Source organism: Squalius cephalus, assembly GCF_949319135.1.
Source record: "Squalius cephalus genome assembly, chromosome: 20".
NCBI lineage: Eukaryota > Metazoa > Chordata > Actinopteri > Cypriniformes > Leuciscidae > Squalius > Squalius cephalus.
In genome coordinates, this window is record NC_137141.1 from 30,090,334 (window position 1) to 30,155,281 (window position 64,948).

General features: G+C 37.3%; 1 protein-coding gene and 1 long non-coding RNA gene across 5 annotated transcripts; one reads left to right on the forward strand and one right to left on the reverse strand.

The window, feature by feature from the left end:
- Positions 1-9,905: 9,905 nt before the first annotated feature.
- On the forward strand, positions 9,906-43,206 carry otx2b (orthodenticle homeobox 2b). Of its 4 annotated transcripts, none has more exons than XM_079852483.1 (4): positions 9,906-9,965; positions 40,022-40,254; positions 41,118-41,269; positions 41,513-43,206. In XM_079852483.1, the coding sequence occupies exons 2-4, from the start codon at positions 40,158-40,160 to the stop codon at positions 42,131-42,133; spliced, it is 870 nt and encodes a 289-aa protein (XP_079708609.1). In that variant the 5' UTR covers positions 9,906-9,965; positions 40,022-40,157; the 3' UTR covers positions 42,134-43,206. The 4 variants fall into 4 exon arrangements, with proteins under 4 accessions (XP_079708609.1, XP_079708611.1, XP_079708612.1 ...); XM_079852485.1 differs by lacking the exon at positions 9,906-9,965 and adding an exon at positions 37,894-38,005; XM_079852486.1 differs by lacking the exon at positions 9,906-9,965 and adding an exon at positions 38,012-38,207.
- LOC307147621 lies at positions 30,900-37,843 on the reverse strand. Its single transcript, XR_013819338.1, has 3 exons — positions 37,055-37,843; positions 36,273-36,363; positions 30,900-35,079 (listed from the first exon to the last, which is right to left on the reverse strand). It is a non-coding gene; the product is annotated as an uncharacterized lncRNA (long non-coding RNA).
- Positions 43,207-64,948: the final 21,742 nt, after the last annotated feature.

The following is a 64,948-nucleotide window of genomic DNA, read 5'->3' on the forward strand; positions in this document are numbered from 1 at the left end:
TTACTTTTAAATTGTAACATATTTATATATAAATTTAGCATGTGCATGATTATGATGCATCAGTCAATGTGTTATTATAGGAAATAAATTTGCTAATTTAGATGCGGAAAAACAAAATGTAGAATTATTCAAAGAGGCCATCTTACCCCACTACTGGGGTAACCCCTGGATAAACTTGTATAAATCCACTGGATAAACGTTTACAGAATGTATAAATGACTTTTAATATCATTCATTTAAAGTATCATTAATGTAAAATACTAAATCAACTGTTCTTTTTAAAATTGATAATTTTCAATTTAGTTCACTAATTGAATAACCAATGACAGAAAAAGCAGAATCAAAAGAGGTTTTACTGAAAGGTAAAATGATTCTATGACTTATATATGAATATTTACATACTTGCCCATATTTTAATTGAAAATATGTCATAATAGCAACACTATGAATGCAAATTGATTCGGCTTTAATGAAAGCGAAGATGTCTGAAATGTACATCTAACTCATGGAAATACTGAATAATAACTCCATTATTAAAATTAATAAACACTAGTAACAACATTCCACAATTATATCCATTTACCCCAAGGATCTAATTTGATCTTTTCACTTCAAAATAAAAACTATAACTTTTACTCCACAAATCTAAAAACATGAATGTGTTCACAAATCCCTCATTAACAACCTTTGATATTCAACATAATACATTGTCATAGATCATTATTTTCCGGAGACACAAAATTAGATCAATTAACTGTTTCGGCTGACTAAATCTCACAAATGTTGACATATTCAACAAAAGTGCTCAGATGAGATTTTGTGTCATCTATGGTCAAGAGAAATAAATAAGGTGGTTGGAAACTTCCTGGTTCTCAAACGTTAGTAGATCATGTTCATAGTTAATGTGATAAAAAGCATGTAGTCACAAGTATAGGTAAAAGTATTAGCTCAGAAAATAACAACCCAATAAAAAAAAATGACAAATAAAAAATAGCCTATGTTTTCCTGTCTATCATCATTTGGTTAAAAAATATTATTAATGCAATGAAATCCATAGGTTTTTGGGACCACTTTATATTAAAAACTCTGCCTTTTGTTTCACTTGTAAGTCATTGCTCACAAGAGTCATGTGTTTCGTTAGTTTCATTGCTTGATTGTGCAGACGGATTGTTTTTCTTCACTAACACCAAAAAATAACACTTGATATATGTACGGCACAAAAAAAGAGCAGTTATTACCTCACTTTTTTACTTCTTGGTCTAAGAATCCTTTAACAATGTGTGCTATAGCTCCCACCCTCCACTCTCGCCCTCTCTGTACCTCGTCACTTGTTTGCCCAGAGATCCTGTTTAGTGTGTCTTTTTCTCCCAGACAAGGGGCTTTGAGAGGAATATGAAAAGACAGATTTAAAGGTGAGAGGTGCTGGGGGGAGAGGGGAGGGAGCGGGGGGGCTGTACTATAATAGGTCTCCTGCTACATTCAGATACTTCGCTTTTTATCAACTGGCAGAGGAGGGGTTCGCCAATATAAAAAATCCTCCACAAGCAAAGGTCAAGTTTCTGAAGAGAAAGAAATTGAGCAGGGAAGAAGAATTCTGACTATGTTTAACTGACTAAATGATTTTAACCCAAAAAATTAGACGGCGTTGACCCTCGAAGTAACAGATATCTTCTTTATTAAGTGAGAGTGTTTAATATTCCAGTCACTGTGCGACGCCAACGTAGCTTAGCATATAAGAGCGCAGCATGCATTCCTCTTTCTAAATACATGCAGTTATCGAATATTCTGCCTTTTATAAAGAGAATGTCGTATTATTTTATAGACTCGTGTTTTAATTATCATTTTTTATAATACTAAATAGTTTTTTTGGGGGGGGTAGTTATTTTGGAAACACTTTACAATAAGACTTCATTTAGTTAACATGATGAACTGCACTTCTACAGCATTTATTAATCTTTATGTTAAAGTTTCAACATTTACTAATACATTATTAAAATCAAAAGTTGTATTTGTTAACATTAGTTAATGCACTGTGAATTAGCATGAACAAACAATGAACAGATGTATTATTATTAACAAAGGTTAACAAATGTATTGCTCACTTAAAAAAAAATAAAAAAAAATCTTTATCACAGCTTCTTTTGTTATCTTTTGTCCAATCAACTTAGATTATTCATGTGGTCTATATAATATAGTGTCTATATATTAAACCAATCTCCTTCATTGTATTAACAAAAAATGTTAAGGCGACCTGGTAACTTACTTTAAGTTAAACCAACATTAATTTTTTCCACAGTTCATGTTAGTTTATGAATTAACTAATGTTAAGAAATGAAACCTTATTATAAAGTGTTACGGATATTTTTGTTGGCCGTATTTGTTTTTGTATTATTTTATATGTTAGATTTTGCATTTGCACATTTTACTTTTTATATATTTTTATATTTTTTATTAGCATAAAGTTGGCAGAAATGATGGGATGGAGAACAAGATCAAGTAATGACTCGGATTCGAACTCATTTCTCCAGAATGAGCACCACAACTCAGTGTGTCAGAGCATGAATGCTTTTTTTCAAGGCCACATCTCTAAATTCTCCTTTTTTCTTTCCCTTTTTTTCTTTTTTAAACCAAAAAATGCTGACGTCTGTTAAAGGTTATCCCTAAAACATGGCATCTAAATGTAACATCCTAAAAGGCGTAAAACTCTGGGTTTAGAAGCCTGTCTAAAATTCCAGAGGGGATATAACAATCAAAATTGTACACGTGTCTAGTCAAAAGAGCCAATTAAGTAATGACATAGCGGGGGAGTCAGGATCAACACTGCCTGAGGAAAACCCATCGGAGAAACACACACACTCACACACACATGGCTGTCATAGCCCCGGGCTCTTTCACCTCTCACACACTCACTGCGTCAATAGCAGCTTAGTTGCATAAACCTTATACTGTGCGGCATTAGAGGGAATATTATTATTATTATTATCACTTTTTACCTGGTGAATGTGTCATTGAAAATGTGTAATGGGCTTCTGGATGCCACAAAATGTCATAATGTGTCAATGTAATGGGCAAAAATTGATATTTTTTGCATGGAACCACAGAACCACTGAGTACCATCTGTGGAATTTATCTTGTACACTTATATTTGGGTTCATTTAGATGATTTATTTTTTAGGAATCTTATACTTTTATTCAGCAAGGACGCATTAAATTGATCAAATGTGACAGTGAAGACATTTATAATGTTACAAATGATTTCTATTTCAAATAAATTCTGTTGTTTTAAAGTATTCATCAAATAATCCTGGAAATAAAAAGGAATTCGGCAGCAAAACCTTTTTCTTTTTTACATTGATAATAATAAGAAATGTTTCTTGAGCAGCAAATTAGCATATCAGAATGATTTCTGAAGGATCATGTGACACTGAGTAATGTTGCTGAAAATTCAGCTTTACCATCACAGGAATCAATTATATTTAAAAATTTAGATTAGCAGATTTGAGTATAAGACACTTCTTTCAAAAATATTAAAAACTAAGTTCAAGCTTTTAAATTGTATATGTTGGACATATATTTGTGCATTATATTATTGTGATTTTGATTTTCACAATAATATAATGCACTGATTTTTAGGACCCAACAGAGAATTATTGTGGATTAATTAGGACATGATGTAGACTGGATTTTAACTTATCGGAATTATCGTAAATACGGAATTGTTTAAGTGGAAATGTCCGATAGCGCATGAAGGAAGCATTAAATCACCCTCATAAACACTATTTGTTCGGCCTGAAACTCTACACAAGTTAATGAATGCAAGTGCTTCTAGCTACACAAGCTACATCTAGATATTTAATTTCATGCATTGTTTTATTCTTAAACATCAGAGCAAGAAGGCAATATGTTGCATTCTCAGAATTGCCACAAGGGGCGCTATAGCAGGCATTAGTGTTAACGGCCCTCTTCAATGGTCATTTTTTCTTTGTCAGGTCAAGTATTGTCATGGCAGAGAAACAGTTTGGAGAAAATCTTGCTGAGCAAGTAAAAGTTAGTTAAACTGTCAACATGTTTACGGACATTTGAAGGTAACTTTATAACCCCTTTGAGTACTATGGTTCATTACAGTCACAGTAACACCAGAACATGTTAGGTATGTACAAACATCACTGTCTGTGTTGGTGTAATTGAGTATATTAGCCTTAGATCAGGGATGGGCAGCTTCGGTCCTGGAGGGCCACTGTCATAGAGTTTACGTCCAACCCTGATCAATCACACCTGAACAAGCTAACCAATGTCTTCAAGATTAGAAAGCTATAGGCAGGATAGGACAATAGTGTCATTGTTCAGCTCAATTCAGTGTTAATTCAGTTCAGTTCGATATCTGTGTAAAGTTCATCAGTTATGAAACAAGTTCAGTTCAGCATAAGTAGCTCTACAGAAGGCAACAGAGTCGTTATTCAGCTCAAGTTCACATTTTGTTCTCACGTGGTAGTGTCAGTGCTGTAAAACTGATAGTATTACTGAATATTAAGAGTCTTTTAAACCCATCTAAGAAAGTCAACAGTGGTAAAAAAACCAAACTCAGGTGACAGTAGTGGAGAAAAATAAACCTGGGAGAAACCATGCATGGAGAGAGAGTTCTCCTCTTAGTTCAGTCGTGGCCTAATATTTTAAAGAGTCAGATTTGCAACACGAAGGTTGCAGGTTCAATTCTCAATACCAGCAAGAAATGACTGAAGTGCCCTTGAGCAAGGCACCTAACCAGCAATCGTTCCCCGGGCACCGCAGTGAACGGCTGCCAACTGGTACAACCATTCCATGGTTTGCAGTGTGTGTGTGTGTGTGTGTGTGTGTGTGTGTGTGTGTGTGTGTGTGTGTGTTCACTACTCACTACTCCTAATGTGCGTTCACAAATTTGGATGGGCTATAAATGCAGAGGACAATTTCCAAATATGGGTTACCATACTTGGCCTTCACGCCACTTATACTCTTCACTCACTTATTTAAATGGTAGATTTATTATTGCAATTATTACCATAGAGGGAATTTTTACATAATAATGTGTCCAGAAAAATGGGACTTGCATCTCATAAGTCGTCATTTCTGTGCATCAAAGAGATGTTGACTCTCACCTTTCCCTCTGATTCGGTGTCGTTTTTGTGTTTATCCTATCTACACATGCCGCCTGCAAGGCTTTAACCTTGTCCATGACTCATCTTTGTGATATCAAGTAATAACTATATCAATGAAAAACACATGAAGAAAACTGACGTAATCCAACCAACGGCTCTTTATTACGGCAAGATAACGAAACGATCAAGTAATGCCATCCTCTCGACCCGCTGACTCCCAGTCAGAACCTAATCCCTGACCCAGGCCCATATCTCGGACTATATGGGAAAAGAATATTCCCAGTCTCGCTTGATCCTCCCTCCTATCCTATCCCTTTCCCCAGGGACTCATCTCCTGCAGCGCTGCAATTTAGAGCATTTCAGCCCTAGCTATGATCTTAATTAGCTACACCTCCATCCGATTTCTCTCTTGCTTTCCTCCCTCCCTTTCAATGTCTCTCGCTCCCTCTCTCTCTCTAATTAAGCTCGGAGTGATCCTTGGCCGAGGGCCTCCGTGTGGGTGAAGAGAGACAGAGAGAATCTGTTGGCCAGGGATTACAACCTTAAGCTAGGGCCACATCACAGGCAATCATCTCCCCCACCACCATCACCCCCCTCCAACATCCCTGAGTACCAGTGCAGCATCAGCCTATGTTGTCCATTAATTTGCTTTGTATATTAAGCAGCCCCTTAACTTGAGTCAAAGAGGATTTCCCACTCTCAGGCAGACACTGTAATGAGACATGTCGGAAGAGGTGATTGGTTTTAGTGTCCGACACAAGCGAAGAGCCCTGCGTTTAGCGTGCCCTTCCGCTTCCACTCATGTCCTCGGGTTAACAGATGTTTTTGGATCCGTTTCAACTCGAGAGGCAATTGAATTTATAGAGGGCTGCAAAAAAACATGACTCTTATGATAAATGTGAAATAAAGTGGAGTCCCAAAATCATCAATTGTGAAATGCAATAAAATGCTGTTCACCAGCAATTTTCAATGGGATTTTTAGTAGATATATGATTTTACGCAGAGGAACCACATTCATCACATTAACTATGATCATGTTTCACTAACATTTGACAGTCGAAACTAAAGGTATCCATATACTTTTTTGAAGGATTAGTTCACCCAAAAATTATAATTCTGTCATCATTTACTCACCCTCATGTCGTTCCAAACCCGTAAGACTTTCGTTCATCTTCAGAACACAAATGAAGATCTTTTTGATGAAATATGAGAGCTTTCTGTCTCTCCATTGACAGCTACGCAACTACCACTTTAAGGCTTCAAAAAGTTCATAAAGAGATCGTAAAACTAATCCATATGAATTGAGCGGTTAAGTCCAAATTTTCTGAAGAAACACGATCGCTTTATATGATGAACAGATTGATTCACATATAAACATTCATCAACTTACACATCAGTTCAAGCATGTTCGCTTGATGTGCGAGAACAGGGTCATTCTCGTGTTACGCAGGTTCGGTTGAGCTTCTGTTTATGTTCGCTGATCAATGTTTATATGTGAATAAAAGCGCCAAATTGGTAGTTGCGTAGCTGTCAATGGACGGACAGAAAGCTCTCAGATTTCATCAAAAAGATCTTCATTTGTGTTCCGAAGATGAATGAAATGCTTACGGGTTTGGAATGACATGAGGGTGAGTAAATTATGACAGTATTTTCATTTTTGGGTGAACAATCCCTTTAACTGTTCAAATACAAATTTTGAACAGTATCCTATACATTTTAATTTTTTTTTACCTAAAAAGCTTTTTATGAAATGTTTTGCCTGTATGCATAGGTGCATTTTCTCTATACATATTTATATCATTTTCTTCGAGTTATATTATAAAGTCAAGCATTTTTTTTTTTTTTTTTTTACTTTATTGCCCATATTAAACATTGCTGGCAATTTATGCAATACAGGAACACTCTCTCCATGAGAGGTAAAAAAAAAAAAAAAGTCAAGCATTTTTAACCGTGACAAATACATTTTGGGGCAACCGTATATGATGTTGAAAGTGACACATGATATATATATATATATTGCTGTCAATATCTGTAAAAAAAAAAAAATACAAAAAATTCACCTCATATTGTAAGGTGTGGCCAAAAGTTAATATTAGACCCTGGTACACAGTCATTTTTTTATAAAGACTGCTCTCTCTCTCTCTCTCTCTCTCTCTCTCTCTCTCTCTCTCTCTCTCTCTCTCTCTCTCTCTCTCTCTCTCTCTCTCTCTCCCCCTCTCTCTCTCTCTCTCCCTCTCTCTCTCTCTCTCTCTCTCTCTCTCTCCCTCTCTCTCTCTCTCTCTCTCTCTCCCTCTCTTTCGATTTCCCTTTCTTCCTTACTCACTCTCTTGCTCTCATGATGAAAGTGCATAGCCGCTGGTTCCACTCTTACCGAGAGGCAGGCCGGTGATTAGTGAGGCGGAAGGCCAGCGCAGCCCCTTTCATTTGGGCCCGAGTGGGGGCGACCAGCGAGGGGAGGGCCACGGTGGTGTATCTGTGGCTGACAATGGCGATTACCTTCCCCTTTATCTGGCCAAAAGAAGGGGCTTTGAGAGAGCAATCTGAGGAGTGGAGGAAATGGCACGACACGGGATTAGCCACACAACAGGATGGTAAATTAAATGTTGGAGATGAAAGAATGAGCTCTGACATGCATCAATAGAGAGCATTGGCTGCATTCTAATAATGCAGAGGAGAGAAATACCTGCAGAGATTAGAAAAGGGGGAAAGGGAGCGGGTGAGAGAAAGAGCGACACAGAGAGAGGATATGAAATCAAACGAATGGGCAACCATAACCGTGAGGTTAACCGTGTGTACGTGTGTACGTTAGTGTCCCTGTGATCAAAGATCACACGCAAACATACTGAGTTTGTATGTTGAGTACTGAGTGAACTTTATTCATGCATCATTACTCAACAGCCAACTCACACACACACTTTTCCATTAAGAGGAGGGCACTGATAGTGCCAGAGCCCAATCTGGAACGTTCCCAATGTCTCTACCCAAGATGAGGACAAATCTGATACTGATTGACCAGTACTGTTATGGCGAATGGGATATTGTTCTTTTCTCATGAAGGCACAGGCATGTTTTTCCATTGAGTCTAGGCTGACTTATGACCATTGAACCAAAAGCAATTCATGGTATAAAGGTTCTGAATTAAATAACTTTAGATGAATAAAAAAGAATGTTCTTAAAAGTATGTGTTTGTGCACATGTTATGTAGTAACTTAGTTAATAGTGTCATTGTTGTCAGCTGGTTCTGAAAGAGATTTGGCAATTGCCACAGTTGAGCACCTGATCTGGTACAACAATCATTTTGGTGTAAAAGGTATACTCTAAAGTCATGATGAAATGGAATTAGTGACGGATCTTTTCTTCTGTATTGTGACATATCTGAGTTTGTTGAAAAAGAAAAAATGTAGGGCTTGGCTTTATTGGTTGTTGACTGGATCTTGAAATGTGGGCATTGCTCTCAAAAATGGAGGCAGATGAACACAAGCTTGCAGGGGCGGAGTTTAAAGGTAGGCAATTTTCAGAATGGCTAGCAATAGCGAGCGAGCTTTGAAAGCATAAGCATAATCCCTCCCTCCCTTCAGAGCGTCTCCAAAACCACGCCTCCTTCAAAACACATGAACGGTAAAGCTGTGAGCAAACAAGCGTCACGAGAGACGGCGTTAAACTACCTCATATCTCAAAGCACATTACATTACAATAATAATGAACAAGAACAACTTAAAGAACACTGACCTTTACCTCCTGACTGCTGAAGATTCATTTCGGCGTTGATAGTGTTAACATTGAAACGCATAACTTCCAGTCATGAACCACATGTTGATGACATGTGATGTCTGCGCAGGTGGGTGCGCGGAGGTATGGAAATGCATACGTTGATTGGCAGATAGGACATTGTATCGTTGCATTCAGACCACTTAACTTAGTGATTGCCATCAGGATGTGAAGAGACTTTCAACCAGCATAACAAAAACTTTTCTGGAACAAATCGCCTACCTAGTGGACTAAATCATTGGAAGTCATGTGTACGTCACCACACAGAAGTCTGTCGTTTTCACAGAAAGGTCCAGATATGAAATGTTGATTAAGCATTAAGGTGGAATTTTTTATAAACTGAAATATATGCACAGATGAATTGTAACATAATAACATCTTTAACATGCATTTAGAAAAATTGATTTGGTCAAATTTTATTTCATACCGACTTTAAAATGCAAAAGGTATTTTGATTTAAAATTGTTCAAATCTATACTTGTTTGACAAAAGTAAAAACTTTGGTAACACTTTATTTTCGATAGTCCAATTTAGAAATTCTACTGACTATCAGTAACTTTGCCACTACATGTCAACTGCCAGTCATTAGAGTATTAGTAGATTGTGTGCTTAATATCCGCTTACACTTTATTTTGATGCTCCCAAAAAGACATTAGACTATAAGCAACTTTGCAACTACATGTCAACTTATTTACTAAACCAAACCCTAAGTCTACTAATACTCTAATGAGAGTTAGTTGACAAATAGTTACAAAGTTACATATAGTTAGTAGAATTTAAAAACAAATTTTAAGTATTTCCATGGTACTCCCTCAGCTGTCCCCTTTGCAAATGTCACTATCATCTCCCAAGAGTATTATAAACCCTTATTTGCCTAGAGTCTGTTTCACAAACAAGTACAATCACACATGAAACCTGGTTTGATGCCGCTGCTGTTGGAAAAAGCATCCTCTAAATAACCACCACATAAACACCCTCATTAGGTTCTTCTCTCCTGACTGACAGGTATTAGCTGTGGAGAAAGAAGGAGAGGAAAACAGAGGACGAGGCAAGAGGATGAATAAGGTAAGAGATGACAGTATTCGTGACAGACAGGCGAGTGAATGTGCAGGAAAAAGAGATGATTCTATCAAAGTGATGCTTTATCAGTGTTATTAACCCAGCCAGTCAGGAAGATGAAGAGGGTTTGAGCTTAAGCCCTGCAACAATGGTGCGGAACAAAGGCACTCTTATGGGCCCTATCAGAGCCAAATATCAAATCAGCTCTCTCAGAATGATCCTGCCCAGTAGAACCGGAGGTTTGCTGAACCTGTGGCCTCAGTCTCATACACCTTCATGCAGTACATACTGGCTGATAAGGAAGCACTTACACACACCCAAATACATGCTGATAAGAGAACGTTTCTTTCTCCCCCAAACAGTGACACGTCCCCCTTTTTCATTCCTCTTCGTATTGCAATGCAGTGAGCCTCTGTCTTTTAGCACAATGCAGTGAATATGAAAGGAATTCTACAAAGCTGATATGGAATGCTAGAAAATGAGATGTCAGAAAAACTCAATGAGACTGAACACCCCTGTCTGAATGAGCAGTTACAGGGTCTGAAGACTTTGAAATGTTCCCTATATGCACGTTATGGAGGCACAGCGTAATCATGCAAACAAATAGCATTATAAAACCACTAATAACCATAAAAATAACCATAAAAACCATAAATCAGGCTCTGATTGGATGAGCAACATTTGAAGTTGTAAAACTTAATAGCCAGTACATGTACCTGTGATGCACATCAATTGAATTCTGTATTATCGTTAAGTCTAAATATCATCTACTTTTATAATGCCTAAAAAAATGCTTATAAACACTCACTGACACTCTATTGCATGCATTGACAGTAAAGACTTTTACATTGTAACAAAATAAATGCTGTTCTTTTGAACTTTCTATTCATCAAAGAATCCTGAGATTTCCACAAAAATATTAAGCAGCACAACTGTTGTCAACATTGATGATAATACGAAATGTTTCTTGAGCACCAAATCAGCATATTATAATGATTTTTGTAAGATCATGTGACACTGAAGACTGGAGGAATGATCACAGGAATAAATTACATTTTAAAATATATTAAAATAGAAAACAAGTTATATTAAATTATAATAATATTTCATAATATTACTGTATTTTTGATCAAATTAATGCAAAGTAATGTTTAGCAAATACTAATACATATGAATGAATACATTTATTTCGAGCAATATAATGACATAACAAAGGCAATCAAAGAAGCATTTCGATTCAATCAATACGACAAGATGAATTCACCTTTCTTTAACAACATAAACAACATAAATCAATATATTGCTCGAAACGGAGTGGGAAGAAGTCAAACTTATTTAAACCCACCCCGGTTAATGAACAATAATTTTAAACAAATTGCTCAAAAGTGCATTTTAAGATTTCCTTAATCTAGAATCTGTTTTTAGACCACTGGCTTGTTCTTTCTTGGCTGCAGTATTCTGGCAAAAACCATCTGTCTACATTTAAATAATTGTTCTTGATAAATTTCCTTAGGCAAAAAAAAAAAGTATGATTCTGTGCATGTGTCATCCAGTATTTGATACCGACTGCTTGTTTCCTAGTGTGGTTAAACAAAGTAGGAGTGGAGGCGTGTGACCGTATTTGTCAGAGGACAATTCAGTCGACATGCCCGTCACTCAAAACTATTTCCGTTCCTGCGGTGGCATGAAAAACACCTCATCCGAGCAGTCGCTCTCACCTCTCCTGAGAGCCACGCCACACATTGTCACCTTTGAACTCTCAGAGACAAAAAACACACACTCCCTCTCCTCGCCATATGGCTGAGGACTCTGAGTAAAACGTCCTTGTGCCGAATGGCACTTGGCAGAGAGCGAAAGACACCAGCAATTTCATTATCCCACAATGACAGGCTAATTATTGTGTTTGTTTGCCACAAATCACTGTACAACAGACAGCATGTCCGTGTCCTGTTTTCAGCATCTTAATTACTTCCTCTCGTCCATCCCTCCTTCGCTCTGTTGCCTTGCCGCTGCTGTTTGTTTGCATATAAAAGGCAGTGGCTAATTGTCTGGTCTATAAATATTCGGTGTGCAATTAGCAGACTGGCCTGCCTTTGCTGGTGTTATCACCCCAGCGTTTGGAGCACTGAGAGAGCCACGCGCTCAATTCCCCGTATCTAATGGCAGTTTGATAGCGGCAAAAGGCCCTTTTGTTTTCCGGAACAAACAACAGCCTGATGTTGCCCTTTCTGAAGTCTTCTGGTTCCATGCTGTTTACTCTGCGAAACGAATGTAGAGACATTTTCACGGGGGAAATTGTGTCTGACTGAGAGGGGCTTGTTCAACACAGGTTGCTGAGCTTCAAGGTGAAGGGTCCACAAAGCTTGTTCTGTGATTAGTGAAGTCTTCCTAAGGTATAGTTTGTGTTTTGTGTTCATTTTTTTTCATTTTTCAAAATTCAGCAGTTTTTGAAGAAAGCTATCTATAGAGAGACATAAAGCGCATTTCCACCATCGGTCTAAAAAAGAAATGCGATTCCAGTTTCAATTTGGATGGTTCTGCTTGGTCCATACAAACTGTTTCCACCGTGGATTTTTCAGCATGCTTAACTGCCTTTAGTGATATTTTATTGGTTTTCTTTGCATTTTTCTACACTACACTTTTCTTTGTCAGCGAAAAAGTGCAAAAGTTTGTGAAAGACGTCTCTCATTCTCATCAAGACTGCATTTGTTTAGTCAAAATACAGTAAAAATAGTAATATTGTGAAATAGTTTTACAATTTCAAATGTAATTTATTCTTGTGATGGCAAATCTGAATTTTCAGCATCATTACTCCAGTCTTCAGTGTCACATGATCCTTCAGAAATCATTCTAATAACTATAGTTGCAGAGTTATAGTTAGTAGAATGTCTAAAGTGGAACATCGAAATAGTGTTACCTTAATGTGAAAAATAAATATACTAAATGTATTTGAAATACATTTATTTTATGCTAAGTATACTACAAATATTTACATATTTATGTACTAAATATAAATACCTTGCAATTGTACTTTTGGTATACTTAAAGTCTGCTAAATTGGAACAACTAATTTTGTATTTATCCAGAAATCAAATAGTGCTGAGGTCCAACTAAAGATATATTTAAGTATATTTGATTGTGCTATAATGGATCTATTGCAAGTATACTTTAGGTATCTTGCATTTAAAGACTGATATTATACAGAATAATACTATGCTTACTAATAGGCATATTAAACATATTTTAGGCTTAAAATTAAGAAATGTACATTGTGTAATAAAGAAGTACTCTAAATGAAGTCTAATTATAATAGTTATATCAGTAAGTCTCAAGCGATATGTCAGTAAATATGTTAATGGATTGTAGTATACTTAGTATATAATAAATGTATTTAAATTTTTTTTTTTTTTTTACTAGGGCTTGCATAAATGTATTGAATGGAAGTTGACTTTTGAATGGTATATGTCAATACTACTAGATCATATTATGTCAATAAATGTCCTTTGTAGCTAGTCTGAACTTTTACCATTTATGTGATGTCATCATCGTCCATAACATGCTTACTCTAGTGTTTACCCTACAATATCACGCCGTCGGAAACTATTGCATCACTGAGGTTAACGTATTTCTAATCCTGATTTCGGAGCATAACAGTGGAAAAAGAAACCGCAGTCGTGCCAACTGGCCTGGAACGGCAACGGCCTGGTTTCCAGTCGGCCTGATGGTGGAAAAGTGTCTATTGTGGTTGTACTGTAGTGCAATAACATACAATCCAACAAACATACACTCTGTGAAAGGTGAACATGTGACATTGTGACCTAAATGCAATGTTCTGAGTTTAATGCAAGTTCTATCAACAGCGTTTTGGCATTGTTCACCAAAGAGAATAATAATTCTGGTTATACTAAAACACTTATAATATAAGTAAACCAACAGACTGTTTAAACATCAATTTTTATTATGATTCAGTATAGTAAAATTCAGTAATCCATTTATTATTATTGTTTTAATATTCTTAGATGAATGAATTTTAGTTATGCATTACTGATAAACCCCACTCACTTTGATATATATGGTGAGTCGCACTTTTGACATTTGTGACCCTGGATGACAAAACCAGTCACATGTCGCACGGGTATATCTGTGGCAATAGCCAACAATACATTGTACGGGTCAAAATTATCGATTTTTCTTTAATGCCAAAAATCATTAGGATATTAAGTAAAGATCATGTTCCATGAAGATATTTTGTAAATTTCCTACCTTTCCTATATAAAACATTTATTTTTGTGAGTGAATGCTGCACAATCGCCAACATAAATGAACAACTTTAAAGGAGATTTTCTCAATGTTTCGATTTTTTTGCACCCTCAGATTCCAGTATCTCGGACAAATATTATCCTATCCTAACAAACCATACATCAATGGAAAGATTATTTATTCAGGTTTCAGGTGGTGAATACATCTCAATTTGTAAAAATTGACCCATGTGACTGGTTTTGTGGTCCAGGGTCACATTTTATAAATGTAAAGCTCACTGTCTGAAAGAAGCATCAGAGAGAAAAACACTAAGAGATGGGAGAGTGAGAATGTAACTTAAAGGGCAATTTAGTTCAAGAGAAAAAGGGTCTCTTCACGGATGAGTGCTGTTCAACTTGACCTGCTAAAGTGAAGACATGAAGTCTTTCATCTACTTTCATCTACCCTAAGCATGATTCTTCACCGAGCAAATGAACCTGTCCACGCACACACACACACACACTTGCAAGCACACTATTCTGTGAGCAATGAAGTGTGAAGAAATCACACAGCCTGGGAAAGTCTGGACCATCTTTACCAAAGACAAAAAAAAAAATCTGAATTTACCCTCCTTAAACAGTCAGAAGCAAAGTATGCTGGAAAAATGAAATCTGCTGCAACTCATTCGGTTCTGCTTAATTCGATCAGTTATTGAGTTCATATAACTTTTTCTTTTAAGTGCAAAGGACTTTCACTAATATTTGAGTAAAAACAACCATCAGCATTTATTACATGATTAAAAAAATCAGTGACTCAGATATTTCATGTTTCAAATACTGTAGATATAAAGTAACTTCGTACGGAATAGCCTTTCCCAACTTGCAGACAGCTTTTTTCAGGAAGAAGAGTCAGTGTTGTTCCACTCAATGTTAATTGCTTCATACAGTTGAAAAAATTTCTCCCAGTTTTAATGTGAGACCAAATATTCTCTAAATGATTCTCTGACCCGGCCAAAACATGAGCCTGATGGACTTATAGGGATAGGAGCCTGATGGACATGAGCCTGACGGACAATAATATCTGACCATTCCTCTTTAGATAACAACTTTTCAACTTTGGGAAGAAAACCATTCTACAATATTCTCTTAAATTCCAAAGCATTAATTGACTTTTCACAGTTAAGCAGCTCGACAATACCAGCAGCTAAAAAGACAACTCTTCCTCCATGCTTTACTGTAGAGATGCATTTATTATTATATTTCTCCGCAGCTTTACGAAGACACCGCTCTGGAGCATCACCATGCAACTCGTGTTTCATTGTGATTCATCACTCCACACACAACTTCCCATATTCTGCCAAAAACTTCATTACGCCTTTGATGTTTTTCTGAGACAGCAATGGCTTTTTAAGTAGAGCATTTGCTTAAATTTATCTAATTTCCTGACCAATAATTTGTGGTTAAGAAATGTAAAAGCTTAGTCTATTGCTTGTCCCATTTATTTTTTGCCCTGTAAAAAATGTTGGGTTATTTTTTTACCCAACCGTTGGGTTACACATATTGGGTCACTATGTTGGGTTATTTTTAAAATCATTGGTTCATTTCTAGCAATAACCCGGCTGTTGGGTTAAATGCGTATGTTGTATGTTCACTTGTGTATTTTTAATTATAAAACGGATAGTTCCGGTCCTTGATTCTAATTGGTTGAGCCGTGTTCGAAGCCGTTGTAAATTATTCAACAAACACACACCTGTGACCGCATTACATTAGTATTATTGCGCAACTGCCGTTTGTGACTCTTTGGAACTACATTGCTTGGAGGAGGAATAAATATATTTTTTGTTGCTGGTGTTTATTTCATGAATAAAATAAATATTAAAATGAATATTTTTATGGAGTAACCATTTTATAAAAGCAATAAGCCCTGTTTAGAACAGTTAAGGGAACAGTTTAACAACGCCCTTAGCTGTTCTAAATTCACCGTAAATCATGGATTCAAGAGCTTATTGCTTTATTTATGTATACAATTACGTATATTTACATTCAATTCTAGACTCCCCAATATTTAGTTTGTAATTTAGAAATATATTTGTTTTATACAAATACTTTTAACCCAACTGGCTTTTAACCCAATGCATTGAGTAAAAATATCCAACAGTTGGGAAGGTGCTGCACCCCATGGTTGGGTTACTCGTTGGGTTATTTTTAACCCAACATTATTAAGTGAGTAGAGAAACATTCTAAAAGAGAGCCGTTTGATTATTGCCTTATACTCGGCTATAAGACTGCAGCGTGGCATTAAACCAGTGCTGTATCATTCTGCTACACCCCATGTGTTGGAAAAAAGTAGCTCTTTACTGGAAAAACGACTCTATTTTGAAAACAGCTGAGCTGCTATGTTAGTAGCATCGCTACTTTTTGTCAGTTACTCCCCCAACACTTGGATAAACAATTAGAGGACACCAGTTTGCTCTTGAATTTGTGATGTGATATATGAGTTTGTATACTGAAACAAGAGAGAAGGACGGTGGCAGTGAGAAAAGGGATAGATAGCAATGTCAAAACTAGAGGTAAAGATACACCAAAGACATCTTAGAGAAGGCTTCACGTTCCAAAGACTTGCGGGAGTAGGGCAGCTGAAGAAGAGGACTATGGGTAAGGGCAGTGGATGAAGGAGTTTGCTAATTAGACTGGCTATGATCCTCTGGTCTGGGGGAAAGACAGAGGAAGAGCTAGTTGTTTGGACTTCTAAAGTCACATGAAAGGTGCAGTAAAGGATGACTGTACGCTAATAAGATTATTAAGTAGCTTAATTCACGAGTGGTGGCACATATCAGTGGCCACTCGGGCTCCATGTTACAGGCTGGTGGAGAGATTAGCCTCAGTCGTCAGTAACCAAAACATGATTACCCTCCAGAAAAGAAGTCTGCCTGCCTCACAGGGTCCTGACAGAGTCCTGCCGCACGCAAGACACTCGGATTAAGAAAACAGGGTGCGTGCACTAATCATCAGTGACAGCGTTCAGATACCAAAAGTTGAGCATTGGATGGTCCCACATATGCTCAACTTTTGGTATCTGAGCAGTGTCACTTCTTTATAACAAATCTAGAGGGATTATCTAGAGCAACTTTTCGAGATATTCATGCTCAAGACCTGCAATTTATTACTGTGCAGTTAAGAACTATGTTATTAGTATGTAATTACAGTGCTATTACTCTATATTGTTGTGAATTTCAAATTCACAATTTAAAAATTCCTTCATGGGATGCTGAACTGTTACTGAGCGGTCAGCAGTTTTCATCTGTCTGTGTTTCCCAAATTGATGATGACACATCAAGAATAAAGCCAGCATCATAAAATATGTCGATAACACTATACAATATGGTTCCATTTAAGGTTTCCATTAGCTAACTATATTAGTTAACATTAACTAACAATGAAAAATACTTCTAAAGCATTTAATAATCTTAATTTGTGTTATTTTCGACATTTCTTAATACATCATTATAACCAAAAGTTGCATCTGTTAATGTTATTCAATGGACCTGAGCTAAAATAAAAATGAACAGCTGTATTTTTATTAACTAGTATTAACAAAGATTAATAAATACTGAAACAAATGTAATACTAATTGTTATTTGTTGCATTTTCTAATGTTATCTAATTGAACCTTATTGTAAAGTGGTACCAACATCAAGAGAAGTCAAAATATGTACAATCTAGCCAAAGGTTGCTGGCTTCTCATATCTAAAACAAGATCCATCATTAACATGGGCCACTTGTTCTTTGACTGATGTTTGTGAATTGCTCAACTGTCTCTACCTAACCAAAAGGCAAAGAGCTTGTTTACCCTTGAAAGCCTGTAACTTTTACATTTCTTGTTGGCGTGCCGCTGCTGCGGGTCCATTATCCAACATGACTATGCAGACACATGGACCAGTAATGAGATGCGTTGAGTCAACATGTCCTACCGTCCAAACAGCGCTGGCTGGTTCAACCCAACACTCAAATTCTTCTGTCTCCTGGAGGGACACCCCCATATATGCATACCTCGGTCTCCTTAATAGAGGTAGTGCTAGATCTATAAAACATGTATATTTTTGTACACCACACATATCCCTCTGTTATTCTTAGAGGCAGCCTTGGATTCACAGCCACCTTTAATAATTGCAGAGGCAGGCTTCGATATATTTCACTTTTTGAATTAACACGACACCACTGTAAAAATGATTTAAAAGAAATTGTGTACATAAATGTGTATAATTTTATATATTATATAACAATGACCAAGTTATCTAACAATGAGCAATACATTTGTTTCAGTATTTATTCATCTTTGTTAACATTTGTTAATAAAAAAAAACAACTGTTAATTCTTAGTTCATGTTAGCTCGGGTCCATTAATTAATATTACAAAATACAACTTTAGATTTAACCCTTTCTATTTTATTAATATTATTAATATTGTATTAGTAATGCAATTAACTAAGATTACTGAATGCTTTAGAAGTAAGCCTATTTTTCATTGTTTGTTCATTTTAACTAATGTAGTTAACTATGTTAACAAATAGAAACCTTACTGTAAAGTGTTTCCCATTATATTAGTGTTGTCTGTTATGTTTTGTGTTTGTGTGGGTATCACTGCCCATTGACTTTATTGGCATTATTGGCCACAGTAGATAGAGAGGGATGTTCTGATGTATTTTAAGTCATCATGTACCCCTCTATTGTACCACCAAATACCATCCCATAATGCTTGTAACATCAACATTGTATTTGTTTTTGATAGACGCAGCTGCCAGTTTGGTAACTCTTTATTTTGATTGACAATTAGTTGCAAAGTTAGTTAGTAAAATGTCTAAAGTGGACCATCGAAATAAATTGTAACTGCCAGTTTTTTACTGTAAAAATAGATAGCCAGGACACTGTTAATACCTTTGTTTCTCTTTTACAATGAAGATCTGCCTCTGGCGACAGTTTTGACAGTCTTACCGCAGGTCATTAAAATAGAGAAAGATTTGGTACTTTGACAGAAGAACTTGCTGTATGTATTCTCAGATCCTTGATTCTAGTGAGCACTGGGAAATTTAATGTGTGCTTTTATCTAAGTCAAAGACTAATAAATGAGCAACCTTTCTGAGAGTTTCCATTTATCAGAGACAAGCGCACTCTATCTAAATACTCCAGCTACTTATTAAAGGACTTACTAAACTTCCCGCAGCAGTTCAAAGAATGCCTTTTTTTATTACTTTGACCATTTATTTTTGAATTAGGGCAAATGTCTGAGTATTTTAAAGTAGAAAAATGACTTGGCTTTCTTGGGTTTTAAATTCTAAGAAATTAAGTATTTGGATGCTTTCTGGTTGTCTAGTACTAGTGAAATATGTCCACAATTAATGTGATTACTTTGTTAGAACAGTGAGAAAAGGTTTGTTTGTTGCTGATACTTGGTTTGATATTTAATTATAATGGTTATATAATATATAACCTATATATAATTATAATAATCCTAACAAATATGTAACTTCATGAGTCACTGATTTGGAATTTTCTACATAAGCAGCAACTCTACAGTATGTAGCACTCCACATGGGACACTTTACTCACAGTTGATTCCAAAAGAGTGCATTAGTGCCCATCCACTTTTTCAGTGGCATTGGTTCTGAATGGTATTTTTTACCATTCATTTTTCAATAGGGATTTTTATAAAGTTTTCGTTAAAGCGTTATAAGCCATGAGCCAAGCCAACCAGCTGTGAGGTGAATCACAACATTACAAACTTTTATTTAAAGCAAAAAAGTATTCTGACAAAAAGAAAAAGGTTTTTGATGATTTGCTCGCTCCAACACTCTGATTGGTGGATTTTTCTGTACAGCATCGTGGATAATGTGGCTTTTCAACACACATTCAGCTGTTAAACATAAAGAATAAGTTAAATAATGCTGGGTAACGGCTGAAGCAAAAGCATGTACCGTTTGATTAACAACCTCAGAGCTCCCTGTAGGTCAGTTTTTAAAGATTTATTAGTTATCTTTATAAATCAATTTCCTTATGAACAGAATGATTGGAGTTTTTACTTCCGGAACCCGACTATTGCGCTCATGCTGTTAGCATGTTGGTGCACCTTTCTAGAATTCAATTAAAGGTGCAGTAAGTGATTTCTGAGAAACACTGTTGATATTTGAAATCAACCCAAACAAACACACCCTTCCCTACGGGTACTTCGGATGAGACGTTAAATCGAGGTCCTGACTCTCTAGTCATTAAAAAAAAAATCTCATAGCACTTCTCGTAAAGAGTAAGGGTGTAAACCTGGTGTCCTAGCCAAATTCCCTCCACAGGCCCTTACCAATCATGGCCTCCTAATAATCCCCTTCCATTGATTGGCTCTATCCCTCTCTCTCCTCTCCACCTAGATCTGGTCTGTGGTGAGCGCACTGGCACCTTTGTACAGTCGCATCATCCAAGTGGATGCTTCACACTGGTGGTGGTTGAGGAGAGATCTCCTGACATGATTGTAAAGCGCTTTGGGTGTACAGTAGTACATATGAAAGCACTATATAAATGCCTCATTCATTCATTCATTCATTCATCCCTTCATTGCTCCACCACCAGAATGCACGAACACGCAATGTAAGAGTGGATGTTTCTTTATCATAGCTAAAGCGAAGCAAAATAATGCTTCGCAAAAAATGAAAGCGAAGATGATGAACAAATGACAAGTAAGAACAAAAAATGAACATACAGTTGACAAGAGTACATACAAGCAAGAGTTCATTGTTAGTCGCACAGCAGCTCCAGACAAACAATGACACTCAAAACTGTCCTATAGATAAAATTACAACAACAGCATATCTTCTGTGAAACACCGCAAAATCAATGTTACTCGCGTATGGAGCAGAAACAACACAACCTCGGTGTCCGTTTTCAGGCCTTCCAGCTTTGGTCTCTCCAGCGCTGGAAAGCTTTCCTAATATTAATGCGAGTCCTAAAGCTCTTTCCTGATCATAACCCTTCTTTTTCCAGTCATATTCCTCTGACCTTTTCTCTTTTGTAATGCCTCTCAGCCATCTCTCTTTCTACAGTCTCTCTCCTCCCCCGTCATGAGTGGACACGCCCCCTACTGCCGATTGGCTGATTAGAGCGTTGTGCAACTCGGTCCGATACACTTTCAACAGCCTTTCTCAGAAATCACTTGCTGCACCTTTAAAACAAATCACTTTGAATACAGAGCAGAATTCAAGCTCTTTATACTGTAAATGGTCTTTCTGTTAGCACCACACCGTCTCTCCAGACAGTCCGCCCGTCTGCCTGCTCATGCCTGCCTGGTAATTAAACATCCATGCCATCAGGCAGGCAGCTGGCAGCCCTCCCTGGAGAATGCCAATTAAGTTTGTAAAATATTTAGGCTACAAAACTGTACAAGGGGAGCCATCGTGGTGCGCAATCATTCACAGAACTCTGTGGAGGCCCGTGGACTGACTTCCCCTGTGGCCCCCCCCATCTGTGTGATACATAGAGAAATATCACCTATACACACAGCACACTCCCCTGAGGCAGAGACTTACGATCAGAGTACATTAACATTAGATCAAAGTAATAATTATGTAATGGCAAGGCTTAATATACACAAATATTAGCAGTCAGCGTGTGCTGCATTACACATAGCAGCAGGGTTGCATTTAGTCTAATTTGTTTCAGTTGTAAACAACTCATAAATAATATAAAGAAACATGCACTATGAATAGCAATATTTATTTAAAAATTAATAAATGGCACTGTATATAAAATCCATGTCAAAAATGGATTGTGTATATTGGTACGTTCAAGCCCTCCTGTAAAGTTCGTATTTATGTTGGAAATCATAATTACAACATCAAAATAACTTTGGTCAGAGCAAGATGGTGATCTTTATTTTTCTAAAAATTCAACAAGATTTTTACTGCATCTATAGAATAATGAATAAAGAATGCGCATCGGCTGTATATTTTATGTTTTATTCAATTTATGAAGGTGCTGTAAATTGAATCATTATATATTATATAATGGGATTTTGTATAAAACTTAAATTAACAGAGTTTCCCACTCATAATTACGAATTTGTGGTGATGTTCATGTACGTTAAACTTGTACGATCTTTCTGGCATGATATATATGATATGCCAATAAAACATAATTTTATTAATATGGATAGTTTAAAAGGATAGAGTTAACAATCGTAAGAAAAAGGGGGAAATGATTTCAGAAAAATCTCGACTCACTAAATTTCCAACTGAAACCTTCAAATACTAAAATGTTTATTGACATACTCAAAAATAAATCAGTAGAAAAAGCCTATTTAAACATAAAATTATGCACATAATATAACTGATTTCTTAAACACAAAATGTGCTTATCTCCTAGTACATAATAGCAGAACCCTTGGTCATTATCCTTCTTAAATGCTTTTTCATTCTTGCACATTATGGCTGTATCTGATGACCTCACTGCCCTGGTGTGAGCACATATGAGAGGCAGACTGCTTTGAGAACAGCGTGAATATCATTTCCATTTTATGCTCTTTAGAATGATCACTTCAGCCAGTGTAATTGGCCAATCCAAAGTACAGAGGCATGGAGAAAGGTCAGCTAATTTAATGGACCAAAAGTAGAAATTAAAGGCAAATTATACTGACTTAAAGATACAGGACATTTTCTTCAACACAAGCTGATGAGGAACTTTAACTGGGGATACTAATTATACATCAGTCTGTGCAAATTATTTTGATGTAAATGCATGTGAATATTAAAATATTTACTCTCTACAGTTTGTTGGTTAACACCGTGAAAGAGTTTTCGGCAAATATTGAGCTGTGTTTCATGTAAAAGAATGCAATGTTATGACATACATGGAATTATGCATTGTTATACAGTTGTGTGTGTAAATGTATAATTTTGCATAGCCTTATCTTTGTTTTTCGAAACTATCTGCACTGACAGACTTTCATATCAACTAATGTCATTCACAAACAACAAAATGCAAATGTGCATCTGCACACATAAACACATATGTATGTGTCTATGTATATGTAATGATGAGTTTTATGAATATCCACCAACTGCATCTTGACTGAAAATCACACAGACTAATGAGATCCTCTATGTACAATGAAGAACATTAATATATATGTAAATTAGCAGAGGAACAGGCTGTCATTGCTATAGCACTTTCTCTTTCTCTCTCTCTTTCTCCATCTAACTCAGTCTCATTCGTACTTCCACCGTTTGCATTGGTGTGTTTATAACACTTGCAATGTTTTGGGAGAAATGAAATTATAAGGACTCAAAGAAAGCAAAACAAACTCTTTTTTTGTTGGCATGTTGACCATCTGACATGGTTATTGAGAGAATAAGTACGTTTAGTTGGGTAATTAAGCCAATAATTGTGGAATGTTTCGTTCCATAAAAGAAAGTCATTTTCAATACAACGATTACTGTTTAAAAAGAGTCAAGTCTTCTGTGTGTGATTTTACATGCCAAACCTGACCTCAGAAGATGACCAGGATTCAGAATACAACTCTCTAATCCCCGACCATACGTGACCATTCTGAGGACACCAATGCCGCTGTTCCCAGATCAGATGTGGCGAAGGCGAGTGGGCAGAGGGGGGGGGCCAGCTGTGAGGCGGGGGTTTGTGTTTAAGGGCCGCAGGTCGGTTGTTCAAAGCAAACTCTGTGCATTGTTGGGTGGCGGAGGATTAGATCTCTCCAGCCCAGCAGAATTTGCCTTCTAATTAAAAGGGATAAAGAGGTAGGAAAATAGAGGGGCACTGTTGGGTGGAAAAGAAAAAGAAGGGGGTGAAAGGTTGGTTCAAAATACACTGATTGTAAGAGTATTTACCAGCTCAGCAGTATATGGTATAGGGCGGATTCAATGTCTTGTAGCCAGTATTAGGCCATCATCATTGTACTAGCTCACCCTCTTCCACTAAAAAGAGCAGCGGGGGTCAATACAGTTTCAACCCGAGGCACTCGGTGTACCAATTTACTTTAAACTCAACACTTCAGGACAAAACTTATGATGTGCAGCTATTAGATGTTGGCATTTTTTAGTCTTGGAACATATATAGAAATATTAGACAAAACAGAAAATTCTTTCAATGTACAGTAATATCATATATTCAAAATGACTTGTGAAGCAACCAGTAGTTCTTCTCATGCAGTGGACAGATGTCCACTATATCTTTTTGAAGAAGAAAAAAGGGACTGAGAAAGAGTGTATTCTTGTTTTGATAAATTAATGCATCAATTTTATACTCTCTCTGGTTTTAGTAGATGTTGAGATGTATGCCATGTAAATGAATGCAATGTTATACAATTAATTATTTAATTATGTATAAAAGTACACTACTGTTTAAATGTTTGGGGTCAGTAAGATTTTTGTTGAAAGAAAGAAATACTTTTAATCAGCAAGGAAGCATTAAATTGATAAAAAGTAATAGTAAAAACATTTACATTGTTACAAAAAAAATTATTCTTCAAATAAATTATGTTCTTTTAAACATTCTATTCATCACAGAATCCCGGAAAAAAAAAAAAAATCTTGTTTGCCACAAAAAAAAAAAATTAAACAGAACAAGAATGATTTCTGAAGGATCATTTGACACTGAAGACTGGAGAAATGATGCTGAAAATTCAGCTTTGCCATCAAAGAAATAAATTACATATTAAAATATCTTAAATTAGAAGAAAAAAAATGAATGGTTATAAAATTTCACAATATCACTATTTTACTGTATTTTTTAAATCAAAAATTTGCAGCCTTGGTGAGCATAAGAGTCTTCTTTCAAAAACATTTAAAAAAAAAATCTTACTTAACCCAAACATGTGAATGGTAGTATACATTTTTGCATAACCAGACCAGACCGCCATGGGTGATTTCGTTTGACCCTTATTACTATAAATCTGAATACCTTCTTTTGTGTTACATATTAGTGTAGTACAAGTTGGTTAAGAGTTGTGCAATGTTAGAAGCCCTGGCCAAAATCACTTAGTGGAAAACAACAGTGCCCTATTAATACTGTAGATGTTGGGTTGTTGTTATACAAGTTATTTACTGTTGTACAGACTTTAACTCCAAATCTGAATTTAGACGACCAGATTAGTCCAACTCTTGGACAAGTCACATTACCTGTATTAGATTACTGTATAATCCAACTCTTTGTGCAAAGATTGGTCAATACATACATCTATGATAGTGTTTATTCAACCACTGAACAATAAGTTCCAGTAATAAACAACTCTTGTTTCAGCGCCTCTGGATCACTCTTTAGGGGACATGGTTGTAGGCCTCTGCCCAAGGGGGACCTCCGACCCTCAGGGTGTTTTTGTTTAAGTCTCCCCCTCTCCTCCTCCCTCTTCTCATCCAGTCCCTCCCCTCTCGTCAACCCACTGCTGTTTTGGAAGCCCATTTTCAGGCATGGGGTCTGCCTCCCCCCGGGGGTCCCACAAACAAATGCTCCATGCTCTAAGCTCCCACAGCAGCTCCGATTCTCCCCACAGACCCGGGAGGTTAACGACGTGCCAGTGGAAAACATGACCACCTCCCCACCCCCTTATTCTCTCTCAACCTACCTTTCAATCTTTATTTATCCCAGTCAATCCTAGTGCTTGGCAACCAGTGAACCACTCACACAGAAGTAAAGTGTGTAACTTTTGACTAATTTTGAAGTCTTAAAGAGATGACCGAAAATGAAAATTCAGTCATGATGTCCAACCCTGTATGAATTTCTTTCTTCTGTAGAGCACAAAAGAACATAAGTTTCAGCTGTTTTTGTCCTACATTGAATGTCAATGGGGTCCAAAACAACTTTTTTTTTTTTTAAATATGGAAAGCATGTGGGTGAATAAATTATGACAGAGTTTTTTTTTTTTTTTTGGCTAAAATATACTATAAGGCTACATTCACACTGTCAGTTTTTGGGATTGACAACTGCATTTCCTTAAAGGTGTGAGTCTTGAAATGTCCCGTTTACACAGCAACTTACAGTAGAGTCTCGAATACTGTGTGAACGTGCAACGAGAGTCAAGCCCGTATTCTCTGACCAGTTACCACGAGAGTGACCAAAGTAATATCAAAGATGGTGACCTCCATAAAACTGAAAAGTCTTATCGTTTTTGACACAACAAGATTTCCAGTCGAGCCACGAGTTCATCCTTCAAATCTTCATTAACCGACAACAGATGTTATATCTGTGTGCGCAAAGTTTTGAACACAAAAATGATGGGAGCCGTTCCGGTGGAGAACCGTGACTGGATCTAAAACCTTCAGATGACACACAGCTCATATCTCTGTCACTGCAAGTGATCGAAACCACACATGAAAACCCGTAACACACGGTCGACACGCGTTTGAGCAGAGTGTTTCTCTCACACTGTATGTTCACACAAAGCGTTTTCTGAATGCGGTTGTGAGTCCTGAAAATGTACAGGTGTGAGTTCGGTTCTAGAATTCGGTTGCATATTGTGTGTGAACGTAGCTGTATTTAGGACTCAAATATACAGGACTGACAACTGTATTCTGCTGCTGTGTGAAGTCAAAGTCCAATTTTTGATATCATTCCTAATTAGCTTAAAAATGTGAATTCAAAGCTTCAGTAGTTGTATTACTCACTTAATACTTTACAATTTACATTATTTACAATTAATCAAAAAAACAACAGCACTATTTTATTTGTAAAGGATGCCCAAGAAACAAAAATACAATGTGACATAACATAGAAGTGCTGATATAAAAATGGAGTAAAGTCTGTATATCTAATTACTGGAGATAAATAATAAAGCATCCGCATACTAAAGATTAAAGCCATTTTGAAGCTTGCGTTGACAATTAACCTTTCTCGTTTGGTGATTTGTAACACAAGCAAATCCTGTTATCAGCAAATATAGCACATGGCTCACACACACTCATCTCCAACCCCAAACAGCAGCGTAAGTGGTGTTTATGGTCTGTAACGAGAACAACAAAATAAACACTGGGTAGATTGCACCAGTACACACAGCCAAGCTGAGTGAGCGAGAGAGAAAGAGAGAGAGAGATTTCACAGCAACTGCCTACAAACTTTGTTTTTAATGTTTTTTTTTGTTTGTTTTTAAGTAATTTCCAATCTTAATGGCACCACAGTATTTCATTAAAAACACTGACAGCGGCTCTTAACTACTGAAGTATCATTGTGATCTAATGCTCTGAAAGTCAGTCCTCATGTGACCCGTGTGCTTCCACCGGGGCTGAACCTGTTATCCACAATGTCTACATCACACCCAAATTCCCAGTCTTTGGCAAGATTCCCACTCACATTGTGCCGAATCATGTGGGCCTGCTGCTGTTGCCATGGGGACATGGTAACCTTGCCTCAGACCTGGGGGTGGTGGAGAGATTGAGGTTGTCATCCCTGACAGTATGCAGAGCAGAAAATAATGGCGAGATGACGCATCAGATGATATCTCGGAACGAAACAATAGACAAATGCACTGAACAATTACTGGCAGACAAGTTTGGGAAAGACATCGTGGACTTGGCAAGTCAAAACTGCAAACTGACAAACAGACAATGGCACTGACAAGCGGGCAATAATAGAAAAAATTAAGATGCAAAAAACAAATGAAACTTCAGTTTGAGAGTCAAACTCTTGATCTGGACTCCAAATTGATCCTTGTGATCGACTTTGGGTCTACAGGGAGAAGTATGTTAGGGTAGACTTTACTTTTTTTTGCACTATTCATCTCAAACTCTGATATTATTTCCCCACTTATATCTGCTACAGATTAAGTTTGTTGAAAAATCTACAGCATATCCATAAACTAAATTAACGTCAAGTACGAAGAGTGCTTTTAAATAAAACCAGTGAATTGTAAAACTATTCACATTTTGTACATGAATATATTTATTTAGAAAAAAATGTTTTTATATAAATCCCCATCACCCCTTCACCAACTTACCACATTTTATTTGAAGCATTTTAATTAAAAAAAAGGTAAATAATTGATAGGAAAAATATTACTCTAAAAAAACAAACATGTTGTAATATTTATTGAACATAAATAAAATATGGGCTACCAATTCAAAAACAACAGAGAATTATACAGTTGTCAAATATTTAAACCGCAGCAAAAAGAAAGTCCTACAGGTTTTTAGTAAATTATGACAGAATTTTCATTTTGCATTAAATTTTCCCTTTAAAAGTACATTCAGTTTTTGCGTGAGAGTGAACAAATCCTGGTTATTACAGTTATCCACTCATTTACTATGGGGAAAACAAAGACAGAAGTCCTATTGAATGTACATGTGCAGATTTTTAAAACTAATCTGCAATATATATAAAATCCAATAGGGATTTGACATTTGACATGGACTCTTGACAGAAGACTTAAAACCCAACATGCTTCAGGTTTTTATGGCTCATATAGTATGATATAAGGAGAATATGGAGTTCATATTTGAGGAGGTAACAACACCGCAGTTTATTCAGAGGCCCAAACTGAGCAAAAATATGTAATTTTGGTGCAGTTGCTGATATTTATATGGCCAAAAAGTCAGATGAAATTCTGATAGCTTGTAATGTAAACCAAGGAGATCATTATAACAGTATAGCAGACTACTTACAGAAAATGCAAATAAATTTCATATCTCCCAAAAGATCTTATTCAGAGCAGCGCCATGACTGATGTAAAAGCAAGGCTGTGAGGGATAGACTTGCCGTGTTTCAATGGCATCCACTGTAAAAAACTGTATAAAGCTCCTAGATCACTTATCATTTTCCACAGCTCATGTTGTCAGGAGTTTTTTGTCTCGGAAATTTCTTGGAAATATATTTTTGCAGTGTTTCGTCAGCAGAACAATCCAAAAACACATGAGAACGGAAGAGATAGTCTATCTATCAGTCTCGCTTTCATTCCTGTTAAAAATCAAAAATGTCGCTGCTGTGAATAAGGTCGAAATTTGAATGCAAATGTAGTTTTTAATGTAGGGACGAAACATATAATGCAATACAATGTTGATGGAGAGTTGGAGGCCTTAGAAACCTGCATATCAAATATGATACAGTAGGTTTTAAGACCAGTCCTTTTTTTTGACCAATAAGAATAACTGAATGGTGTGGTATTCTGACTTCACAGAGGAGTGATCAGTCAGTCCCTCACACTACAGAGGTTGCTCTGATGGGGCGAATCAGTTTGGGCCTGGGCCATACAGTTGGGTGGGGGTTGGAAGTAGGGGGGTTGTTGGCAAGGTGAGGTTGGGAGGCTCCAGTTGGTCCACTGGAGGCTGGCTGACTGATGGGCAGAGGGGGGGACACAGCCAGTCTGGCCTGGGCGAGGAGGAGAGGCTGGTGGGAATGGCGGAGGGGTGCTGGACTCTGGCCCAGAGTGGTGACTGCCTGTCTGTCCAGGCGCTGGGCCACTCCAGCCTGCTTCCCCAGGCTCCTACCCCTGAGTGGGCATTTCAAAGGGATATGCCTGCCCTCTCTCTTTCAATCACACGTTTGCCCTTGCTCTCTCTCCCTCCTTTCCCTTGCTCTTTCTCCGTCTTTATCACCGACTCGCTTATGCTCTTCTTACCACTCTTGCATATCTGCCCTGTCTCTCATTTGTTTCCGTGTTGCTGCACTCTTAAAAATAAAGGTTCTTTATTGGCGTTTAGGGTTCCGTGAAGAACCTCTACCAGCTTTTCCATTACACAACATATTAAAATGTTCTTCACACTAAGACAAAACGTGGTTCTTTTAAGTTAACGGGTCAATGAAAGGTCCTTTTTTTGGGGAACCCAGAATGTTTCTTCTGTGGTATCGCTGTGAAAGCCTCCTTTTGGAATCTTTATTTTTAAGCGTGTGGTAATTGATTCGCCAATCACAAATGAAACATAGCGCATTAATACGTCCTGCTGTGCTTTGTTGATCTTTTCCTGTGCAATAACCCTCTCGATCTGTTTGATTTCGGCCGGTTTATCAGACTCTGACCAGTCTCACTGTGGGGCAGAAAGCTAGAAAGAGAGCAGTGTTGAATGGAGAGGAGGAGGGATGGAGTTGTCCCGCTACACTGGACCCATCTGCCCGATGTCTTCCCCTGCTGAGGAGCATGATGTTGCTCCATGACTCGATGGCTCCACCATGGTGCTGACCATTATGCTGCTGCTTTATTGAACTGTGCCCCAGAAGCTCCACAGCAGAGACCACATTGATTTCAAAGCAACTGAGCTGCTCTTCCCCTTCACCACATTTGTAGATGTAATGTCATTTTATATGTTTATGACTCCATATGAGTCACATTAGTGAATCATGATAAAATTATACAATGCAATATTAATAAAAACACCTACAAGGTCTTTTACTCTACAAAATCCAATATAGTTGGAGACAATTTTAATAAACAACACTCTTATTAAAAGAAAAGATTATTTTATTGCATTATATTAAAATAGTTTAAAATATGCATTTGATCATGGATAAGGGCATGTGAAATTATTTTTAAACATCAAAAACTAAGGTTTTTTCCATTGCTAAATAAAAGATAAAAATACACCCACACAAGGGTTTGAAGATTTTTAAATGCAAGTCTCAGTTGCAATCATATCAGCATCATTAGAAAATCGTTTCATTAAAAATATATTCAGCATGTCAGTATAATTTTTTTTTTACAATACCACAAAGAATGGTGACACTTTTTAGATTTTAGTGGCATTTTATTTACCATTTCGAAAAGTTACTTATTCAGCTTTAACATTGCTCAAAAAAAAAAAAGATATACATATAAATATTTGTAAAAAATTATGCACCTAAAAATGACTAGTTTGCATTCTAGCTTTCAAGACAAATGCTCATTCTGCAAATGACAGTAAAGCGACAGTAAATACATCAAGCTGCAATTGCTTTGACTGCTCTATTTTTCTCTTGAGCTTCTGTCAGTTCCTGATCTACCTATCCACCACCTCCCCTGCCAACAACTAATGTGACTCGTCCACACCCTCTGTCCGCTCCTCGTCTCCCACCTGGCATTTTCCGGGCAGTAGGTCTAGTGAAATTCCTGCATCCCTATTGCCAGCCGCAAGGCGGTAACCACTGGGGTTTCTGAGAGTGTTCCCACCCCCAACACACACACACACACACACACACACACACACACACACACACACACACACACACATCCCGTTCTGTCCCAGTCTGCAACTCCGGCAGACTCTACATTCTTTTCAGCAGTATTGTTTCCCCATGGTAACCAGGAGAGCGGCGAATGGTGACCTGTCATGTTAATGTCGAAAAATAAACACTTTCTTCACTTTTTTACTAAAATATGTCCAGTTCAATGTAACATACATTCAAGCGCCAAATACTTCCTCAGAAAAACCAATCAATATAAATATCTAGAAACTCTACAATATATCAGTGTAGTCAAATCAAAACTAAAAATCTTTCCTTTCAAATCTACATGAGAAAAGACTAATAACCTTTTTTTTTTAAAATGTGTCTAATTTTACATTTATTTTGCTTTATTTACATATACTTTGTTTTTGTTTTTTAGTAGTATTTTTACTATATTTATGCCAAACGTAATCCAATATAGAGTTAAGACACAGTCTATATAATTAAAAGAGTAAGAGTTTGGCGATCAGAATCTAGGCATTGTTTTATCACCGGAGGGGAGTTTTAGGTGACAGTTTGTGAACTTCTTATAAGCATGTACACAAGCACACACACACACAGACGAGTCTTGTGTTTACTCTCCTAATTGGAGGGGAGGGTTCCAGTTGACAGACAAGCCCTTAGAGATACACAATTGCACACACACACACACACACACACAGCTGCCAGCCTGTGGCTGGAAGGGTAGCTGACTACAGGCTGGAGCCGGGACAAGAACATGGCAGGAACGTGAAGAGAACGTAATGGAAACATCCAACTGACAGAATTATGAGAGGAGTCCCAACAGACAGCCTCCACTTTCCCAAAAGAGATATAACAGTTGAGAGGGACTGGCACTTAAAAAACAAAGAAAGGAAAAGAAGAAAAGTGATTTTCAGAAGACTAATAAAAACTATTTGCATAAAACCTGATGAAATGTGTTTTAGTGTAAGGGAGAGAGATGTGTGTGAACTGGCAGTGTGTAAGACAGCAAGACGGTACAATTTGGAGGCTGAGTATTGGTGTATGAACAAGAGTGCCAGAATGTCACTCAAAACAAAGTGGGGTTTGGACGGGGCACATGCAAGGAATGCTCACCCCATATGGGGGCTCGTCCTCGACTCACATGCTTTTCAAACTGGGTGCAGGGTTAATTATATCACATAATTAAAGACTCGCTAATGTTAACGTGCTTATTTGAGGATAGGTGCAAATATTTGGCTTGGGGACAAAATAATTGTTATGTCACTTCTTAAAGGGATAGTTACCCCATAAATGACAATTCGGTCATCATTTACTCACCTAAATAATTGTCACTTCTTAAAGGGATAGTTCAGCCAAAAAAATTAATTCTGTCATCATTTACTAACCTTCATGTCTTTACAAATGTATGACTTTCTTTCCTCTTCAGATATTTTGAAAGATGTTTCTGCCCATACATTTTCCAAAACATCTTCCATAGAAAAAAGTCATGAGAATGTGTAAATGATCATAGAATTATTTTTTTTGAGGGTGAAGAATTTGTTTAATTAGACTACTTCTGTGTCACTAAACCATAATAATTCGTATTGAAAGTTTCAATAAGAGAGATTGTTTTAATGTATGATCATTGATCCTTTCATGTCCATGTTACTCATGTTCGTAGCACAGCGAGTCTAAAAGTGATGCATAAACAGACACACCTTTACCCGGAAGGCAAGACAGAAAGGAAAAATATGACCACGATCATAAATAGCCATTGCTTGTGCCTGTTTGGTGAATTTATTATGGGGATTTCACAGGCAACCTCACAATAGAACATTTCCTAAATGTGATCTTAGGGCCTTGCAGACTACAAGAAAGACATCCAAGCATTTACCACATAAAGCCTGAATAAATCCGACCCTCTCAGTTCCTGCGCCTTTGAACTCTGAGAGAGGCGAGAGAAGTGAAGCTCACACTGCAGGGCAGGATCCACCGTACACACACCTCACGCCACTCACAAAATACACCAGCAATAATGCACTGAATGGAGTTATCATTATCCGTTTGAAAAAGTTCATTTGAAACAATTGCACTGCAAATTCTTTGAAGATCTGTATTCGTGGATCTTTCACCAAGTTCACCTTGAGGGTCTTTGTGTGTGTGTGTGTGTGTGTGTGTGTGTAGAGAGAAAAGCATGTTTATGCATGACTGAAAGAACGTTTAGTGTCCCCTTGTGTGTACTTGTTTGTCCTTGTCAGTATGGTGGAGGGCTTACTTTGCCTCATATTGATGACTTGAAGGGAAGAATCGGTTTTAATTGAATCCATTTGTTTACCGCTTGGCCCCTGTGTAAACAGCAGACAAACAATTACAGTAGTGATTAATAACCGTTAAATATTTCCAGAAGATACTAAATGCATCATACATATGCACAGACTTCTGTCCTGGTTTTGTGTCTTTTTCTGCTAGTCATAAGCACGCTTATGAACAACAAACATTGAAAACTAGGGTTACTCTTTATTTGGTAACACTATTTTACAGTCTCATTGTTACATGTTACATGTAGTTACTATAGTAATAACTATAAATTATGCATAATTACATGCAACTAAACCAAACCAAACCCTAACCATATAGTAAATGTAGTTACTTAATATTACTTAGTACTTAAATAAATAATTAAAGTGTAACAAAAACACATTAAAATAAGGTTACACATGGGTGGTCTTGTTACAGTGTAATTATATATTATTAAGTAACTACATGTACTTACTATAGGGTTAGGGTTTGGTTTAGGGTTAGTTGCATCTAATTATGCATAATTTATAGTTATTACTATAGCAACTGCACGCAATACATGTGTAACAAGGACATAAAATAAACTGTTACCAAAATTTGCACTGGGGAAAAAATGCGTCTTGCTTTAGAATAAACTACATATATTACGAGGAAAAAGGCATAAAAAAAAGTAATTTTTTCAAAAGATTAAACACAATTATACGTATTTTAAAATTTGGTGTTGTACAATATTGTTTCAGTATGCGTAACTGTACTGAGGAATTTTAATGTGCTTTCTCTCTTTCTCTTTATCCCAAGTCTGTTTCTATGTAGATTGCTGTAACCTTAGTGATCTCTTGAAATGTACTGTGCAATCATCCTCCGTTTCCCCCACCCTTCCAATCTGACATCCTTATTTTCTCGGACCGTGACGCGTAACATTTAACCCTATTTAAGTTTCCTGTATCTTACGGGAAGATGTGGCGCACGGGAAATTATGAATGTCAATAAAGATCAAACGAGCTCTTTCATTCAGAGTAATTACTTTGTGCAAATATACCTTCACATTCAAGTGTTCCTCTCATCAAAAAAAACGACTCTGTTATCGCATTTAAACACTGTCACAATTATGTCAAATCAGAGACACATTTGGGGGAATATTACAGCAGGTCAATCATGCTAAATTATGTCCATTCAACCATATATATGATTTAATCTGATCTCTAAACTCAACCTTATGAGGAGAAAAACACAACACCGGAAGACACAGACAAGTCAAACATTAATTGAAATGAATCAAGCCATTTCAGAGTAAGTGCAACACATGGTGTCATAATTGAAAAGCTACTAAAGATGTCCTTATCTTCAGTTGTTTAATAGAACTGTGAAGAAACCGATCCACTCCTACTGTGCTCCTCCAAACATTCACACAAGATAACATCAGATAATGTCCACTTTGCTTTTGCCCACCAGAGCTTGCAAAACATTCGGACCTGCAGGGGAGACAAAAAGAGAGATTAGGGTGGAGGTGCTAGGATTTTGGTGTTCTTCTGGCTACACAATACTTTTAACATTTTGGTTGTATTATAATATGGATTGTTGTTATTGTTAATAATAAAATAATAACATTATTATTATTTATTATGGTTGCACTTTATTTTACAAAATGTACACTTACATGTACATACTTAAAGTGTAATATAAGGTAACTACATGGGTTAACTTTAGGTTTAGGGGAGGTTAATGGTTATTGCAATTACTAAGTAGCCTACATAGTATGTGCTGTAACAGGACTGTAAAATAAAGTGCTACCATTATTAATATTATTATAGACATTGTATTTTTCATATCTGTTTTAGTATGGTAATTGTACATTTACTTATTTGTCGTCTTCTTTTTTTTTTACAAAAAAAAAAAAAAGGTATCGTCGTAGCAAATTACTAGATATTGATGCATCCTCAATATTATAACTGAAATAAACGTTTAAGATTGGGGCTCGCCACTCAAGCAAAGTGGAGATTAAAGGGAAAGGGTGTCATTTACTGGGATTGCGCTGTTGTGGCCACAGGCGCGAACACGCATTGCTCTTTTTCACTTTGACGAACCACAATTCCTTTAAAGATGAGAGTTCCCTCCGGACGCGGGGCGTTTAGAATTTGATAAATAATTTAGCAGTTTAAACAGCGAGAGGCAACGCTGGGCGAGATCCAGCGATAAAGGCACACGGGATGCTGGTGGATCATGAAACATCGTTTATTTATCATTGCGTGTTACTAAATAAATTACACAGTGCACATTAATATAACGTGAAAGGCTAGCGTATTAAAAAAACTGCTGATGTGAACTTTTCAAGTGCCCGATCATTTTTAAATCTTAAATGGAAAAACCGCAACAACAACAACAAAAAAATAATTTGTCCATGTTTTTTGTATGTTAGATGTTCTCACGGTCCTACCAGAACAATTATCATTCTGGTTCATCCTCGACATGTAGCGACCTGCAGTTTTTGATACTTGAGCTCAAGCGAATGAGTTTAGAGGAGAAACGGCAATCTGGCTTCATTTTTCACTGTCGAACTTTCGAACACAAAGAACTCCAAAAGCGCTTGCAGTGAAAGCCATTGTTTGTAGATTTTGAAAACAGCGCGTGGCAGGTGGATGTGGGGAAATATGAACAGGTAAATCACCAGGAGAATGGTGGCTGTCATCATCTCAGTCCACAATAGCAGGTGCACAACCGTCTCAAGTCTTGAAGTGTAAAAGTTTTGATTTCTGCATCTGTAACCCAATGAAAGATCACACTGGATTAATGGAATGACATTCCTAGATCTACATATAAAAGAAAATGTTTTTTAATAAACACATTATGATAGATTCTAGCTGGAATAAAACAGTTTTTATTTGTTTTGTTTTTTTAATTCTCTTTGCGTTTACGTTCTCAATGACGGCATCATTTAATGTAGGCTAAGTGAAATAAAAAAAGAAGGGACATCTCAAATAATAATAATTAGTAGCCTATTAGTATTAGTAGTATTACTCTCTAGATAGTGTTGTTAATATAATTTATTAGTTGGGTACTAAACAGGAAAATGCTAATCTTAACTTTTATTTTATTATAGGCTATATATATATATATATATATATATATATATATATATATATATATATATATATATATATATATATATATACACCAACATTTTGTGTAGTATTTTCTCCAATAATATCAAACAAAATGTCACAATGTTATCTTTACTGAAAAAGGATTAGAACACTGATTGGAAATTCAACAACAACAACAATAATAATAAAAATCACCATAATAATCATAAATATGTTGGTGTATTTATATCAATAAATGATTTCATTTAGAAAAAGTCCAATTTCATTTAAACAGAAGTGTCCTGGATTAAATGAAATAAAAAAAATAGCATGCGTTATAACAATGATCTGTTAATATGTTTCTCACCGTTGTTCATTTGTCCGCGCGTCTCGAGTCATCGGGTGCTTGTCAGGTTCTCTACTTCTCAGGATGTCTTAAAATGTAGGCTACAGACCTAAAGCTGTTATGATACTGTCCTCCCACACGGAAGAATCCCGATAGACATTTCTCCAAGTGGATATTGGCAACGTGTTGTTTTAAACATTTTTAAAGGTAGCCTACCTAATTCACCTCCTCGTTGTGCCACTCCACTGGTTTCACGTGTATCCTACATGTCTTATAAAGGCCTTAATCTAGCCCCATGGCCATGCGATGCACTCATCTCTTGATGCTTTTGGGTATATCAGCTTGAGCACTTGCAGTTTGAGCGTCATGTGGACGAGAGGACAGTTTTAAGGAATTAAGTCGCCGTAAATCCCTCCAGCTACGCAACACAAATGCGAGAGGTCTGAAGCGTCCGTATTCAACATTTGTTTTCTCCTCGTTGTTAAGAATAATAAAAGACTGAGTCTGCTGTTTTCTCTCATGATTTATAATCATGTCTGAAATTATATAGCCTACTATTGTTACCTTTGCAACTTTTTGGAGTGCATACGATACGGATACAAACTATAGCGCACAGGCTATTCACTAGGGGCCACCGGGGCCAAAATAAAATGGTGATTTCAAACAAAGATCAGTGTTTTTAAGATTTGAGACTAAGAAATTAATTCTCTTTCCACTTTAGTCATAACACTATGAGTTAATGTTACAACATAAAATGACATTCCGATGACTCTCAGAGATGTGAATGTGCTCCGCTAGGGCCTCGCTCTCATTGGCTGGAGAGTTTGCATCAAAAAGTAGCTGTCGACATTTGTTTCCCTGCAAAGGGCCCTGCGAGAGAAACAGACTCCAGTCCTGAGCTCTTCATTGGCCAGCGTGCTGTACAAATCAGACTCCAGCAACTTCAACCCAGAAGAGCAGCGAATCATAACCGTATGTGCTTAATCTCTCTAAACCATTTTATCCATTCTTCGTGTTTAGCTGAGGCTTCATCATAACTCATTTGCTTCACGGTTTGATGAAAAGGATTTTATCTTGATGCCTTGAATATTTTTTTTGTAACGATTTAGACGTAGGCTATATTTGCTATCGGACATAAAACTTTAACGGACTTCGAATTGAATCCAGTTATTCAGTAAGTAGCCCGCTTTATGTAGTCGTGTATGTGCAATATTATTTATGCATCATTTATGATAGGCCCCTATTATTATTATTATTATTGTTATTGTCGTCGTTGTTGTGCTACGCAAATGAATCTTTCTGTGCAGTTTATTCATCTTTTTATGGCTCAAACGTTCGTTTCTTTTGAGGCTTGTATTTTAAGATCGCCAAATAAATAGTCTATAGGCTGTTTAACGTGATCCTTAATTTAAAAAAGAAAAAAGAAAATCGATATTAGCTGATGCACATTTTGACTTGTGGTAGTGCGCTGTTTCACCAATTTCATTTTCAAAAGTGAATTTAAATCTACTGTAGGTAAGCTAACTTTTGTTTGCCCATTTCAATGGTGTGGGTGCAAATTGCTAAATAATGAGCGAACAAAGACAGAAATAATTCTCTTATTTCTGATGAATACAGATATCCAAACACTCATTTATTTTGTGTCGATTCGCTTGTGATTTATTTTCATCTTTATTGCACAAGTGGAAGTCTGATGCTTATAGTCTCAATACTTTTGTATTATTATTTCGGTAGTTTGTTCAGTATCGTGTCAGAGACAACGATTCATTGAAGTGCCTGAGTGTATGTGTGTGTGCGAGCGCGCGCATGCGTGTGATTTTTATTGTAGTCATGCACAGAATCAATGAGGCCAAACGTTCATCTGAAAAGGTAGCGTCCAGTAATTAGGGGAGCGCGTGCCACACGGATTATCTCGTTAATTTATCAACAACAACATTTATCATAATTAATTCTTGGATGAGGTAATTACTATTGAGCGGCTGTGCAACTGGTAGACGAGGACTGTTTTAAGTGACAGATTGAGGGGCGAAACCGTTGGATAAAAAAAAAAAAAGAAAAAAAAACTTTTCTGTATAATAAGTTTTTGTTTAATAATATCATAATTTATTCAGACAGGATTGTGATTCGGGTGATGCTGAACTTAAGACAATTTGAAGGTTTGCTTGACCCAATAGACTATTATAAGAAACATATGTTTTACGTTTTTATTTGGGCCTGAAAACTTAAACTGACTAATAATATTTTCTTATCAGACAGATTTTTTTATTATTATTATTATTATTATTCTAATAAACTATTATCTAAACTAATAAAACTACATCAGCTAAACAAACACAATCCATCGAGGGACAAATGTTTAATGGAACATCAAACAGATTAAAGTTGAGCTTATTTGTTAGACTCCTTACAACATAGTCAGGTCATTTCTGTAAAATACTAAAATTATAAAAATACGTAATTATAATTATACCTTTATAACACTGTTCTGACTGATATGACTAAGGAAAGGAGGAGGTTACTTTTGTCATTGTTACTTTTGTCCCTTGCCAGTGGAGCTTTTGTTATCAGCATTAGTTATCAGGCTAACAGTGGCCTTTGTTTCCACCAATAGCTCCCAATCAATGCTCTTATGCCTGAGACAATTAGCCGGGTTCCTATGCAAATTGCGTTTCTGGCTTGTGTGCACATTTGAACGACTGAGTTTTGTCTTTGTGAGGACTTGTTGCAATTAATAGATGTTACTTTTTTGGGGTTGGTGGGGAGAGGGGAGGAAGGGGAGGGACGGGGGGCGTTTGTCAAGATGAGCTTCGTTCATCTCATGAGGACAGCTGGAGGTCTGGAGCGGCTTTAAGAGCACGTTGCGGTGTGGATGTGCTTTATTCGCCCAGAAGTCATCGCAGCTATAGGAACACGCGTTTCTATATGACAACCTGCGTCGTCGCAATTACGTGAACATCTCTTTTTATCTTTGTGTTTTTTTGAACACAGGCTTTTTGGTTTCACATCCACTGCTGAAGACGTAAACAAGCTAGAAGCAGAAGTAAGCTAAGGAAGAAAGATTGAAGGAGCCGGTGTCCAGCATTCCACGTTTTCTCCAACTTTACCCCCCACAACCATCTTTAGCATGATGTCGTATCTCAAGCAACCACCTTACACGGTCAACGGGCTAAGTTTAACTGCCTCCGGTATGGACCTTCTGCACCCCTCCGTTGGTTACCCAGGTGAGACCAGCTTCCGAATAAACCATTTGATGTAAAAGACGATTGGAAGGCTTAAGCACACTACGATGTAGAGTTGCTCTTTATTGATTCAGGATTATAGCAGTTTTGCCCGTATGTGCATAAATGCAAATAGTAGGCCTGGCTATTTGATTTGCTGGGCTGGTTGTATTGCTATAGTCTCATAATTACACTTTTAACGGGTTTGTTTTATTGTACAGTTATGAGATTACAATTTTGAAATTCACAGCCTTTTGAAATCTAATTTCAGATCATACAATTTACTTGCGAAATTATAACAATTTAAAAACTTGAATAATTGGTGAATTAAAATAAAACGGCATATATGTAAAAAAAAAAATTAAAAAAAAATAAAAACATTTTCATGATTTGTCACTACAACTTTTTTTCTTTTTTTAAATCAACTTAGATAATTAATGTGGTTCAGATAATATAATACTTTGAATTTCTGTTTATTAAACCAATCTCCTTCATTGTATTACCTCACATTTTTAATTTCAGTGAACTCAAGATTTTAAGGTAACCAGGTAACTTACTTTTTAAAGTTTAAAGTTAAACCAACAATAATCTTTACAGTGTATATTTATTCTCAAAAGTAGCCTATTTTGATTTTGTCAAAACTGTACCAACAATAACATATATCAGATGGGGAAAAAAAGTTTGATGCATTCAAATATATATATTTAAATTTTTAATTATAACTTACGTCAAACATTTGTATTAATCAATTTATGATGCCGTTTCAGATAGCAATATTTTGGTGTCATGTGTTTATATGCGTAACCTGCTTTTAAAGTAAAATTTTCGGATGGACAACCTTGTGATGCATATTTTTTTTTAAACAGCGACTCCTCGAAAGCAGAGGCGGGAAAGGACAACATTTACTAGAGCGCAACTAGATGTGCTGGAGGCTTTATTCGCGAAAACGCGCTACCCGGATATTTTCATGCGCGAGGAGGTGGCCTTGAAAATCAACTTACCGGAGTCCCGTGTACAGGTACGCATCATTAAAAAAGATGCAAGTGTGTCTTATTTTAAAAATCCAAACATGTGAAATACATGGACATCTTTATGAACTGAGGGACGCTCTAAAATAATAAAAGTAAATATCATAATTATGTTTTCTTATTTTGTGCTAAGACACTACAGAACATAATTAAGAATAGAGGTCGTGCTTCCCCATAATAAGGAAGTTAGGTGACATTGTAAATGTTAATAAATCCTGTTTTTACCACGTCAGGTTTGGTTTAAAAACCGAAGGGCAAAGTGTCGCCAGCAGCAGCAACAACAACAAAACGGAGGCCAGAACAAGGTGCGACCTGCCAAAAAGAAGAGCTCTCCAGCGCGGGAGGCCAGTTCTGAGAGCGGGGCGAGTGGCCAGTTCACCCCGCCCTCCAGCACTTCAGTACCGGCCATCTCCACCACAACCGCGCCGGTGTCCATTTGGAGCCCGGCCTCCATCTCGCCGCTGTCAGACCCACTCTCTACCTCCTCCTCCTGCATGCAGCGATCATACCCCATGACCTATACTCAAGCGTCTGGATACAGCCAGGGCTACGCTGGTTCCACGTCCTACTTTGGGGGCATGGACTGCGGCTCTTACTTGGCGCCCATGCACCATCAGCTGACCGGACCAGGATCCACTTTGAGCCCCATGAGCAGCAACGCTGTCACCAGCCACCTGAACCAGTCTCCCGCGTCCCTTCCCACACAAGGTTACGGTGCCTCGGGGCTCGGCTTCAACTCCACCGCGGATTGCTTGGATTATAAGGACCAAGCGTCCTCGTGGAAACTGAACTTTAATGCTGATTGCTTGGATTACAAAGACCAGACTTCCTCCTGGAAATTCCAGGTGTTGTGAAACTAACAAAACGTCTGCCATTCTGTCCAATCAACACACTAAAAGACCATAAAATAAACGTTGTAGACCTGCCATCTTTCCAAAAACAGAAGTGTTCCGTGGCGCGCGATCTCTCCGAGATGGATGGGTTGCATTGAGCCCGACAGCGCTTTTGAAGTTTGTCTTTGACATGAAATATCTATTTGAGCTACATGCACCCCTTGTGGCGTGCAAAGTATTTGAAGGGTGGTGTGCGTATAAACATAGGCCATCTGACCACAACCTGTTGTTTAAGGTATACAGGGAATCAAAGTGAATTTGTAATAAGTTAGGTCAAAGCCACGGAACAAATCCTTACACAAGAAAAGAGGAGAAAAAAAAACTACATGGCAAAAGGAGCCAATCTTTTGCTTAAGTGCTTGGAATGGGCAGGCTTTCTCTAAGCCTCTTACAGCACGCCGACCTATTTCAATGTTGGCAAGACGAGAGACACTTCCATCAGGAGGATGATAGAGAGGATGTGTGCGAGTGTGTGTGCGTGTGTGCGTGCGTGTGTGTGTGTGTGTGTGTGCTGAACGCCCCCGTGGCGACCTGGATGCACTACTTTATTTAAGAAAAGGTGTTTATAAGGAATCAATATGTAGTTTTTAAAAGACAATCAATGTGTGTCTTATATAAATGGTACATTTGTGTTTTTTTTTATCTGTGCTAGCCTTCGAAACTGTGATCTGTTGTAACTGTATGCAATTTGTGAGCTCCGTCGCATCTGCGAAGACTCGGCTGTGATTTTAATAGATTTTAAACTTTTTTTTTTCTTTAAGAAAACACGACGGTAAATAAGATTAGTCACATGATTACTATTGGATTAAGACAAACAATCTCGAAAATACAGGGACTCAAGAGAATGTGTAAGAAAGGAACTGTCTGTCCCCGTTCATTGATCTCCATTGGTCATAACTGATGCACACACGTGGATCTTAAACCTGTCTGGAGTGGTAATGTGGTCCCGCCACAGAAATATGAATAAACAATTTAAAATCTGACACAATATTTAAAGTTATTAAGTCTGGACGAGTTATTAAAATGTATTCTGAATTTTATGTGTGTGTTTGTGTTTTGTAGGTTAGCTACAATAGTTTGAAATTACTGGCTTTAAAGGTGATTAGGAGGAGAGGCCCGATTTATGACTAAAAGTCAAATTAACTGAACTGACAAATTTTCTTGAGCGACAATGATGCTTTAAAAGGAAACTGCCAAACTATGGCGTGTGCATTAAACAATATTACCTAGGCTATTTATTTAAAATAATAATTTAAAAGCGCTCTAACGTGTTCATTATTTCACAACGAACTTTCAAACTGAAATTATGTCCATTTCCTTTTGAGGAATGAAAAGAGCAAATCCCGTGCATATCCACATTAAATAGCTATTAATGGCAATCTCCTGGTTGATTCATTTACAAGAAGTTGTCCATCTCAACTCCACGCTAGGCTATTCCAATCCATTTTAATAATGCATCAACAAGTGGTTCATTTGGGATTGATAAGGTTTAGGCCTCTGAAACTTAAATTAAAGGTAAAACTTGAAAAGCACTGGCTTGTACGTGTCTTGTAATTTGGCTATTAAGGATCAGGACACATAAAGAAAACGTATCTGTGGCCTGGGCAAATTTTAATTATTTCTCATTTTCCCCGCCGGGTTTCCGGCCCTTTCGTTTTAAGGGACACGGCACCAGGAATGCGCGGCTTGGGAAAGTCGCGCTAATCCGCGCCTCAAAGACCAGTTAATCCCAATATTTCACTGGCGGGGTTTCTTTAGGGCAGAGGGCAATTCAAACGTAACTCAAAGCCTACTTTAAAGACCGCCTTTTCTGAATGCAGCACCGCAACATGTTGGTCTGCATTGCAGCAACGGATGGTATTTCACAATAGAATGACATGACATGACAATTCTGCAAACTTTTGAATAATACTGTTGTGTCGGATTCTCATGACTCGAATTCAGAAATACCCAATTAAAAAAATCAACAATGGTACTACAATAATTCAAACAAAAATCTATTTATTAAAAAAGTTAAATAAACTGCAAATCCAATAGGCTACTTTAATTCCAATTTTGATTTAAACAGCTGTGAGGACAGAGCTAACACCCCGGAGTTCTCTGTGACTGAATGGAAAACTTTCACAAAGAGTGCCCTCGGTAAAGGAAAGGAGGGGTAGAGAGCAAACTGCCGACTTTACGGTTGCCGACGGGTCCTGGAATAATTCTATTGTAAGGGTCTGATTTGAGCGACATCACATAATTACACCAGTTCACTTGGAGGCGGGGAGTCAGAATCGAATCTTTGAATTCTTCCATCATAATTGCGAGCAGTGGAACATTCAATTATCGTCCTTGACATTGCCAAATAATCTCCTTTTTCATTCACTCTCTATAGACAGTCTAATGAATGGTGCGAAATGGTCAAAACAGTTTTAGGAATCTTAGACCGTTTGGCACGAAGTGAAACTTACTAAATAATTGCTGTATGTTTGAAGTTTTCTTAAAAATACAGTCTGTGATATTTTCTTAAATATATTTTCTTTATTTCTTAAAAAAAAAGAATAATAATAATTACACCGTGTCTCAAACAGCGCGAATAACTAACAGAACCAAATGTATAGCCTATGCACTTGAGGCGTTACATTCAATATTGTATTTATGTGACAATAAAATAAGAACTAAACAGCGACAAAACGAAGAAAACAAGTTTAACCTCAAATTCAATATCACGGTGTAACAAATAACTTCGCCTGACATTAGTCTGAATGGCTGACCATCTTGTAAACGCTTAGGGAAACAGTTTTTTTTTTTTTTTTTACAAACACATTTTGAAAGGATTTTAATAAAACATTATTCATTTGGACTCATTATTTATTTTAAATATATAGATTTGTATTATCTTTTAATATACTATATCATATTATATTTAACTATTTTTGTTTAAAAATTATATAAAGTAGCTTCATTTTCATACAAACTTTAGATTAGAACAACTGATCTCATTCGTTTTAACCCATAACGATTAGAGGCCATTGCGGGGTCTTTTTTCTTTTTTTCCCCTCTTTCAGGAACACGAAGGAATACAATCACTGGTGTTATCCAGGTTGTCCAGGTGTTTTTCCCAAAAATAAAATGATAAATAATTGATTATTTGTGAGTTCTAAACTAACATTTACCGAAAGTCCACAATATAAAACTGCATCGAGTCCACACGTGTAAGTCGTCCAAGACGGCCGAAGAACACAGGGTTTTCTCGTGACTAACAAACAACTTACAATATATCTGCATCGTCTTCTATCTCTAGCTATTGCCTATCAAATGAAACCTTCATGAAGTTAGAAGATTAAGGAGGTTATTAGTCAAGTAAACTGACACACACAGTACAGATAAAAATGTATGCGAATATTTAATAATATACGAAATAATATCTCAACAAAATAAAGTAAAATTTCCATCACATAAAATGCGAAATGTAAATGGACAAACAACTGGGGAAATAGAGTGCAATGAAAAAAATCAACAGTAGCCTACGTTTGCACCACAGTATGTTTAATGAGTTGCTGCAGCTCATAGGCCTACTGATAAAGTAATCACTTTATTTAAGAAGCCCAGTTATACAAGTTCCTAATACTGTTTGAATACATTTATTAATTGTATATATAAAAAACAGCTAATGGGCGTAGTTTTTAGCTGATTTTTTTATATGAAAAAAAAAATCCATTAGGCTACAACCACATCGCTACACAATGATATATAATTGTCCTAAATGATTTACACTTACATAAATCATACCATTGTTTGTGTATTTCCATCATGATCTCACCATTTCAGGTGAAAGAGAAATATCACATCACACACTAATTTAACCGCACACTTTCTCATACAACAATATGGGCTTGGTTTTAATAACCCACATCATAATTCTCATTGCCATTTCATCCAACCGTCATACTGTGTGTCTTTGAGAAAATACTTGGGCTAAGTAGGTCAATTACGACAGTTACTGCCATTGTGGCGGACAGACGTGTCAGTTGCAACGACAGTTAATTGAATTTTTAGCTACAGTTACGCGAAACTTTATGCCATCCATTGCCACCCACCCCCAACACTCAGGGGCACTACAGAAATATCTTATAACAGGTTAAAAAAATAAATAAAATAAAAAATAATAATGCATTGCTCTTTCCTGATTTCTGATATAGGCATATAACTGTAAATAACCCACCATCTTAGTAATGCGCATAAATACTTCATGCTGTCATATTTCATTGCAGCACACGGCTTTCAATTGCACAATATAAAGCCTTTAATAAAATGTATTATTTCAGCCCCTATAGAGATGCACATAAATTGCATGCATGAGGGAAAAACATGGACAATATTATTTGGACTGGATATTATCGATATTAACATATGTTAATAGCCTATTAATAGTGTAAAATAATTAATAGGCCTATGTGCATAAAATACAGTTTTCATGATTAACATTATAATTCGGCATTTTGTGTTTCTGGGTTTTCATAGCTTTGCACATCTTCATGTGAGGAACTAAGGCAGAGATTCTTACTAATATGTTCTAGAGTTTGTCTCCCAACATGAAAATAGCGTGAAAATGCCAAGAAACATGGAAATGCACGTCATGTTATAGCGGGGCGCTAGAAGTTATTGAACATTTCTGAATTTAATTAAAGACATTATTATGGCTTTTGGTAAGCCATGGGTTTCAGAAATATTGATGCCCAACTTCATAGAGATTAATGAAAGTGATGAAAGATAAATACATTTAGGCTAATGGGATTTCTCTTGATGCTGATCAATTTAAGTGGCTTTGTGGCAATTATTTGGCACAGTTTTGCTCCTTTCAAACTTAACAGATGCACACAGAACAATGACGGTTACGTCAATACATAAAATATTTTCTTGTGAAATCGTTTGAGAATAGCCTTTATCTATATCCACTGCAATTAGTAACATAAAAGTAGGCCTACATAAAGTTATCATTGTCGCCTCTTATGTAAAGTCACGTGACGCGCAGAGTGCGATTTTAACCAATATCTTTTTATACGTCGACAGTGTACAAAGTCTTCGCAACCATCAAAACTATAGCCTATTATTTATTAAATGTCATGTGTCTGTAAACTGAAAACAAGTAGAAAAAATTGCCAATTTACACGTAGCTAAAGTAGCCTAGTCTGTGCTCTCGTTAATTTATAAACAATGTACTTGTCTTTGGGAAACGTGCTGTAAAGTAGAGATAGGCGCGACAATCTTTGAGAAACTCTCAAACATTACAAACACAATACATGCACTATAAATACTCTACCTATACTTTAAAGTTCTGTGCTGAAATACTTAGCCTATTCCGTCTCTAAAAGAAGTCCAAAATAATATTAGGAGGCAAAGTTGTTTACATCCTGGCCATAGTGTGGTTATAAACCAGTTTCGTCCGTGATGTTTGGAACGACTCACTGTTTATTTACCGATAAACAGGGCGTGAAGGAAGCCCACAACACGTGCGTACATGGTACTGACTTTTAACAATGCTGTTACAGTCTGTTTCATATGTGTACAGGCATGCTCGGCCACACAGTAGGATGCACTCCGGGGTTGTAACTTCGAATAGGGTGTTGTTTTAATAGTGCACAAGTCACTGAAAGATCAGACGCCTTGACGTTCATGAGCAAAACCAAGGGCCTCCATTCCTGCAGAGCGCATCTTTCTTTTTTAATTACGGGCAACGCAGTCCTGAAGTAACATATGGGACGGGCAGACGCCGTTCTAATCCGCACCCCGCGTTGGTCGATGTTAGGCTAAACAATGGGCTCTCTTTAACCATTCACGAGCCAGAGGCTTCTTATGCGCACAGGTTGCCTTGGCGCTTGGGATAGCAAGAGGCAGTCACGGAAGTTTACTGGACCCTCGACTCGACCCTTCTTCCGTGTCTATCAGACAACCTGTGCTTGATTGGAAGGGAACTGACTGCGCTCAACAGCTTGAATATAGGCTATATATTTATAGCACTACCCCTACTATCTTATTGCTTAATTTTACCACACCAAACAGAACAAAAATAACTGTAGACACATATGTATTGCATGCTTGTTAATTGGCCAATAAAGTGTTTGATTTACTGTATTAACAAGCATATAATAAAGCTTTCCCCTGATTTACCATTCAGTTAGAGGCTATTTTAGATCATTAAGATCTGCTTCTACTACTTTGATAAATTATGATTATAATAATCAGGCCATCAAAGCTAATCAATTGAGCAGCAGGGTATCTATTTTGTCCCGCTCATCCAGTCTAAGCTCACTTTTTGCACTATTTATTTAAGTTTGTGACATCATCAATGAATCTGATAATCTTGTCAAAGATTAAATTAAAAGGGTTTTGTGCCAGTAATAACAGATTTAGATGTTTTAAAAATGAAGTCTAAAGGGATTGGGTTAAGAGCACCAAAAAGCATGTGATTTTAATTTCTGCGACAGCTCACATAAATCTGAGGATTTGTGGATATATGAAACTGATAATAGTACTAACACCCTGACATCTCTTGATGTCTGGTAATGTACAGGTCGCACACACACAGAACAGACCATTCCGCTGGATTCCTTCCTCTTTCCTTTAAATTCCTAATCATTAAATCATCATTCAAAATAACAATTTTGCATCTTGGAGGAGATTGTAGAAGGTGGAAACAGCATACAAGAAAGTATTTAAAACTATGCTCTGAACCTCAGCCATTGTCATTCCAAGCCTTGGTCTCCTGTTTGGTCTTTGATCCTGGTATTAACTACCGCCAAAGTCCACGTGAACAAGCACGATTAAACCGAGCAATATTTGGTCATTTGGAATGGCGGAGGAAAAGAACTAAAACTAAAATGTATAAGCTGATTATGAACATATGCTGTGGTGAAACTGTGTGTCATAGCAGCGTCTACTGGTCAAGTTAATACCTATTTAGCTAATGCACACCCAAGGTCTGCATTCAGAGTCCATTTAGGCCCCCCATGAGACTAAAGTTGTGGATTATGTTGGATGGCACAGCTACCCAACATCTAGCCTATTTCCACTGTTAGGCCTGTAGCCCATTAATGAAAAATCTCCTTAAAGGGACAAATGGAAATACTTTCACAGCGGATTATTCAGACTCTAATGGCAATGGTTTTAAATGTCCTACATGAACAGACAGGGTAAGAGCAAACTGATAATCCCAAACACGAACAGCCATTCCCAGAACTCGGTCAACAGGAATCTACAACTGCCCCATGTAACACGTTAATAGATGTCCATTTAGTGTATTTTATCTAGTGCATGTGGTTTTCCACCACTGCTAGCCTGTTGAGCATTTGTTCTTCTTAATTTTTAGTCTTTGTGCTGTACCTTGGCCAGAACTCATCCTGGTGAGACACGTGTAGCTCCTCCACTGCAAACCCTCTGGGGTCCATCATTAGCCCAATTAAGCAGGTGCACAAAGGAGGCCTTTCCAATCATTTACACCTTTCCAATGAGCTCTCACTTGCTCTTAATCTCTCACAAATAAGGTGCACTTGTTAGAAAGAGTAACGGAGACCACTAATTAATTAGACGAAAACCAGATTATTGCTCTGAGACTCTCCTGAATGGACTGCGCTTGATGCTGAGCCTGTATATTAGTGGAAAAAGACAGGAGTCAGGATTTGTTATTCTGTCAGTCCCTGCAGGTCAGTTCAGAGGACATATACTGTAGCTTTTTAGCAATAATTATCTAATGAACTATATTTCAGCAAAGCATACTAATTATTAATAATGACTGGTAACTGAACAGTGCTTAGGTAATAATGCGCCACGTTCACACAGCAGCAGAATACAGTTACGTTCACTTACAGTTCGGTTATTTACGTAAATGAACTTCTATAACCTCAGTTCGTAATTTTTCAGTATTTAAGACTCAGTCACATTTACCATTGCTCGGGGAAATCTAGTGGTGCGTTCAAGTCACTTTCGTCGGAGAAAGATGGCGGTGTACTTTCTTTTAATTAAATACACAAAAATTAAGCAAGGTTTTTAATGCCATTCTTCTAGAAAATGAAGAACAAAGATTGTGCATCAGGTGTGTTTTGCTTTTTTGTTTTTAATTAAGTTATGAAGTCAGTGTAAACTGTTTGTTATATAGTTATATTACAATGCTATCGCATTTTGTGCAGGAAATTTTGTGAAGGAAAATCTTCTCAGTTCTCACGCATGCGTCGTGACGCTCTCGTGAACTCACGTCAGAGGCCCACATGGAAGAGAATGAATAGTTGAATAAAGTCGTTATTTTTGTTTTGTTTTTGCGCACAAAAAGTATTCTCGTCACTTGATAAACTTAAGGTTGAGCCACTGTAGTCACTCTGACTATTTTAACGATGTCTTTACTAACTTTCTGGGCCGGCAGATGCAATTTCCAAGCAGCCCAGAAGGAGTGAGACAGCTCTCAGATTTAATAAAAAATATCTCAATTTAAGTTCCGAAGATGAAGGAAAGTCTTACGCGGTTGGAACAACATGAAGGTGAGTAATTACTGACAGAATTTTCATTTTTGGGTGAACTAACCCTTTAAGAGCTCTGTACGCTGTTTAACGTTCATTATTATTGCAATATGTGCTTTGAAACATGAGTCAAGTCACCTTCATTTATATAGCGCTTTTAACAATATATATTGTTTCAAAGCAGCTTTACAGTGATAATAGGAAATTACAGTAACAGAGATTGTTACTCAACAGCAGCTCTAGAATAAAGTTATTGTCCAGCTAAAGTTATTGATTCACTTCCGTTACAAAGATCATTAGTTATTAACTTAGGGGTTGCTAACACGACACCGTTCAAACAGAAAACACTCAATGCGCTCATCCGCACAAAACAGTGCCTGGTGGCTCCAGAATGCTAACCCTGATATAGATTCCAAGGCGCAAGCCTTAAAAATGTATAATAAAGAATTATTAATCGCTTCAGCGTAGCCACGTGAACCTGAATTATCCCGACAACGTTTTATCTGTACAGAGGTAAAGGGAAGGGAAGGAGGCCTTCACAGGGGAGATACTAGTTGACACTTCAGCACTGCGTTGTTGTCGTGTCCTGGCGCAGGTCCTTCATCAGATCTGGATACGGCCTGGATCCGGCGGACTCGGGGTTAAAAGAGAGACTAATATTAGCGTAGACGCAATACTTCTTATGATGTAACAAGTACATCAGGATTTATGGGAAGTGTTCCCGGTTCCGGCTGACCTGATCTATGCAGCCTAACATTGAATTATAGAAGTCTATAATGTGTTATGTGTATGCTAGGTCAAAGAGATTTTTTAGAGTTTTTAGTCTAGATTTGAACTGACAGTGTGTGTCTGCTTCTCGGACAATGTTAGGAAGATTGTTCCAAAGTTTTGGTGCTAAATAGGAAAAGGATCTACCACCAGCAGTCGATTTTGATATTCTAGGTATTATCAACTGGCTGGAATTTTGAGATCACAATAGACGTGAATGACTATAATGCGTTAAGAGCTCGCTGAAGGACTGCGGAGCTAAACCATTTAGTGCTTTGCAAGTAATCAGCAATATTTTAAAATTTATTCAATGCTGCGTTTTGGACCAGCTGTAGTTTGTTTATTAAGCGTGCAGGGCAACCACCCAGTAGAGCATTACAATAATCTAGCCTTGAGGTCATGAACGCATGAACTAATTGTTCCACATTTGTCATTGAGAGCATATGACGTAATTTAGATATATTTTTAAGATGGAAAAATGCGGTTTTACAGATACTAGACACGTGACTTTCAAATGAAAGATTGGTATCAAAGAGCACACCCAGGTTCCTAACCGACGACGAAGACTTGACAGAGCAGCCATCAAGTGTTAGACATTATTCTAGGTTATTATGTGAGGAAGTTTTTTTTGTCCAATAATTAGAATCTCTGTTTTTTCAGAATGGAAAAACATGAGATGAGGTTATTTAACGCCATCTCTCATTTCGTGACTTCGCTGTGTGCATTCATGTGTTTTGAAGGAGGCATGGTTTTGGAGATGCTCTGAAGGGTGGGATCTTATGCATTCAAAGCTAGCTTGCTATTGCTATCCTCTCCGAAATTGCCTACCCTACCTTTAACTAAACTATTGCAATAGTTCCTTTTTTTCTTCCATCATCTTTCAGGTCCCTTTCCAAAGCAGGATAATTAGTCCTCCAAGGGCTCATAATTGTTTGAGGATAAAGAGGTGATTTGGGCTTGGGAATACTTCATCATCCTAATCAAAGGCTGGGGAAATCGGAGCACTTGATAGTGCTTGTGAGCTCTCAGAAACTGCTCTGTGAGCGGCTGCACCATTGACCCCAGTGCCACTCAACTTTGCTTCAGGTACTACTGCCCATTGTTTCCATTAATGAATCAGTCATTCAGATTCATTAGTTCATGTAATGGGAAACAAAAAATGATTTTGCTACCTGCATGTGTATAACATAATCACTCAAATAGAGGAGTGTGACACGGGTCTTCCCTATTTAATTAGTAATAGTGAGACTCTAAAAGCCTGTACTAAAAAAATTAAATAATCATTTGTGAAAGATTAAACAAATGATCTATTTTGGTAAAATATGTAGCCAAAAATAAATGGAGCACATAAACAGAGAAACAAAGACATCTGGATTTTCCATCAGAAACGCATTGTTCCTTCACAGTTCCATGAAGAAACTGTTTTGTTTTTTACCATTGCCATGCAATGTGCTAAAAATTACAATAAAGTTGACTTTGACTTTTAATATGAACATTTTTTTAATAATTACATTGCTGAAACTTGAAAAATAATGCAAATATCAACATTTCTAATAACTAGCTTCAGTTCTTCTTAATATATTTCTCATTGTGACACCACCGTTGTTATGTATTAATGCACTTGTTGGGATGTAGGTACAAATCCCATTGAGACCATCAGGTGTTGTTTGAAAGTTCAAATGAGCCAATCATGGTTAACCTGCTCTTGGTCACCTCAGCAGTTCCCATAGCAATAAGATACCCATGGGTTCTGGGTTAATCTGAAGGAAACAACATAGTAAAGATACAGTACATCTGATCTCAAGATTTGCCCTCCTGGGCTGATTTTGGAATTATGACATCTAAGAGTTTCCAGGGTGATTGACAGCTTTAACTTCTCCCTGTTTTTGTCCAGTTTTCCATTTTTCCTCTAATTTGCAGTGTCTGTGCCCACCTGTTCAGCGCGCAGAGAGGCACAAAGCAAAGCACGTGCTACACCAGACACTCAGCCAATGGTTTTTGTCCCAGTCAGACAAAAGGGCTATTTAGGCTGGGTCACACAACCAAGGGCAGAATGTGGAACTTGAGGGGTGGGGGTAAGGGCATTATGGAGCAAATCTGGTGGGGTTTAGACTCCCTGTCCGGGCCCCTGCGTGAGTTGGTGAGCTGTGTGCTTCGGGGGCAGCTGTTTGGACTTATTTATTTGTGGGTTGTAAGTCTGTGTGTTTGCGAAGGATTCTCTGTAAATTCATACTACATCAAAACAAGGGACGATGGTGCAAATGGTGGAATTAAACCTTTATTTAAGAGGTCATTGACCATATACATATTCAGATTAGGAAATTAGTTGTTTAAGTGAATACTCTTTGGGAATGAATCAAGGTCAGATCATCTGAACCCATATGTCCTCTAAGATATTATTGCATAAGAATCTGTTAAAAAAAAAAAAAGAGGCTTGAATTTCTTTCTTATAAGCCTAGAAAATATATTTTGCCACAATGGTCCAGCGTAAATGCACATGGATTGAGTTGATTGTCCACTTGACTACACTCTTGGGCTCACAATAGCATTTTTATTGACTTCTAAGTCCCCGGGGACGAGCAGACGTGGATCATGGGGGTCACACTGGAGTCCCCACGGAGGGCAGTGCTTTTAACCTCGCATGACACCTCACGTTGTAGGCCAGAGTTATGTTACAGTGAAAACTATATATCAAACTGGACCATATTCTGTACCTGTGTATAAGATCATCATGATTTAAAAAATACAGATGGTTGCTGGATGAAATGAATGTCTAAATTTAATTTGCTTGAAAATACATTTTCATACAGTACTTCAGTAAATACAAAGTCTGCATTTTCTCCAAATTCTATGGTATAGTTTAATGACGAGAAATTATGGCATTATGACACATTGTCTAGACTGTACTACGTCATGACTTTCCGCGTTAGTGAGAGTTGTTTTTGTTGATTGTTTCTTTTGTGGAGGCTTTGGCGCTACCGCGTCGAGACTGTGACCCACGACGGCCCTTCTGTTTGCCAGCAGTCGTTTGGCCTAGTTTCTAACAAACAACGCATCTATTTACTCTCTTTACTAGCTGTCATTTTTATGTTAATAAAGAAGGATATATGGAACAGTGGAAATAAGGTTGCTTTGTTGGGACTGTAGTTTGGCTTTTGGTGGAAAACAGACAAACAACACTTTTCAATAACAAGGGCTTTAAATTTCATTGCAAAATAAGTACTAATTCCCAGCTTTAGATTACGAAGTCACAAAGGTTACGTTTCACCTAATAATATGTGATATAAGTTTTAATAGCGCATAGTAATGAGAGAAACTTCACTTGAATCACTTGAAAGAGAGAGAAATTCAGGTTAAATAAGCAATATATTGATTAAAACAGCCATAAAATTAAGTTTGTTGAACATTGAACGTTTTTTTGACATAATGTATCACAGCCAACTCGCTGTCAGCTTGAGTGAACAGTTGAGCTCCTGGTAGGACAGAGGAAACATAAAACCTCCAGAGTTTCCTAATGAGCCTCTAATTAGTAGTTTAGAGGGGGGGGGGGGTGTTTGTGAGACTGTTTTAGAGGTTTACAGAAGCTTAGTTTCTGAATGTCTCTTTAGTGAAAAAGGAAAGAAAAGCAATTTATTCGGAATCCGTATATTTAAATGGTGAAAGTATTATTTCATTTTACATACATGTTCCTAGTCCATTTCATTCTAACATAAATACTGAAAGTATAAAACAACTTTTATATTAATCCTCTGATGCATGGTGTCCACTGACAGATCTTTAAAAGCCGTTTTATGATGCATTTAGGGTTTGATGTTTTATCCAAACCACCATGACTTTTAATTCAACATGACATCACCTATAATAGTATCATTCTAATTCTACAAATCCACTTTATATTCTTGACAACATACATTTTCGTTCTCAAGTCACTCTGTATATATAGCTCAATATATATTGTGTAAAAAATTATTACAATTTAAAAGTTGTTTTTGATGTTTTCTAAATTAATATATTTTATAATGCAATTTATTCCTGTGACGCAAAGCAGAATTTTCAGAATCATTTACTCTTCAGTGTCACATAAAATTGTGGAAACTGTAATTAAAAAAAAATTTAGCATTCTTTGATGAATAGAAAGTTCAAAAGATCAGCATTTATTTGAAATAGAAATATTTTATAATATGATAACAGTATTCTTTACTGTCACTTTAGATCAATATAATGCATCCTTGCTGAATAAATGTATTAATTTCTTTGAAAATGTCAGACTTTCTAGAAGGAAAAAAAACAATATTGTTTTTGTACCTGTGAAAATGTCATTGGGTTCCTCACTATCTCCAGGTATAGGCTATGTTTTAGGGCTTTTGCTCTTGTTTTATGGAATATGTGGGTATTAATTGTTCTGTAATGCTCAGCAGGTGTTTACGTGTACAGGCACACTTCCCGCACATGACCAGCATCAAAAGTGTGTGTGCATGTGTGTTTGGAGAGGTTATGCGGGGCGTTGGACCCCAGATGGGTTAATGGGAAGCTTAGCATCAAGATTACAATGCAACAGTGTCAGCTTCAGATCTGCCAATGATTGCCCCCAAGCCCACGCGCTGGACCACACGTTCAATACGACCCGCCGGGGGGGTGAGGGAGGGGTCGGAGGACAAGAGCAAAAAGCATCATATTAAGGGCTACATGTTGTTCTTCAAATAATAGCAGCCACGAAATGTCCCAGGCATTTGCTGCATTCAGTTAGTTGCTAAACCATCCAACAGCTAAATAAATAATACATACATATTATAAACTCATTTGCTGTCTTTTTTTAGTTGAAGAACAGGGACATTTACACACACGCGCGCGCATACGCACACCCCCCTACCCCAAACACGAGGCCTGTCCGTCACAGGCCAAGCTGTTGCTGGAGGAGATTGGATGGTTAAAGGCAGAGACAACAGCCCCACTAATTAAATTCTGCCAGGTTAATCCCTCTGTGTCCCCGCTACTCACTCTCCATCCCAAACCGGGGTGGGGGGGGGGGGAGACGGATGACAAACAATCAACATTCATCATTAACAATGGCAACCAAAAAAATAGTAAAACATGAGAAAAACAAAGAGAAATACAGTGGGTGAAATTAAGTCAACAATGGGCCATTGGATTGAGATGCCATTGTTATGAAAACGGAACAAACTCGAGGCAGATGATAAAAAAACACAACAATAGCACACACACCTGCTGCTCTAAACAAGTGTACTATTGTTTTAAGCATTAACAGTTGAGACACACTATCATTGGCCTCATATAATAACCTGAATTCACTTTTGAGGTTTGTGTCTTTAATGAGCACTTTGCATGAAGTTTGATTTAACTGGCCATTAATGCTGATAATTAAATTGAAAATTTTGAACCTCACAGTCTTGACACACCACGAAAGAGACTACAAAGATCAAAAACATTTCACCTCCAGCACAGCCGGTGGTCTGAGACCCTCCAGCCGGCCCAGAGCGAGCGAGCCTGTCAGTCTGTCATTCTCCCAGCGTGCACAAATAATGAACTCACAGAGGTTCATTACCCCCCGTGCCCTCAAGACCGCCTAGACAGTGAGGAATGGTGTTTCGATGACCTCTTTGACCTTTTACACAGTATCTACATGACCCTCTCACTTTATTACATGGCCTACAGCAAAACTTATCAGCCCGTTGGAGTAGGATATTTTAACAGTGCCATAAAGCCCAGTTTACACCTGGTATTAAGATGCGTTTTGGTCGATCGGATCACAAGTGGACGACGCTAAATACAGGTGTAAACGGGTCTAAAACATTTTGTCCACATTCGACCACTTCCAGAGGTAATTGAAAACGGATTCGACCGGATTGCTTTCGTAGTGTAGACACTCATGTGGTCGAATGTGTTCGAACAGCCACAAAAGACCGTCTGCTCTCCACCTACTGAGCTAATGCATAAACATCATGGGAAGTCACTAGTGAGACGGGATTTAAACTTTGTCGACCGAAGACCCAAGTTTGGTTTGATGTTGAAAAATGTTCTCTCATTATTCCTGATTTCTAACACAAACTCTTGTGGCTGTCAGAGCAGAAAGGAAAGGTGATGCTATCTGTTGTGTTTCTGGTCGTGTTCATGTGTAAATTGCGCAAGCTTATTTCATCCATTAGATCGAAAGATCAAAAAAACAAACAAACATATATTTAACCACCCATAGACTCCCCTCGAAGAAATCACAACAGAAGTGGTTGACAAAAGAGACGCATTAAAACACCGGGTATGTGTCTCCCTCGTCTACTTGTGATCCGATCGACCAAAACACATCTTAATACCAGGTGTAAGCAGGGCCTAAAATGGGTAAAATGATGGAAGTGTTTGTGTAGCTTAACTGGTGCTAGCAACACTAAACTTCAGGGTTTGGTGGAACGTTAAAACGTATAGCTTCGAAGGATCTAAGGATTCTCAGTAGCAACCTGTGTATGTGTTGCTTCAATAGAGCGACCATAAATCTGTGTTGTGCTTTATTTACTTTGTGTTTTATTTTTTATTATGAAGAGATGAAGTTCAAAGAAAATATCTAAGATAAATTAACAAACGCTGCTCACTTGTTATAATCAGCACTTTGTCTCATGCTTACTGCTATTTCACGGCTTCCTTTTTCAATGGCTCTTGAGTAATTAGTTGCATGACACTTATGGCTCAGGTGATTAGCTTTAAAAACTGTTTCTGGAACTGCCCAAGAGCAAAGCCAGAACGCAGGTTGCACTCCTCTGGGTCTTCAGGTGTCAGCAGAGCAACCGCCATTGAGACGAATGATAATGTGTAAACTTCTCCAGGTATTACAGCCCTCATTGGTGGGGTCCTTGAGACCCCAAACAACATTGATGTAATATTGTTCACAGAGGACTTTTTATTATATAGTGAAAGGGTTTCAGCTTTCATAAAATTAGGAAAGGTCATTAAAAGCTAAAGGGTTATTTCACCCAAAAATGTTTAATTCTCTCTTCATTTAGTCACCCTCATGTTGTTCCAAACATCTATGATTTTCTTTCTTCTGCAGAACACAAAAGACATTAAAAAATGTCAGTGAAAGTCAGTGGTGTCCAATATTGTTTAGTTTTGGAACCCATTGACTTTTATTATATGGGCAAAACAGTTCTTCAGAATATCATCTTTTTTGTTGCACAAAAGAAAGAAAATCAGACAGGTTAAGAACTATGGAAGCTTGTGTCCGCCACAGAATAAAAAATAAAAAAGGTAATTGCGGCTGACTTTTTTTCCTCAGAATTGCGAGATATAAACTTGCAATTGTGTGATATAAACTCACAATTCTGACTTTATACAATGACAACTTACAATAACAACTTTATGAGTTAAGTCAGAATTGTGAGATATAAACTGTCAGCTTTAAAAAAAAAAGTATTTTTTCTTCCGAAATGAACTTTATAACTCACAATTGCGAGTTTATATCTCACAATTCTGACTTTATAACTCATTTATAAAGTTGTTTTTGTAAGTTGTCACTGTATAAAGAAATAATTGCGAGACATAGTCAGAATTGCGAGTTTATAACTCGCTATTTGTATCAAATTCTGACTTTATAACTTGCAATTGCAACTTTTTATAGACTTACAATTCTTTTTATCTCACAATTGTGAGAAAAAAAAGTGTGAATTGTGAGATAAAAAGTTGCATTACCTTTTAAATTGTTTTACTCCGTGGTGGAAACAAGCTTCCATAAAGAAAAATAAAAGCAAATGAGCGAATGTTTAGTTTTGGGTGAACTGACCCTTTTAGTATAAGAAACATACTAAAAGGGGTCAGTTCACCAAAAAGCAAACATTCGCTCATTTGCTTATATTGTTCATTTGCTTGAAATGTTAAGGCTATTGGAGTCTTTTAGGGTTAAATACACATACAAAATATATGAAGCGTTAGTTGAACAACTTGTTGCTGCTTAAGTAAAATTGAGTATTATTGAAGTTAGTCTACTACAACAGTGAACCCACTGGACTCCACAGAAGCCCAATGGCTTGCTTCAGGAAATATGTCCCAATCACTGAAGATCCAATTGTTGCCTTGGGTTGACGGTTGCCGCCTTCATCGTGAGCTCATTCTGAGAGGCCTGTGACAGCATCACTGCTTGGCGTTTGCGCAGTGTGGTGGGCGTCGCTAACACCACAGACGGGTGGGATGCTGGGAAAGTGAGTGAGCGTGAGCAGTTGGTGTGCCTGTGTCGCGGGCATGCTTAGAGGTGTAATGTCTGATTAGGGGATTACAGGGGAAGTGCTTCTTCGCAGTTCTCTGAGAAACAATTATTAACATGTTGGTGTCTCTAATCCTGGATAAATACAGCTTTTCAAGAACAACAGAGAGTCTCTCTCTCTTTCTTCACTCTCTCCTCTTCTCCTTTTAAATCCATCTCTAAACCCCCTTAGTCACTTGAACCCCAAAGCCTAACTAATACCGGTTGAGCAGATAGGGCATTGGTGTGATACAGTGTCATTAGGAGAATACCTTTTCCAGCAGAAACGATCCCTTCACCACAACAGACCAACAGACAGCGTAGCGGAGAGAGCTTTGCTGTGGGGACGAGATGGAATAAGACTGCATTGTACTTCGGCAGCCTGGTTAAAGGGCATTGGGCTGAGGATGTCTACAGTCTGTAATCTTTTGTTGGTCTGAACACTTCTTCCATGTAATCTGCTTTCTGGTATTTGGGAAGAGATTCTGTGGAGTGTTGGGAATGTCTGTCCCAGGTGGGACAAAGGCCTGTTGCAGTCTGTTACTGTAGAAAGATCTGTTATACAAAAACAAATAGTGCTTGTTAACGGATTTGTCCACTTAAAAATGAAAATTCTGTCATCATTTACTCACCATCAAGTCACCATCAAACCTGTATGAATTTCTTTCTTCTGCTGAACACACAGTAAGATATTCTGAAGAATGTTGGTAGCCAATTTAGTTGATGGACTTCCATAGTATTTTTTTCCAACTATGTAAGTCAACGGGGTCCAACTGTCTATTTACGGACATTCTTCAGAATATCTTCCTTTGTGTTCAGCAGAAGAAAGTAAGTCATACAGGTTTGAAACAACTTGAAGGTGAGTAGATAATGACAGAATTTTCATTTTGAAGTGAACTATTGCTTTAAGGCAAACATCAATTTTACTAATGCTCCTTCATTAAGTAGGTTGCACTTTATTTTACAGTACGTGCACTTATGTGTACTTACAGCGTTCTTACCTAAGAAAGTACTGGTAATATAAGGTAACTACTGTACATGGGTTAAGGTTAGGTTTAAGGGTAGGTTCAGGGTTAGTACCTAGTTATTACACGGTTATTGTAATCATAAGTAGTACATCGCATGTAGGACTGTAAAATAAAGTGCTACCTATTGTAACGTTTCCCTCACATTTGTTATATGGACATGAACAAGCGAGGAGAGGTGAACTGTTTTGTATGCAATAAAACTTGTAAATTTTGCCAGATGGTTGCTAAAACAGGCCAAATCCATATACTTATATTGAAGAAGGGACTTAAGACATGTATGAAAACCAAAAATATTATAAAACTTGCACTTAACGGCCACCCAGAACACACTAGCAACCGCATAGTACCAGTGTCACTTAAAACACCTCAGCAACCACATAGCAAAACATTGACAAGACTTATACATCATCTAGGGATATATGATAGAAGAGAATAGACATTCTATATAATAAAAATATCCTCAAAGGTGCAGTAAGGGATTTTTGAAAAACGCTGTTGAAATGGCCCAAGCACCACAACAAACTGGTAGCCAATCAGCAGTAGGGGGCGAGTCCACTCATGATGGGGGAGGAGAGAGAGCGAACAAGAGGGAGATTTGAAGAAAGACTGTAGAAAGAGAGATGGCTGAGAGACATTACAAAAGAGAAAAGGTCAGAGGAATATCACTGGAAAAAGAAGGTTTAAGATCAGGAAAGAGCTTTAGGACCCACGTTAATATTAAAACAGATTCATCAAGGGATGCACAGCCTACCCAAAATTTTATGTCTCAGAATGTGTATTTCTTGTTTGTAATTTCACCTCTTTAAGTGTAATTACCGCGCGCTTCTTCCCAGAATATGCCGAATCTGCGAAACGCGAGTCTGAGGGGATAGAGAAGGGGAGGGAGAGGGGGAGGCAAATCCATTGCCGGAGATCGGTAAAAATAAATAGCCAATCACCATCGAGTAATTCACTTTCAGCGATTAGGAGTGTTGAGAAAAGTAACATGGCAGAGGAGGCTAGCCTTCCTTGGTATATCAACCAATCATTGAAGAGACGTAAATTACGTGATATTAGTTTGAACTGCTACCGCTGATGTGACTATGGAGAGTAGAGATATTGAATTTTTGATTTAAAAATAAAGGAAGACCCCATGCCTAAGGCTACAGCAGTCAGCTTCACTAAACGACCGAATGTTCTCTTTTTACACGGACATTTAAAAGGACAAAAGGATGGATTTTTTGCTTCAAGTGATAGGCTAGGACTAGGTGAGTAAACTTATATTTATATTGTCTTGGTGTCTGTGTGTTTTCTATGAATATTCAGATATACAAGTGACCATAAAAGCCATTTTAAAGTAGTTAAAAAATCCGACCGCTAAAATTTTGTGTGCCTCCTCTATTTTAAAACATTGTCCAGCACTGGAGAAAACTAAGCGGGAAGGCCTGAAAACGGACGGCGAAGATGTTTCTGCTCCATACGTGAGTAACACTGATTATGAGTGTGTGCTGCTGACTAACAACAAACTATTGCTTGTATGTACTCTTGTGTACTGTGTGTTAAAACAATTTTGTGCTTCCTTGTCATTCGTTTGTCATCTTCGCTTTATTTTTCGCAAAGCTTTAGTTTGCTTCGCTTCTGCTATGATAAAGAGACATCCACTCTTGCATCGCGTGTTCGTGCATTTTGTGGGCGGAGCAATGAAGGGAGGAGTGTGTTTGTTTGGATTGATTTTAAATATCAAGTGTTCAACAAAGATTTTGAGAAATCGCATACTGCACCTTTTAAGTCAAATCAAATTGAATCAATATATATATGTTATTCTTTTATTTTAACTCTTAATTTTTAAATCAAATAATAATAATAACAACTCGATCTTCCAGTGAAATGACAGACTTTTCTCTGGTGATGTATGCCGGACTTCTCTAAACATTTCGCCCGCTTAAACCAGCACTTACTTACAATCGACTGCAATTGATGAAGAATATAATCAAGACCCATTCTACATTTTATTTTTTATTTTTTTGATAATCCGTTACACTCAAATGTATCCGTCACAATACAGAAGAAATTATCGTTCGCTACTTCTGTTACATCGCAACTTGTGAAATATGCAATCTTTTCAACATTTACCCAATTTATCACATTTCTGGTTACACATGCAAAAACACCACCAATGGCATTGAGTTTGGGATGGCATTTGGAAGATGGGGAAACCTGTTTGGAAACAGTCATTTGTTTTAATTCCATTTGGTGCCATTAGTGGTGCAGAAATTACACACTGTAGTTCAAGCTTTTAAAGTAACTGGCGGTTCTGTAAGAGACGATAAGTTGGAAGTAGGTGGTCATCCACACATCTGATCTAAAATGTGTCTGCCAGACCAATGTTCCACACACTCTCTAACACACATACACACACATTCCATCTCCTATGAAATTGTAGCCTGCAGCTTTGAAATCAGACACAGACAGGTGATCAAAACAACCCATTAGTGGCCATTGACACACTCTCACCTTCAGACACACTTATGCCTGCTGACTGGGCACACACACATCAAGTACGAGACACTTTGAAGACTTGCACTGCAGTCACTCTACATGCGAGCATGACTTCTGTCGATTTGTGTGTGAAAATGTAGTAGCAGTGTCTTATTTATTAGCTCTCATATTTTGATGACATGAATGGTTTTTAGAAATGTCCCGTGGTGCGACAATCTAAAACTATTTTTTATATTACCATTATGCATGCAGGTTAACCTCTTATAAATGAGAATATATATATTATTTTTATTTTAAAAAATCAAGCCAAATTACCATTTAAAATTAATTAGTGAAGTTTATTCAAAATCATGAAAAACTAAGAAATGGTGACCAGGACCTAAATATTGACGTTAACAAAAAAAATTCCATTAACTTCTGTATCATCCACCAAAGTATATGTTAGCATTTGGTTTGTATACAGCATATGTGCGCATATATTTTTAATTTGTACATATTTACGTGTCAGTGAAAACACTGGGTTCAGGCTGATGTCACATAGAAATTAAAAAGAAACAATTACAAAAACAGAATGCATTATACAAACACTTTGCAGTCCCCAAAAGCAATCAACCCAGCATACACACCTAACCACTGTTAATCCTCTAGACACTAGAAAGCACACACATGCACAAACACACACGCACACAGACACACACACTCAGCATCACTGTGTTTATCACTCCAACCCAGGCCACCAACACCCGTCAGTCTAATTCCGTTTGTCTGTTTAGATTCGTTTTGCTTTAATCTCTTCTTGTTTGTGCACATCTGCGAGAGCGACTGCACGAGAGAGGGGGAGGGGCCGTCGCTGGTGAAAACGAGTGACAACAAGGGGTAGAAAGGAAACAGGTATTAGAAGAGAGGGCACTGTTTGTAAAAGGTACCATAGTAATACTGTGGTTTTGACTTGTTTATTTTGGACATGTACAATGGTAATACCATTATTTGAAGTAGCAATATAACTTAATATAATAATCATTCAGTACCATAATACTGAATGCTAAGAGTAAAGTTCTCTTTTATATATATTATATATATATACAATAGGAATATGTGCGATTGGGAGTTTCGCGTCAGGGCAAAAAGGTTCACAAGACAGATTTTAATTCATGTTCAAGTTGGTCATGCAAATTTTCTGTTAAAGCTGCTTGTTTTGAAAGTGATTTCTGTGTGAGCTGTGCTTCATTCCTCTCTATACTATTGACAATGGACACTCTTTTTTTTTTTTTTTGCATGCACAATTATTCGTTAAAATTTCGCTAGTGTGACTGCACCTTAACTCTTTTAAAAAATGCTATTTTCTTTTTAAAATATATGAAGTATGCTTTAAGTAGATAGAAACAATCACTGTAAAAAAAATTTTTGTTTCAACCTAAAAACTTAAGTGTTTGTGCTGCCTTAAAATTTTCAGTTAAGTCAACTCAAATATCCAAGTTGTCACTAGTACAACTTCACCTTTCAAGTTGACTAAACTTAAAATTTTAAGGCAGCACAAACACTTACTTTTTGAAGTTTACAGTACTGATTAGTAATTAAAACCTCAGAGATATTAAAAGTACTATGCTATATGCAATGCACGAGTCAAACTCCACTCCTGGAGGGCCACGGTCCGACCAGCTCCAAAACACCTGCCTGGAAGTTTCTAGTAATCCTGAAGACCTTTATTACCTGGTTCAGGTGTGTTTCATAGGGTTGGGACTAAACTATGCGTTTGACACCCATTTTTGAC

Bases quoted from the DNA above. Each gene is read 5' to 3' on its own strand.
- otx2b (XM_079852483.1), top strand. From the start codon at position 40,158: ATGATGTCGTATCTCAAGCAACCACCTTACACGGTCAACGGGCTAAGT. The intron at 40,255-41,117 runs GTGAGACCAGCT...TTTTTTAAACAG, and splicing joins CCCCTCCGTTGGTTACCCAG to CGACTCCTCGAAAGCAGAGG. The intron at 41,270-41,512 runs GTACGCATCATT...TTACCACGTCAG, and splicing joins TACCGGAGTCCCGTGTACAG to GTTTGGTTTAAAAACCGAAG.